The following is a 72,089-nucleotide window of genomic DNA, read 5'->3' as shown; positions in this document are numbered from 1 at the left end:
CAGAGGTTTAGAAATAATGAAAAAAATAAAGTGTTGTTAAGAAAATGTCATCTTGAAATTATATTGAACCTACCAGGACCTTGATTTGGTCTTATCACGTTTCTCAGGCATGGTAAATATGTTTATTTATGAATTACTAAATCTAATTTTTTCATAGCAGTATGAATAGATTGAGGCAGTTTTAGAAATAACAAATAACAGATAATAAATAACTCCTATACAAAACTAATGCTTTTATGGTGGCACCTATTTCTGTAATGTACTTTTTATATGTTATGTTTGACAAACATATTTGGCTTGATAAGGAAATGCTAAACCAAAGTCTTTGTAATATTCCCATATTGTCCATCAATCCAACTATTAGTAACATTGCCAAAGTAGAAAAAGTCAGTATGACACAGTGCCGTATTCATTACCTTTGAAACATTTTTAACAAAAGCCAACAAGTAGAAACAACTTCAGTGTCCATCAACAGATTGCTAAACAAAATTAAATTAAATTATTACATGAATAAAAAAAGAAAAAGCCATCTAAAATGAAAAAACGGATCTTCTGTCAATTGTAACAGATGAATGAACCAAAGAGACATTAAATGAAAAAAGTCAGACACAGAAAGTCAGTGTAACATGACCCCATTTATATGAGGAGATCAAAAAACAAAACTCATAAAAGGAAGAATAAAGCGAGTCGGAAATGCTCTGGGAGACTGGAGAGGCGTTGGTCAAAGAACATATAATTTCTGTTAGGAATAAGTTTGAGGGCTGTACTACACTTCGTGTTGACTACCGTTAACAGCAATTATTGTACACTTGAAAATTTCTAAGAACATAAATGTTAAGAGTTCTCTCAACAAAGACAAAACAAATTTTGAATTTCTCATGTAATGCTAGAAATGTGCGATCATGCATTGTTAAACAGCTTAATTAAGTCATGTCTAGTGTATGGAAGTATGAAAAAATATTGTACACCGTAAATGTAGTTTGGTCAGTGAAATAATTTTAAAACTCTGTGTCAAACCTATTTTGGTTAAAATATATTTTAACTGTATCAAACATAAGGCCACTTTAAAAATAAAAGGCCCAAGCACTGCAAAAGGAAAACATACTCTCCCACTGAGCTAATAGCAAAAAGGAACTTTTTGAGGATTTGGTTGTGATGCTGAGAAGTTTAACGACAGTTTGATGGCAATGGGGACCAACAATCTTGACAGAACCTCTGAGACCTGTCAATCAGGGACAAGTGGACAGTGTTAGATCTAAGGACCTGGAAAATAAAGGAAATAAAGTAGATACAGCCTTGTCTCAGGAGAAATATGAAGCTTTCTGAAACACGCATAACTAAAAGTAACAGCAGTGGATCAGAAAAACAATGCCTTGTAATAAAAGCAGGAATAACTCTGTCCATTATTAACTGAGTAGGTTATTAAATGCCCCAGTGTTTAAAAGATATCCATCTCCATGTAGAAAGTATGTTTAAAATTTCTAGAGAGAGAGAAAACTCTTTTTATGTTTGAAAGTTATGGAGCTTTTACATCTGCTTTCAAAACAATTACTCTTCTCTTTTCCCATTTCCCACCATTCTGAATGGCAATTAAATTACCAAGAACTTCCTGTAAACTTCTAAAAGAAACAGTCACTAAGGCCACATTAATCTCCCTACATTAAATGGACAGTGTATTAAAACTCTTAATTTTAATTAAGCCCATAATGTGGTAGTCTCGCTACAACTTCTGCTGTCACGGTTTTGGTAGTTTTCCTCATATCCTTCTTTGACATACTTTCTCCTTGAGAGGAAGCATGAAAATTTCTAATTGCTGAATTTGTTACAATTCACCTTTCAAAATACACGGAAAATGTTCTAATCCACCGGTCCTGATGCTTGAGCTCTAATCCCCAACAGTGGTACAGTGTATCTCTTCAGGGCTCTAGGTGGGGAGCCAGACTACAGCTCATAACTCTCCTGACAAAATCACCAAGCTCTCTCCTATTAAACAGTCAGGGTTATTAATTCTTTTCTTACTGTCTTCTGACAGGATTTTTTTTTTCCAATCAAGTTGAGCCAAAACATCTTAAGGTAGTTGCAAAACATATCCCTAGTAGATCAGGTTTACTTTCTCTTTCAGCCAAAAGTAGTGTCATAAATAAAGACTGCCAAAGCCTCAGAAGTCCACAGAATTACAAAGATTTATGTATCACAGTGAGACATGAGCAGGAATTTAGTGTGCAGCAAAGAAACCGGGCAGGCAGATGTGACCTATCAGCCACAGAGCCCCAAGATATGCACCAGAATGCCTCCCAAGCCCTGCACATGATACCAGCCTGAGAAGGTATCTTCCATTCTTGTTGCACTAAACCAAGCAAGGTCTTGAAAAAGCAGCCTGGATTGTCCATCAGAATGGGAGTATGAAACGCATAGCCTTCTTGTTTTCTCAGTAGCCCAAACAGCATGGGGAGTGTATTTCCTTTCCCACTTCAATTGACTCCTACTTACTCTGAAGAGCACTTCTTTTCAGAGCACTTCTTTCCTTATCTTTAATATCTTTAGTTAATGCCTGTAAAGCCTCTCTACCTTGTCTCCTGTCCAGTTCTTTGTTTAGAAGAAAAGACTGGAATGTCCACTGCCAAGAAGACAACAGCTAAGAACCCTGGCTAACAAAGTCATACCGCAAGCCTAGTGTGGAAGCACATGCAACAATCTGGGAAGCTGAGGCAGTGGGGTTACTCGGGCAGCATATCAATTTAGTGAGACCCAGAGTCAAAATAAAAAATAAAGTGAGCTGGAAATGTAGCTCAATGCAGAGGCCCTGCATCAATTCCTAGCACAACTTCTTCCCAAACAAAGGTGCCTGCAATAGAGCCACTAGAAAAATTTAAGGGAGAAAAAGAATAATGGCTATTGATCTACAAAACAGACAAATAGAAGCCAAATAAAACATCAGCCCCAAAATATATTTTATTATATTTATTTAATAAAAAATAAATCATAAAGAATTGTCCTCAAGAACAAAAATAATTGCAATTTTTGTTTTTGATACCAGGGATCAAACTCATGATCTTGAACTTGCCAGGCAAGCACTTAGGCCACTGAGCTAAATCTCCAGTCCTGCAATTTTGTTGCTCATATTGAGAATAAATCAAGTCATACTTAATCCATCATAAAATAATAAGATTTTTTCTATATTTTGTTTCTTTTGCAATTAAGCATGTAGCAAAATCTCAATATGCATACCCATTTTAAGATATGCATATATATATTTCAAAGACACAGCTTTCGGAATTTTACTTTTGGTGGACTTTATCTATGAAAAATTTACCTAATGTTGCTTTTAGATCTTGATAATGTCAAAATAACTCTGATCATATACATGGACACCTCTGTCATCAACAGTTCTGTACAGTTTATAAAATTAGAATAACGTGTATTTTTTCTCACTCTTATTCATGAAAAATATTTTTATATTTTTAAATTTACTTTTCTCTATTCAAAATGAGTATGGAATATTTTTCATGTCTAGGTACGTTCACATTACATATTCTAAAGCTCTGAGAACAAATGTTCAGGGTACTGCTGTAGTGCTGCCAAAATATGTTCACAGTACCCATTTGGATTCCTTTGAAACAGTCACTGTGACAGGAGAGATGGATTTCAGGGTCCAGTGCCCACTATCCTGAGATATGTAGAGTGACCAGGGCAGTGATGATGCACAGCAACAGAACAACGTAAGTGAACAAGTTTCAATGCTATCATGTTGATACCATATCCTATAATTTAAAATCCTCCAATTATTTATTGTATCCTGAGAAAAGTTCTCTCAATAATTTCACAATGAATTTGAAATTATTTGATTCTGTGATACATCTAATAATATTTTGGTAATTTTCATTTGCTTGGTGCTAATAAATCTACAAAAATGATACTTTTTTTCATTTATATATATATATAGGTTATGTAATAACTGACTTTGCAGTTCTAGTTAAGACTAAAGAACAGTATTTGGCTTGACAGTCTCATCAAGCTATTTAAATATATTTTCTCTTTTTAAATGAGATCTCAACTTATAAGATCATGAAATAAAGTTTCAGAATACATAGCACGTGACCTAGTATCCATTACATTTACAATACATGACAGGATTCTATTTGTTACAGTAATATGTAGAAGGTTTATGAATTAGAATACCATGAAAATAAGAGTCATTGCACAATAAAATATATTGAACAAATTTTAGAAAGTTATAAGAATGTTTAGAGAAAAGGTATAGAGTAGATTAAGGAGGATATAAACATGAGAAGGGGAAGGAAAAACTGGTGTCATTTCCAAGTTTAAACAGGATATATCTCAAAGGAAGATAGTATGGGAAATAATGGGAGACAAGTGAAGGAATTTGCCCTGTTTATATAAAACAACAGTCACAAAAAGTCCTACAAATGGTACAATCAACGCAAAAGTACAATGAAAAAGTCATGTATGTTTCTAAAAATATTTGTAGATGTTTTCATATAAAATTTAGCATATTAAAACATCTGGTTACTAAGGGTTAAAGGATGTCATATGAATTCTTTCAAATAAAAATAATCAAATGATTTTCCTAAATGACAGTCTTTAATTATCCCACATACACTGGTAAATGAAATTGCTTACAAAAGATTTTTGTTTTTAATTACTTAATATTATAAAGAGAGCTTTCTAAATTTTTGACTATATTTTAGAAAATAAGTAAAGGTATTGGAATTTATTAATTGATACATATAGATTAACATTAATACTATATGAATTAAAATGCAATCTATTAAATTATAAAATTCCTAATAAAATATGAAGTGATATCATTCAAACTAATTTTTTTCTTTAAAAAAGGAATTCTCATTTTCTACCCCCATTGTTAGTCCCCTCTTGCTCATATTTCTCAAATATTAAGTCCTTAATAGATAAATGCTAAAGTTCATACAACTATAAACTGATTACATTATTAACAATATTTGTAATTATTGGATAAACCATAAATACTCCTTAATTATAAATTATTATGGTAATAATACATATTAAATAAAATGTGTTGATTATATTATTTAAACTAAAAGATCCAAGGGCTTCTCAAACATTAAGGTACTAGTGATTAATGAAAAATATTGTCACAAAAAATTGGCTGACTTAGGAGATCTGCCAAAGAAGATCGTTCTATCCCCTGGATAATGCCAATTTAGCATGTGGTTACCTTATGAAATGAGACTTATTTTATATACAAATATTAAATAACTGAGTATGCATATAATATATTAATAATTTTCAAAATGTACTAGTATAATTCACAATGCATGACATTATTTGCAGATCTGAATGCATAAAACCGAGATTTTATTAACAAATATCTAGCATGAGTGTTGCAGTGTTGATTTTATTAAGATGCTTGAAATAAACATTAAAATTACTACACAGTCTAACATTGTAATAGGATATAACATATCACATTATTTTGTTGATTAAAAAGAACCTATGATGTATTGTGTAAGAGTAAATATATGAGAGATGAAAAGGTAATTTTAACTTCATTTTTATATATGTAAAGCTTTTTAAACATTAATGAATAGTTCTTAATAATTCTGTTTAATCAATTGTTTCATTATTTGTCCATTTAATTAAGGTAATCTATAAAGTAATCTCTGGTGTCATTGAAATTCTCAGGTAGGCCACAAAAAGCATTTCAGATAGAAAAATACTTTATAAATCATCTGTGCATATTCATAGCAGATACTGTCATGAAAATGAAAATGAGTCAGCTATATCATAAATTTTTATCCTAGATAAAATGAAGTTGTAGATGTTCATGTAGTACCGCATAGTGTGTTGAACCGTAGGTTTTGTATTAACATTTACATAAAAATTGTATCATTGCATCGGCTGTCAACTGTGTTGAATAGTTGCTGTATTTTCCTTTCTTAGTTTGATAAATGAATTGGCAAAATTATCAGCGTATGTCTGTTTTTAATTAAATGTGGCTTATTTATGGGATTAGTGTTCTCCAAAAATGCATAGAATCTCATTTACAGGGTCTATCCAAAAATAACCATTGTTATTTTAGTTCATGTCCACTTTACGCTATGATTGTTATAACTGTTTTATATTTTTTAACATCTTATCACATTAGAATACAAACTAGCTAATATATTAAGTTTTTAAGTGGATATTCATTTTAGTATTCCGTGAGGAATTAATTTGTAAGACAGGACAAAATACACTGTGTGATATCAAGGTATGATGTTAATTTCTCCCCTTTATTGACACAGTTTAACACATATATCTGTCCCCCTTTAGTATATGGTCCACTTCTTCAATATTCCAACTTTCTTAATACCCTGGTACCTAAATCTACAGCAAAATGGCATAAATCTATTTTTATATAGAAAGCCTGCCAAATATATGTTTCCTTATGAAAATCAATACTAAAATGCTGCCAATGATGAATCCATCAAATTCTAAAGAACGGAATCATTACCTATCTTATCTTGTTCCCTGATCCTTGCTTCGTGATGTTGCAAAAGTAGGTTAATCAATGAGATGAAATATTATATTAAAGCACTGAAATATGTGGCATAAAATACATTATAAAAGAGTTTTGTACAATTTCAAAAGAAGTCCTTTTTCTGTTCAGAAGCTCATTACACTAAAATTATAATGTTAATAGCTGAGAATATATCCATCACTTAGTTTTTCACCTTCACTTTACAAATATATTAGCTGACACAGCCTGTTGAAGTGATTTGATGGCTATCATATTAACAGTTAAAAATAAATGTAAAATAATGTTAATATGTTTTATCTTTATTTAATTTTTGACTACATTTAGAAGATGGAAACATATGTTATATTTAGAGTTTGATTCAAAATAAAATACATGCATATTCTTTATACTCGATTATGTTAGTTATCTGTTCACCAAATTAAATTGATTTCAAAAATGTATGTATTACTTCTTAAACAGCAGTACCTTTGATTTTCCAAAGTTTGTGAATTTATCCTGATGTTATTCTTCATTAATGAAGAACATAATTCAGAAACTTTCAACGTAATGGCTTGATAGTAGATGTATTTTCTCATAAGAACAATTCATTTTTTGGCAACTACAGAGTGTTAAATTCAAAATTCCTGTATTTTGTATTTGTCCTTCACAATAATGGTCCTCTATTCTTATTTAATCACCACTATAAAAGAGATTAAGATCTAAACATAGTCAGGAAATGAGTTAATTTTATGTCTGACCTACCAGAAAAATGACTATCCTAACCTTGCCTACAACATCAGATTCAATGTATTAACATGAACATTCTTCACAAAATATAAGTAATTACTGAACATTGTCTTAGATTGAAAATAAAGTGAATATTTTTTAACTGGTGTGTGTATTTGAACAGCATAAAAAATTGTAAAAAGGAATAAGTTTCACTGCAAAACTTCTTATGATTTTATACATAATCAAAAATTTAATGAAAAACAAATCAAACAAAGAAGTTTTTCCTTCAATTAAAACTAAATCTAAATTACACATTGTACTCTGAAATGAAAATACTGTTTTAGTCAAGGACATTTAACCTCATAGAAATAAACAGGATGCTGTTAAATCCTTATTAAAGTATTACTAACTGTAGTCGTTGTCAACTTGACTGGTAGGACGGCCACAGAGTCAATTAATAAAGGAGGCTTCTGATGTGTCTGGTTGGTCGTGGAGGTCTGATTTTGGGTAGCATATGTGGTCTCTGGCTGTGTTCCTCTGCTCTCCAGGGCCATGAATTAAGCGTCTTCATCCCAGCCAAGCCCTTCAACCATGATGTTTTTGTTTGGAGAAGATGACCATGGAGTAAATGCCCCCAGACCATGATCCAAATTTAGTCTTTCCAGTGTTAAATTGTGGAGATTGGGCATTTTTTCCAGCAATGGAAAGAATGACTAAAACATGAACAATAAATGATATTTCCAGAGTTTAGAAACAGGCATAAACCGCCCATATATTTGCAATCTAAATTGCTTGTCAGGTGGTGTGATGGGACATGCCTGTAATTCTGGGACTTAGAAGACTGAGGCAGGAGGATCACCATGACTCTGAGGCCACCCTCAGCTACATCGCCTGAAGTACATAGCAAGACCATGTGTCATATAAATAAGTAAATCCTTATCTAAAAGAATTATCCTGATATTTGGGATATTGTAAATGTTTTTAATTTCTTTGTCTCTACAACTTCCATCTTTATTTCATCAAAGAATTTAATGAGCTTCTGTGTCTTTTGCTTTCTCATATCCACCTTTTTTTTATAATTTGTGCAGTGTCATTTGCTTAAGTTTATTTATGTTTTATTTTATTCTGTATTATTTCCCTTTAAAAATGCTGTAAGAAACTATTTTGAAGGTTTGATCACATGTAAAACTATATTAAAAATTTTTTAAACAATTAAAAACATTATATTTGAACACATTTACTCATGTACAAACTTTGAATAATTACTTGTTATAAGTTTAATCAAAAGAAAAATGAAACTGTTTCATTAAATATTTGAAATTGCACCAGAATTCTAAATCAGTCTAAATTATTTTTATTAGCTTGATAGCATAGGGATGATTCACGTGTATACATAAAATTTATGCTTTTTAACTACTAAACTCATTTAGATGCTTGCAAACAAAAAAAGGTGAAAACTCTTACAAAAACTCAGATTCATGAAAGTGCATGAATATATGAATCCATTAGTAAATTTTCTATAATTCCTGTAGAAAAATGAGTTTTATTTCTTATGATGTATTCTTTTGAAAAATATATTCTCTCATCTATGTTTTGTCATGTTTTGATATGGATAACACTGATTAGAAAGTACAGTGTTATGTAATTCATTATGTTTATTCCTGGTATAAATTATTTTCTAAATTGTGAATTTGTTGACATGTTAAATAAAATATTTGCTTTTTATGTAACTCCAGACTTTTAAAAATGTCAAATACAACTCATTTTACTAATAAAAATATCTATGAAGTGTGAGTTATTATGACATATTTGAAAAATATTTTCCACAATGAGTCTTTTACAAAGATCTGAAAAAGTGATTATGTTTCATAGCTGTAATATTTTTCAATTAAATAGACTTACTTTGTAAAGTTATATACTAATAATTTTTTTATTTTCCATCATTAATTTAAAGAAAACTAATGAATCAAATTAAACATCAGAATAAAATTTTGCAATGTACACCTGAGCTTTGGACAACTAAAACTTATTATGTTTAGATTTTTGTCTGATTTTTCTCCCAGTACCTGGGATATAGAATTATCCAATACAATACGTGTTTGATAAATGCTTATCAAATCAAATGAATTACAAGTAATTTTGTAAATAAAATACATATATTTAATGAAATTTGCCTCAATGAAGAATTCAATAATTATATAAAATGCAAATATTTAAGTGTGTTTCTCACTCACCACTGATTCTTTAATCTTTATATTCCAGACTTTCAGATTGTATTATTGCTTTCTAGTTGAACTCTCCTGCCATTACGTAAAATATAACTGTCAATATTTACTAGTAGACACATTTTTGTTCAAAATAGTTCCTCTTTTAATAATGCATTGGCTGATTAATTGAACTATATGCCATTTCTTTTCTGTAGTTAACTTTCAATAAACTATACTAAAGACCCTATTTGCTAACAATATGCGAAACAATAAATTTAAATTGCCAAATGCAATCTATTTGAATTATCAACAATTAACTTACTTCTTAAATAATTAAAAATTATCCAATGAACTGAACTTCTTTTAACATAAACAGAAGAGTTTTTCATCTATTATATAAAATAAAAGAATAAATTAGGAGCCATTATTCACACCTCATAATATTTCATGGGGTAAGAAATTTAACTGTAGTGACATAATTCAGTAGTTTAAAAAAACAAACTTTCACACTATCTTAGTAATTATAATACTAATTACTAATAGATAAAATGATACAGGGATAACATGTCTAGCATTTTTAGTTACTTTTTGCCTGTAACAAAAATCATTTGGAGATTGTTCTTCATCAATCTTATAATCCAACAATAAAATAATTTCATCTGAAAGCAGGGAATAGTACATCTGAATATTATACTTACTAGTACTAAGAATTGAGCCTGCTTACATTAACAGGGTCTATTTTATTCCTTTCATGATTGTTTAGATATGACTCTAAATTTATCTCTATCTTTGTTTTAAGAATTCCTTGAACAAGAGCTAGTGGAGCACTGGGTTGCCAGGGAGAGAAAACTTCAGCATCTCCTGAGATCCAGCCATGTTGGAACTTGCATGGCTGGGCAAGAAAGCAACACACTCTGCTTCCGAGTATGCAGGGGTGGGGTGAGCAAGCAGCAGGGGTGCCAGGAAGAAAACAATGTCTCCAGTGAGCCTACTGGCATGAATCAGTTGTCTCTCATCCCCACACCCATCCCTTTAGCAACTGGAAGGTGTTGAGGAGTGTCACAGTTAATAGCAAGTAAGGCACATAAAGCAACTAAATGTTTGTATTGTTGGGTTGATTATTCTGACATGGGCCAGAGGTCTGAGCATCTGGAGGGAGGATAAACATAGGCAACATAGCAAATATGGGGAATTTCCTTCTATCTTATCTTTGAAGGCAAATATTGTTTTCACTGTTTGCTTTGTTCTGATTAATTGTCTTACTCTATTCAATATTCTGTTTTAATAGGTTTTATAATGTTCTGTTTTTGGTTTGATTTTGCTATAGCTGCTTGAATGTACAATTATTGTGAAGATAACAAGATATACTATGGTGGTGAGGAGAAAAAAAATGGTGGCTTGCTAGGAAGCTGGATAGAGAACTGCTCTAGGGAAAACAGCCCAGATGCTAGAATCTGACAACATGGAGTGGGCCAGACAATTGGAGAATGATTCTCACTAACCCAGGAGGAAACCAAAAGAAAAATAAAATTAGGAAGAGGAAGGTAAAGCAGGGGTGGAGGGCTGAAGCCTGACATGTTAACTGAGACCCAACCAGCACTGTGCTGGGCACACTGTAGAGTTGGCAATTCAAGGTCATACTAAGCCTTGGCTGACAATAATGGGAGTAGATGAGTCCCAGGTCCTTGGCAGGAGGACGTGGCCCAGTGTGGAGTGGAGCCAAGGTGGAGAGCTATTTTGGCTCTCGGTGAGTGCTGTAAATTATGTCTCATAGTGTGGGAATAGGACAGAGCTCGGCACCTCAGTGGCAATCAGTCAACCACCCCTGGCCCAGAGAGGACTGGTGGGAGCAGCTTGGGCTGAATCACTGGTTGGGAACCAATAGCCAGGGACAAAATTGTTCCAACCCTGGACATCCACCACAGCACAGGGTAAAGTGCTGAAGGCACTTGCATGTTGACTGCCTCGGAGAAGAGGGGCCAACCTGCAGCATCCCTGTGTGCTACCTCAGATAGCAAACTGGAGAGAGCAGCAAGCCCCCAGCCAGCACGCTTTAGAAAAACTGTAAGGAATACAGAGATGACGTGAGACCTCCTGCACACACTTATCTGAAAGAAAATAAGCCCAGGGGAGGTAAACACAGAAGATAACCAGTTAAGCAATCATGCAAAGTTAGCCACAACATCAGCAAACATACAGAAATACATTTGTGACTTCATAGATGAACTTAAAGCTGAAATACTAACCCAAGTGAGACATAACAAAAGCAAACATAAAGAAATACATTTGTGACTTCATAGATGAATTTAAAACTGAAATACTAACCCAAGAAATAAAAAGGTTAATTAAAGAAATGTTAAGCACCTCTCAAGAAAACACAGTGGGGAGAAGGAAGGAGCCCAGAAAAGGAAGAGAGAAACCTTTGGTGAAGAATACTAAATTTAGGATACATGAAACAGATCCAAAGAGACTACCAGGAAATAAAAAACTCCATTGAAATCTGTCAAAATCCTTGACAGAAACAAAAGTTAGACTTTTGAAACTTGAACAGAGATTCACAATATGTGATCATGGAAGAAAAGACCTATTAAAAATAACAAGGAACCAAGAAATAACAAATCAAAGGCTAGAAGACGACAAGAAGATCTATAACTTAAGAATAAAAAAACATAAGTGAAGAAGCAGGAGTAACCACAAATGAATTACAAAGACAATTCACAGAAATAATTAAGGAAAACTTCCCAAGCATAGGAAAAAGAAATAATGCCCAGATAAATGAGGCATACAGAACTCCAGCCAACTACAACCAAAACAGATCTACACCAGGCGTATAATAATCAATATTCCAGAATTCCACCACAAGAACAGAGTATTAAAAGCGGCCAGAGAAAAGAAGCAGATCACCTACAAAGGACAAATCATCAAAATAACAACAGACTTATCAACACAAACTATTAAATTGAGAAGAGGCTGGGGGAAATAGTACATGCTCTGAAAGAAAATAACCTCCAGCCAAGAGTAATGTACTCTGAAAATCTCACTCTAAAAATTAATGGAGAAACACGATGTTTCCAAGACAAAGAGGAACTGTGGGAGTTCATGGCCACCAATTCAGCCCTACAGAAAATACTGAAGGACATTGTAGAGAGAGAGAGAGAGGAAAAAAAAATACCAGGATTCTAGCAACAGTGGCAGAGAGGCCTCAATGGACCAGAAGAACAGTGGAATGAAGGAGAAAAATGTACAAATAATAGCAGAAAAATAAAATAGCAGAGTTGAGACAGAGAAGGTGGGCTATAATTTTTAACATAGATAGTCTAGATACACTAATAAAAAGAATCACAGGCAGAGTACATTAGGAGGCAGGATCCACCAAGATGCTCTAAATAGGAAATTTACTCAACCTGAAAGAAGGTTAATAAACTAGAAGTCAAAGATGAGAAAATGAAGCTCTAAGTGACATGGAAACAGAGAGAAATAGGGACAACTCGTCTGGCAGCTGCAGATAGGTTGGAAAGTTATGACACTTTTGTGCAGTATAGTACTACAAAGCTAGAAGGAAGGAAAACCTTGTGGCTTTAGTAAGTAAAAGAGCACAGCTCAAGATCAAGCTCAGGGTAAAAAGGTTCAGCACCACTCAGATAGATAATGGGTTGCCCCCTTAATCTAAAAACTAAAGGAGATAGTGGGAACAAAAATATACAAAGCATCCTGAGAAAGGGAAAGGTGAGGAATTGCCCAAAAAAGGAAGGCAGAGAACATTGCTAATAGTGTATCAGGATTTAAAAGCCACAGTAATCTTATCACTCTGCTTAGTTTGATTTTATTTCATTCAGGTCAGTCTATTCATACTAGATTTGAGGGCATAGATAGTTATCTCCAAAATAGCAAGCTATACCATGGTAACTATCCTTAATTTCTTACTACCTTAAACTGAAGCCCTGTATTACTTACATTGTCTTACTATGACTGATCTTATTTGAAGTTGGTTTGTTAAACTGCTGTTTTGCCTTGACTGATTTTATTCAAATTTGGTATGCTTGATAATATCGAGTCTAAGAGTAGAGGCAATCACTCTGAAAATGACAATATGTAATAACATACCCATTCTGGTTTGATTATAAACTGATTTTGAAGTCCTACAATGTCTCCAACATTGTGTGTTGTATTAAAGTAGCTATGTAATGCTATGTTCATTTATTATATGCCTGAGGATGTGGACAACTCTATTGAAAATAACAAGAGAAAGCATAGTAACTACTGTAGATCACCTATTATTGTGGTTTTATATGTCTTTTTCATTCCATGATTTTCTAAGAATTTGTTTTTTCTTTTTTATCTTGTTATGATCTGTTTTTCCCTATAATACAGAAAGGACAGATATACATGTAGAGATTCAAACCTGGGGAGATTTCTAAACAGTTTACAGGAACAGAGTATATAATGCATGATGTAATGAACAGATACTCTGACGAAGAAGAGACACTAAGAAACCCAGTGCTAATTTTATATCATAACATTATGATATAAAATCTAGCAAAACTATTATTCACTGTTCAGAGTGAGATTAGTCTAGTCTCTTATGTACAATTTCAGCGTATGTGAAGATAAGGACAGATACTACAAAGAAAATGAGGGACATTATGGCAGACACTATTGACTTCCCCAATGTCAGGTTTTGAAGACCGAAAAAGCCTTCATCGCCCTGTTATGATCAGATTAGTTCTATGATGTTCAATATGTATTCACTGTGTATGAAGAAGGGGAAAACTATTTGGAAGAAAACTAGAGACAATAAGACAGACAGTGAAGATCTCCAGTGGACTTGCTTTGAAATCAGTGTTTCTTAAAATTGTTTCCATATGATATGTTTTGTCCTGTTTTGGTGTGTTTAATCTTACCCTCTTTAAGATATGGGCAGTTCTTTTTAAGACAGCAAGAGGCATTATAGTAGCCATTGCTAATCACCTTGTATTTTGTTTTTACATCATATACTATGTCTATTCTTGTTTTAACTTGTTTTAACTTACTCCATTTTGCTTTGTCACATTTGTTTTCTTTCTCTTCAAATAAAATAATAAGAACTGTAGGAGTAATAAGATCTAAAATAAGAGAAAAAAAAAGAGAGAGGAAAAGAAAGTACTCTAAAGTATATAACTGCATATATGTTTGTATAAAACAGGTTATATTGTTATATTACTAAGTTTTTGTTGGATCATTGAACAGAACTGCTTGCAGGCTCACTGTTTAAATGTCTACTTTGTATGCTTTAATTTTGGAACTTGAATAGTGACTTTTAAGATAATATGTAATCTACCAACTAGTGATTTCTTACTATCTGTTTTTTTGAAATTCTGTATTACTTCTACCCTTTTATCTGTTTCACTTTTTTTCCTCTTTAAATAAAATCCTTTATTTAAAAAAAAGATATACTATGGCACCTATTACTGTTATCCAGGTATCCTGCTCTGAAGTTCTGTACCAATTTCACTGCATTGTCTTGATTGGTTTTGTTCTGTCGTGATTTGTTGTATTTTACTACCTTCAAAGTAAAAAAAAAAAAAATAATGAATTCCTTACATAGTAGTCTACTAAGCAGGCAAATAATTTACTTATCACATAATCATTTATTTACTAAGACTTCTTTCAAGAAAATCACCATATTTGGCCACCAACCCTAAACTACTATGGAAACTATGGCTACCTTAATATGGAAGACAAACATAGAAACATTTACATTTCAATCTAAATATCCACTAAAAGTCTTTTGGTTTTTCACTTCTCATTTCTTCTTTGAGACACTGCTAAAATGTGTACAAGTATGTTCTACGTAGTTGCAACTTGCTTTCTAAACATCAGATTATCTCTCCAGTGTAAAAAGCTGAAAAAGTAATTAAGATCCAAAATGTACAATAGTTATTGTGAAAGTGAAAGTGAAAGAAACTGTTCAAAAGAAAATAAGATGGGATAAAGGACAAAAGAAAGAAGGGAAAAGATTTTAGATAGATAGATAATAGATAATTATACTACTAACCTCTGTTAGCTCACCAAAAAGAATAGTTTGAACTTTCATTTGTTTGATCATTTTTTCATCCTTGTATCTTGTAGCCTGAGTAACTATTTTGAAGATAACCATACACGATATATATTAACCATTGTTAATCTCATATTAATATGTTTTGAAAATTTGTATCATTTTTAGTCTTTTCTCATTTAAAAAATTTTTAAAACAAAAAAAAATGTCAAGATAATATTTTCTTTTACTCCCATGAGTTTTGGCGAACCTAATCTCAGATATCAGTAAATTTGTCATTATACTACTTTTCTACTTAGAGTCAACAAAGATGTCTCTGGATTAGTGACATCAAAATACTATTGAAGTTCACATAGGGTCTCAGCCAAGGGGTAGCACGTGAAATTGGGTGATGTCTGTATTTTATTTTTGATGTTGGAAAACACAGCTTGCCCCAGGAAATGAAGGTGAAACGCCTGGCAAAGTTGCCTCTTCCCTTCATTTGGCTCTCTTATTTTATTTTGTCATATTGAGTCTAGCAGCCAAAATTCATTTGAGAAGTGAAATTATGATTCTTTTTTTCTATGCTTAGGGCAATAATTTCCTCTTCACTGAAGTAGCATTTTGAAATTTCTGTTACACTACACTGTCTGAGATAGGAAATTAGGGTGTGGCAAAATCTGGCTGGGAAAGTCTGCATGACATGTTAATACAAGACCCTGGACATATACCAGGGATTTAGTTCAGCGACATAAACACCTGCCTGGTAAGAGTGAGGTCATGAGTTCAATCCCAGATACCAAATACATACATACATACATACATACATACATACATACATACATACATAGGATCCTGGACACATGTGCACAGCAGTTCCCCCAAATCCTGCATGTAGACTTCTCTGGATAATTTAAACAGGTTTTCAGTAGTGCAACCTACATCTGACATTAGCCTGAGCCTGGGATCTAAGCACCATCCCTCAGGAGCCAGATGTAGACATTCTCGCTGGTTTCCTTTAGAGTTGGACATCATAAAAGCAGAGGTGAGTACCAAGAGCTTGCTATTGTAACTTTCACGACAGCCCAGGCTGGGTTGCACAGGTGGAGCATGCATCTTTATCTTTGCTCTTACCCTCTGTGTTGGTTTCTTTGTTCTCATTGTTGAGACAAAATACCTGGCACCCAAAATTAAGGAATGAAAGGTTTTTTAACACACAGTCTGTGTAGGTTTTGGTCCATAATCAACTGGTGCTAAGGCAGAGTGGTACATAGCAGAGGATCAACAGTTCATAGTGGTGGAAGAGAGCAAAATCAACAAATAGGAAGACTATGCAAGAGAATACTCTTTTGTTCCCTTGTATTGTATGGAGGCGACCAATCCTAGAGTGAGTGTAGCACTCACACCCATAACCCAAACACCAGACAATGAATCAATAATGAACTGCAGATTTAGTTGCCTCCAAAAGGAACACCTCCATGACTTCAAGAAGGTCTGAGGAAACATCCAGACACAAACCATGACACCCTCTTTGCTCCACTGAAGCTTGCTCTGTGGAGCCAATTTCACCCTGACGCTTCTCTTGCAATTTCCTGAATAAACATGGCCACTGCTTTTGCTCATTTTGTTCAGTTCTTTGTTCAAAATGAGAAGAACCTGCAGTGTAACTCCAGGGGGAGAGGTGAGCAAACCAGAATCAGTGATGTTCACTGGGTGAGCCACTTTTAGAAGCAGTATACACAATAACAGGTCCACATTACCTGTATGACCAAATAGAGGATATTGGATTGGTTCTTGAGAGAAACATAGAGAACCACTTTAGGTGCAATAATTTATTGACGCTAAAAATAGCCTTGATCATGTCATCCTGCTAACTTCAAGATGATATCACTGAGTTTGAGATTTCAGCTTTAACAAAAAAATCAATATCAACATAAAAGTACCTTCCCATTTCTCTTATCTCTTCCTTCTTCGCCTCTTGTAATACATAATATACATATTCACATCATAATTTTTATCTGAATCAATGCAAAGAAAGTTTCACATATTTTACTCACATAAAAAGTCTTATGAGTTCAAACTATCTATTCTTAACATAGAGTTCTAGAGAATTATGTACATATTTTTCCTTGAACAATGTCTTGAGATACACACCACTTGTGAAAGAACAAAATATACTACCAGATTAATTAGTTACCATTTAAAATAATATAATTCAAAATCTTTAACAAATTCACCCTTAAGAAATAATAATTGATAAATTCAATCCTTTACTTGGAAGTATACAAATAGGGATTATGCTCTTAACATAATTTATACTTACAAAGTACTGTTAAAACTATATGCCTTGTTTATATTTTAAAATGGATATTAAATTCATTTTCACTGTGTAATTTGTTTTAGTCAGCTTTCCATCTCTCATTAGTGGCACAGGCATGCTCACTTGATCACTTATGTGCTTCATCATTTAAAAAAAAGACTTAAATGAGCAAAATTGTGAAAGAAAAGGCAATATCCAATAAAAGTAAAGAAATTTTTGAAATTCTAATGATATTTTATACAACTAAAGCTAATTTTGTGTACTGAATTGGTCTTCAGTCCTCATTCATACAATGGCAGAAATCAATAAGCTATCTTTAAAATTCAAAATCACACTGAACAAGAAAAAAGCACATTTCAAATAAGTAAGAGTGCAAATGTATCCTGTTACTTGTTCTCAAACTTTTGCTCCCAGCCAATCTCCTTCAGGCTCAGCTTTCAGGATAAAAAATCATAGGAATGCATTCAAAAAGACTGCTTTAAAATGGGGAAATCTGGAATAGGATAAAGTGAGGTCTGGGGTGTTTTCCCCAGGAGTGTTTTCATTTGTGGCAGTTACCACAAGTTGTTTGCCAGAACACTCTAATATTGCAGAAAAATTGATTTCATGTAGATATCTCCCTTTAAAAATGATTTCTCTTTTCATTTGGAAAAAAAAATCCATAGAAAGTATAAAAAATAGAGCACAAAGACTTTTCTCATAACACCTAGGAAATTTTCAAAAGGTCATGTAACAAATGAGGAGAGAACAGTGTGAATATTATGTTAAATATATGAGGCTACCCAAATGTAAGGGTCAAGGTTAACCTTTGTCTCTGTATAAATCAGAGAAAAGTGCTAGCTCTGAGGTAGTTTAGTTACAGAGGGCCATCCTCAGAGTGTTGCAACCCTTTGAAAGCAAATCATAGCACAGGAGGCATTTTTGTTGCAGGAAAATTACGCTTTTTCCTAGCAGAGGAAGACATGTGGCTTGACCAGGAAACCTCTAGACTGACCTCGGCCCCTCAGCAGGGTATCAGCGTACTCTGCACAAATTGAACAAACACAGAGAATCACTTTGAAACCTAGTTGCAAACTTCAAGCCAAAATCTCAATTATGGAAATCTATAGACACATTCACATTTTCTAAAGTGTGAATCCTACTTGAGACATTTAAGTGTAAATTCATTTTTGTGCATGCATTTTAATAAGGACACAAATAACTTAGTTTTTTCATAAAGAACTCGAAAGCCAGATCTTCTAATCAATTATTCTGCTAATTAAAATATGTAGCATTTCTTTCCTCTTCAAACAGATCAGAATTATTTCTTTCACAATGTGATATAAGGCTGAAGAAAATTTAACTTTGCGACCTAATTTTTCTAATAAGAAATAAATGTGGATGTCATAAAAGCTATATAAGTATACTTTTGGTTTTTGATTGAGGATGTGAGGAGCATATAGTTCACAGACAAGTATATTTAAAAGAATCTTGTTTCAGTTTAGGAAAAGAATACAGATCAGATATATCAATGAGGCTCTATGATCAGCCCTGGAAGAAGCATCTAAATTGTATCCTGTCTCCACAGTAAGGCACATGGCACAGCTTTAGCTTCATGCCTTAAACTTACCCCAGAGTATTTTCTTGGGTATTACTCAATCTCCTCACACTTTGCAGCCTTGTCTCTTTGATTCTTCAACAACTATTTATGAGTAGTGAATAAAAAAAAGTGAATTTGAATTCTGCATACTCAAGTGATCCCTATCTCCTTTTTTATAGGGTTCTAGAAAAAATAAACATAATTTGAACAAATACAAACATGAATTTCAATCATTTAATTTTACAACAAATAGCAAGCTGTAGATGAGGTTAATGATACCTCGATGTGGCTATATTTATCACTTTTAATTATTTTGTGGAGAATACTTCTTGGTACATCATGAGATAGGACCAATGACAATGTGACTATTTCTGCTTGGAAGAATTCATTCTGCATAATAACAATTTATTTAACTTAATCTTAGTATATTTATTTTAACAATGTTATTGTTCTATTGCTTTTTATAACCTGTTATAGTGCCTACATCAATATAGATAAAATAAAAATAATTACAGGATGTTAACTATACTTGTTAAATATTTGCCACACGTTCAGCACTGTGAAATTCATGTTTCTGCTCTATGACACTCCTAAAAATGCCAAAATTGACCGCAGCCTCTACAAGCAGCACATCAATAAGTATATTTGGAATGCTATATTTCCTTTCTGACTTTAGCTAATTTTACAGTTTTATTATCATTTCATACTCACTAATTGATCAAGAAAACTTACATTGTTTCATTTTTGAAACATTCATATTCGTGTTATTTTAAATCATTAGAATAAAACTGTTATTCTCTTTTATTTTCAAGTAGCACATTTGTACAAAATTTCCTAATCTCAGAAGCTTGATATAAAATTGAGGCAATGAACAACATTTGTAGCAGAAAATAACTATTACTATATACTATTACTACAAACCTTAATTAGTGAGAGTTCATAATTAGTCAGCATTCATTGAAGACAATTTGAACCCACGCAAATGAAATCTACAAAAGTAGCCCTGTGTGTTTTGTTCAGGAGAATGATTTTGCAAGATTATTTACTATGAAGATAAAAGTATACATGGATATAAGCAATTGTAATGACATTTATATGTAATTGAACACATGGCAAATATACATCCAGAGTGTAGGGAGTTAGACAATTTGGTTATAATTGAGTGACATCTGTATTATACGAAACAATATTCTCATTGTATGACTAAAGTTTTCTTTTTATGTTGTCGTTTCCAGTTTTCCTTTTATTTTTCATTCTTGGAAAAAATATAGGACAGTAATAACAGAATGGAAATGAAAAACTTAAAATGCTTTTTCAGAAAAAGAGAACATACTATTCTACGATTACAACTGTTTATGATTTGTCAAGTGAGATTGATATGCAAAAACTCTTTAAAGGAAGAGATATTTAAATGGCCTAGAAGTATTGTAAATATGCCAAGCATTTATTATTTCATTGGAACATGTCAAGTGCATTCTATCACATTGTTAAAAAATTAATGCCAGATTATTCAATATGTCGATAAATTTGTCTTCCTTCTAATTTGAGTAAGAATAACTGAAAAGTCCATTAATTTTGTAACTAGATATTATTTGTATGTGTTGGGACTCACAATGAAGGAAGAACTGAAGGAGAAGGAAAAGCAGGAAGCAAAGAAGGTGGAAAAGGAGAAAGAGATTTATGATAAACATTTTTTTTTGTGACTATGGAGACTGAAAAATCTCAAGATTTTCACTTGGCAAAACTGGTAGATCCAGCAGTACAGACACAATAATTGTATTAAGAGTTTAGGCTCTGAGAATTGGATGAGACAGGGGTATAAATTTCAATCTGATTTCTGGTCTGAAGGTAGAAGACATGTCCTTATCAAAAGTAGACAAGCATACTTCCAGGTGTGGTGGCACACACTTGTAACACAGTATTTCAGAGATTGAGGCTGGAGAATTGCAACAAGTTCAAGGCCAGTCTGGGCTACATAGTCAGGTCAGCCTCAGCCTGAACTACATAGCAAGATCTTGTCTCAAAAAAGAAAAAAAAAAATAGACTTGCATAGAAGAAAAAGAAAAGTTCCCTGAATCATAACTTTTATTTTGCTCAGGACTGTAATGGAGTGGAGGAAACCCACTCACATTTGGCGAGGAGTCATCTTAAACTGCATGAAAATTCTATTGTTAAATTCATGGCAAAACACACTCACTGACACACCTGGAGCATGTAATCAAATATCAGGGCACTACATTACTCACTCTTCTATAAAGTTAATCTTCACAGCTATCTACTACAAACCAAATCTATGATGTGTTTCTCATACTGAATAGACAGGGATCATTGCTAAACTTATATTGCCTGTCTGACTCTGTCTTTTCCAATACGTAGTGTTGCTTGGAGATTATGCAACAAAGTTAGGAAGTTTCTTTAGTTTTTTGATAGAATTTTATTATTTTTACTTTTATTTTTTTTTCTTTTCCCTTTGAAGAAGAATGTATGGTATTTCTTTAAACAGTTGAAAAAAATGTTAAACTAGAAGGTAAGATTATGTTCAAATTTTGACTATATTTTAAGTAGACAAATGTGATAGTAGACAAATTACTAGCAAACGAGGAACTGAACTATGTATATAAAGCCTACCATATATCGCTGTTGTACCAATAAAGTTATATATATGGACCTTTCTAGAAGATGAATTAGCATACCACAATTATTCATAAAAATTTGGTGAATTAGGTATTTCTTAACTGTGAAAGCTGCTATTCTCAATTTCTGACTATAGACCCTTGTCTCCATTCTGTGAACATTTGACTTTTTTCTTTTATGAAAAAAATAATGAAGGCTAACTCATTTTATCTGTAAGAAGAAATATATTCAGATTATCACAGTTAATAGGAACACATTTTAGGGCATGTAGGCAAATTGTTCCTACAGCATATTGACTCACTCACTTGTACTCTACAGAGTCAGCTGGGTTACGTGTAGCTGCATCCCATGGATTCTCTTACCGCTTGATAAAGTTTTTTTTTTATTGTTACTTCTTGCCTGTTCTATCTCTTTCATAAGTAGTCTCTGTCCTTATTCTGTTTGTCAATTACAATCTCCCTACAAAATGTAGGTTAAGCTAGGTAGTCACTACTGTACACAAGTAAACAATTGAAGCAATGTTTTTCACCATAAGTCACAATAAGTCCAGATATTAATGACATTGAAGGGACATCAACTGTAATCTAATCAATATAGTCTAAGTTGGTAGAATCTTATGTAATGAAGCAGGGAGACTTATCTGAGCAGGACCACATCTAAATTTTTGTTCACCAAATAACCTTTATCAGAGGAAGACTGAGAATTCTAGTAGACTCGTTCAAACAAGAATTATTTTCCAATATTATGAAGGAAAAATTATATTGGAATATTTTATATGTGATAATGATATAAATCTACTCAAATAAATACCTTTATTAAAATTTTGAATATTAATGATGCCAGAAGAAATGAAGCAGGAAAAGTTACAAATTCATAGAAGTAAAAGTAATGCTTCAAAATATTAATATATGTATTTAAATATTAAAATAGTACTATCATTCTGAGCAAGTATATTTTAAAAGTGATTACTTTAGGATAAACATGCTGGTACATCAAGAATCCCACAGAGGGATTTATGAATGAAGATTTAAACTATATAGAAAAAAGTAAAAAAAAAAAGAAAAAACATTTCTTTGTAATTTTGAAAATAACTCAGCATAGTGTGTTCATTTCTTAATCTTCAAAATCCATGAATATGTGGAGTGAAATAGAAAAGAAAAGCAAAAGTTGCAGATGAAATTATGATTGTTAATGTGCTAGCTTTAGAACGGGAGGGTTGGATTTTCCCAGTCGGCCCTGTATACACCGAAAGTCCTAAAAAGTAGAAGAGGGCGGCAGAAAAAGAGAATCAGAGAAAGAAGGGTAAAGGGGAAGTTAAGACTGAAGGAATATGGAATGGAATTTATCTAACACTGACGAGCTGGTAAGGAGCTTATATACTAAACAATGTAGACTTTCTCTGAAAGCTGAAATAGACATGTTTCATCTGAAACAGATGAAGCTGCAGCTGTAACTAAGGTCACTAATTATTGACCTTTAATCTTATTAAGTAGGATTGCTCAATCTATCACAGGGACATTATTAAATCTAGGTCAGAGAGTTAAAGTGAGATATAAAGAAAAACACAGGGCAAACAAAAGAAAAGATGCTAAATTGTTTTGGTTTTGAGTAAGGGGCCACTATCAAGAAATACACACATTTTCGGGGAACTTGATTGAGCAAAGAAATGAATTTCCTCCTAAAGCATCTAGGTGTAGAGTAACACCTAGGTTTAAGCTTACTAAAGCTAGTACTCCATTCTTGCCAGAAAAACAGTAAGGTCATAAATTTAAGGTTGTGATATCTTTTCAAGCTGTGTTACAAAGCTAATACAAAATACTGCCTAACTTTTGCTGTCCTGTGAGACAAGGCCTCACCATGTAGCTCTGGGGGACCTTGAAATCTCAGTGACCGCCTGCCTGAGCCTGGCTAGTACTGGGACCACACAAGCCTGCCACCACTCCTGGAAACTTTCTAAAATTTTTAAAAACTAAATCCTCGGTTATGATGAAACACATTTGCCTTAATGCCTTTAATCAAAAACATCAAGCTATAGTGATGAATATTGAAATGTGTGTATAGTAACTTGAAGAAAGTTTCAATAGAATGTGTTTGAAAATCTTCAATATATGTTATTTCCACTTAAATGTTGTTATCAGTGTAGGGATCATTTTGTTTTCTAGCCTCTGTGGCATGGAATCCTGTATATTGATTCTGAAGGAAACCTAACTTAACAAAACAAAAACAGTGAGATAAAAGCAAAACAATCACCCATTAAAATAAAAAAAAAAAGCTATGGAAACTATTAAGGAGATACAACACAGTGATACATTCTGAGAGCATTCTCAGAACATGTAAAACCCCCAAACACACTTTTTCCTCAAAAACAAATGGGACAGACATGAACACTGACCATGAAACGGTGACTAATCACTGCAATAGTTAATACAAGAGGACTCCTGTGGGCTCAGTGTCACTAAGGCATGATGCCAAAACCATCACTATTTCTAGGATAACGGGCATGTCATTATAATTAAGTTGAAATGACTACAGTATATAATGGAATTAAAATATTTCAATGATTTATTGTTCAGATGTTAGAACAATACACCCCATAGAATTCATTAATAAATGGAAAATTGGAATATAAATATATTTTATTTGTGATAATGGTGTCATTTATGTAAAAGTCATGTTCTGATCACAATGAAGAGAAAAAAATTTCTAAAGAATTTTAGCATCACGCACAATGTTCAGATCTAGTTTAGCAAGAAGCCAGTATTTTACAAGATAACTAGTAAAAAGAAGATATTCTTAGCAATGAATGTAAATATACCTCATTTTCAATTCCATTTAAACAAATCAAACATGCCCAGAGAGACAGTACAAATAAAGCAGGACCAACAGAATATCTGGGTTAAAAGTGCAAGCTTTTGCCACTCTCTATCTATCATCCATTGTCCCCTGAATGGTATTTGCCACTATTACTTACTCACATTATAGAGTTTATTGTTTGTTTTTTTCCTATTCTAGTTCAGTGACTTTCACTATTTTGCTAATAGATGGATCACAAAATGCCTTTCAAAATTCTGACAATCATTTCTCCATAAATATTTCTGTGACGTAAAGTGATGTAAAAGATATTTTAAACTAAAAGTTAACTCATCAGGAGAAAAGCATGTCCTATGTATTTCTCCATCAAAACATCTTTCTCACACACTCTCATTTTAAAATCATGAAATACTAAGAAATTACTAAGCAACTTAGATACTTATTAAAATGAAGAATTCAGCTCTCAGAATTCTCAAACCTATGCAAACATAAAAGCTTAACTAACATTTGAAATTTATAACATTTACCTACACTAAATAATTAAGATTACTAATGTGTACATATATACAGATATCCATGGGAGTTCTTCTAACATTCCACAATTTCTATATATTGTGTTCTCCTCTCCAAAGTCAAATTAGGGTGCTACTACTTTTTTTAGACCATGTCGTGAAATTGTGTATTTCACTTTGGACTGAAAATCCCACCGTCGAAAATATTTTTCTTCAACAATCTGATCATCTGGGTCTCCCTTTTCCATACTATGCATCTGTAAATTCATGGCATATGGGACTTCCCTGTAATTTATTCCTCATGCTACTTCAGTGTCTAGTGTTCACTCAGCATTTCTCTAATACTCAATTTAAACATAAATTATATGTTAAACATGTTTTCTCTAGCAATTAAATCAGAATGAATTCTAGCTCCCTTAATAGATTAACATTCCTTGAGGGCACAAATATATTTGCTCTGCCGGCGTTTAGTTTGTAGACTTCACTGCACATACTGTCTATTTAATATTCATTTTTCTGAAGGTTGGAAACTGGAACTGGCAATGGGATTTGCAGACCTTTAATAAGGACTGACTGTTAATATTATTAATATATTTTTATGATTGCTGAAATGGAGCTAGTAATTTATTCCTATGTGAAATAGGTTGAAATTAAAATTCTTTGTATTGTTTCCCAATTCCTCCCTTAGATCAAGCTCTTCCAAAAACTTGGATTGTCTTTGTTACTTTTCTCATTGCTGAGACAAAATGTCCAACACCCAAAGTTGGAGGAAAGACCTGTTTAGCTTACAGTTTCTAGAAGTTTAAGTCCATAGTTGGTTAGTTCCAAGGCAGGGTGGCACTTGGCAGAGGGACATCACAGAGAAGGAGCAGTTCATGGCAGACAGAAGACAGCAAAATCAAGCAAAGGACAGCCACAGTTCTTTCTACCCTTTATGTCTTACTCAGCCTACTTTGGCAGGTAGCATTCACACCCTTATTTCTAGTATCCTTGATTCTAGCAATGAATTATAAATCAATCCCAATGTCGTACAAAGTCTAGTTGCCTCCTAAAAAACTCCACTAACAACTGTGTGAGGCTTTGCCTGGGGGACATCTAAACACATTCTATAACACTGACATTTAGAAATTTATGAGTTATAGTAAACACTATCTCAAGTTAACACCAATGAGGGCCCCGCAACTTACTTAGTAAGTAATCATACATAAGAAAACTGCCTGCTGAAAATGATTGCAAAATTCTGTTTATTATTCTTTATAATGTATGCATTTTTACTTTGCACATTCTGGCATTTTCTTGAGTGAAAGATGGAATTGAATACTATCACAAATATTTATTTTAGTTCTAAAGTTTTATGTGTGAATAATTGCAATAAACATTCTATATCATTTAATATTTAAATTAACTTCACCATATAATGTGATTCTTAGTGTAAAATTACTTTTAGCCAGTTTGTCTATTAGAGTAATGATGAGGATATCTGATTAGCTAACAGATGGTACAAAATTATGTATTATGACATTTGTTTTATTAGAAACTATATCTACCATCAATCTATCTAAAAAGTTGTGTTTACTGATGTCACATTTCTAGATTTATTGAAACCCATCATTTACCTTACAATACTTTGATGAACTTTTCTTTAGTGCCTCATATCCTTGAAGTTTATGCTACTATGCTTCCTCTTCTCTGAAATTCACTATCTCCGCTCATGATGCCACTTGACTCATCTCTGTGATGGTTCAAGATACTTGAAAAAGTGTTTCTGAATTCCTTGAAATTCTCTGATTACTCTAAAGAAAAATAGGATTCTTTTGCTAGGGATTACCATTTATATGTGTAGATGACTATTTCATTATTTTGCCACAGGTATTTTAGGAACCACATTCATCATTTCCTTTTGGCATCTCTAGTGTGCATGTTACTCTTTCTCTGGAATTTAACACCTCTTTCTGGTGCTGTTGTGAGATTGTGTTCCTGCTGCATACTGAATCCATCTGTTGGTAAAGGCCATTTTATGTGGGTGGTCCTTAGATTGTGCTCTACCACATCAGATTGGGCCCAGGGCCTACAATATTTCCTTATCAAGATATATGGGGCCTTTACAGACTGTGTCTCTTTTATTACTTTGTGAGGAAATCCTTAGAGTCAATTTCTGTTCCACCTTTGTCCTGCATAAGATGTGTGTCAATTGCTCCTAGAAATTAGTTTTTTATATGCGAAAAAATACGTGACACCAGCAACTTAAATAAAAAGAAATGTATTACCCTCCAGTTTCAGAGGCTTTGGTCCATAGTCTGTTGACTCCAAGGCAGAGACATGGTAAAAGGTTACAGAAGAGGAAAACCACTCTATTCACTTATGGTAAGCAAACAGAAGGAATGAGAGAGAGCTGGAAAGGAAGAAGCCAGGACCCTGATACATTCCCCAAGATCACACCCATGGAGCGAGTACTCTACCTGTGCTCTAGCTCATTCAGCTGTGATCATATGAATAGGTTAGCCCATCTAGAAAGCTCGTGCCCTCACTGCCTTGTCACCTCTGCCGGACTCTCTTAACCCAGTCAGATTGACAGGCAAGACTAGGTAGCACAAGTACACTACCAGTTGGTAGTATTTCAGAGGCCAGGTGTGCACACATGATAGTGGGAAATGGAGCCAGCTGTTTTGTGTTGACCTTAGTAGCAGAGCCCTTCTTGCCATAGATCACAACAGAGCCATAGTATATAGTGTTGCAGCTGGTCTTGTGCTTTTACTTCTATATACGAGGAAAAGTGACTTGTGGTTTCCTTAGCAGTTCCAATTCCAAAAAGCAGTTAACAGAAGGGTTTGGAATTCTCTTTCTGGTGCTTAGCATAATGATGATTTTTTCCATGTTTCCTATAGTTGGACTTGTCCTCTAGCAGTGGTAACCCTTTTGCAATTTTCCACTATATACAAAAAAAATTTGCAGTGGTGCATATGATAAGCATATTTGCATACTTTTTGAAAATAACAAAAACATTTTCAGTAGTAAAGTCAAAGTCCTCTTACTAACATATCACACTCTTAAGTTATTTTTCTTATTGTGTGAGTATAATCCAACCCACAAGCATGATCTAAATTCACAGATTAGGCTGTGATCTAGCAACAGGAATTGGATCAAACTGCAGGTTCTTGACAGCACAGCAGCACTTCTTCCTTAGGAAAGGAGAAAAGTGATTATCTGCTCACCAGAAGACTGAAATCCCATGTACCCAGGCAGTTCTGTCACTCTGATTGATTAACTTAAATTAATCCTTAACCGAGTTAATTCTTGAAGCTTAAATGCTTCTTCTGTCATCAAAAGTGGTTCCTATACACATAGCAAATGTCCCATATTTCCTGAGAAGACTTACAATCTTTGTGCATCGCAAGTTTTCAAAATCATGTTAATAGTTTTTTTCAGTAATATAATTATTTGAAATCAATGAGATTTGTATCTTATTTGATTAAATTTATGGACTTGTCATATTGTGTTTTTACAAAACATGAAGGTTCATTAAAATAAATTGCACTTACAAAAATAAAAATGTCTTACAAATGTCAAAAACTGCAGTATCTAACAAGTTCACAGTAGTAAGTTGTTACTGAGGTTTTCATTATGGTATGTCAAGCTATATTTAACTATTGCTTTCCAAAAGCCTTTTGTGGAACACATTGTCTGTTATAGAATAGCTCATTAAATTCCCTCATAAACAGGCTGACGAATTCTATCTTCCAGTGTTTACCTCAAAAATAGTTCTGGGGGCTGGGGATTTAGCTCAGCGGCATAAGAGCCTGCCTTGCAAGAAGGCGGTCATGAGTTCGATCCCCAGTACCGATAAAAATGAAAAAAGACAAAAAAAAAAAAAAAAGGTAGTTCTGCATTTTTAGAACTAAATTTTAGTTTCTTCACTAGAAGAATGTAATAAACATGAATACGCAATGGTGGAAAATATTTGAAAATTATAATGTAAATCTGTATAATTGCATGTGGCATATATCATCCTCATAAAATGCTGGCTATAAAAGTAAATTTTCCAGTATTAAATGATATTTTAAGATTTTTCCATTAATTTTTTATAGAAGGCATACTTTATCATCATTATTTTCTCTGAGATAATCTGATTTTTTTCTAAAATGTCAATATGGCTGAATGATATTATATTTTGAAAAACACTGCTTTATAGAAAGTCATTAAAAATCTATGTTTTTATATATTTATAAATTTTCTGTATTTTTAAAAGATTTTCTAAGATCCTCCAGACCTATCCTTTATTCATTCATTTAATTTATCAGATGCATTTCATTTGAAAGAATAGAACTTTCTTTTAATTTGTGTTATCTTTGTTTAGAAATTTCCTAAAGTAAAAACAAATCCTTTTTTTTTTTTCCTACAGGGATTATATAAGATGTAGTTTATGGTGCCAAGAAATTGGGTAGGTATGAGTCATATATCAAAAGAAGTAAAGCAAGGAAAATTTCTGAGAGGACTCATGAAGTTCGAGTAAATATTTTGGGATACCTAAAACAAATTGTCATTTGGAAATAATAGTATTTAAAAAAACGATTAAAGGGATGCATTAAAATTTAGTGAGTTTTATGCCAGATAAACTGAAGGTAAATTTTTAGAAGAGTTTAAAATCTTGACTTAATCACATGGACAGGGGTTATTAGCAAAGAAAACTGAAGCAATCAAACTTCTTAATATTTAGGAATATGTCAAATTTGTTAAATTTTTATAAAATAATAAACATTTAGTTGACACCTTTAAAGGTCATAAGAGTTATTACCTTCAGTTTTAAAATGATTTTAGATAACTTCATTTATTAGTTCTAATTTGCAGAAATAATAGATTATTTTTGAAAACAAACTATCTAAAAGGCAGCAAAGTTGGGGATAATAGTATCATGATGTTTATAATTTGTAATCCGACTCATTAGTTGTTAAATAACCATCACACACATTGGAAAGTGAAGTCTGTCACATACAAGCTGAAAAGCAACTCAGGAGTTCATCAATATCTTAGATGTTACGCAATACCTTTAACTGCAATACTTTCTTTAAAATTTAAACACTCACTTGATCTTAATCCTGATACCAAAAAAAAATGTAAATGCTTATTGTATATTTTAATCACACTTCCTTGTTGCCAGTTGTAAAATAATAAGGGAAAGGGAAAACATAATGTAGGGGTGTTGTGTTTTTCAGTGTTTTTCTAAGTACTTTGGCTCCTATCAGCAAAACAGGAAATTGAATTTATTTTATTGTATGTTTTTGGTGATAGACCTTTAACGATGAGAGAATGACGAAATTCAAAATAGACCAGTCTGTATTTTGCTTTTATCTAAAATGGCAACTTTGTAGGTTTAAAATAGAAGATTTTGTCTTTCTTTCTGGAAAAACTTTAACAACTAGATATAATGCAGGAATTTCTAAGCTACTAATGTCTGTCACATATAGTATGGCTCAGATTCACTTTAAATTTATGTATATTTTATGAAATATGTCAGATATTAAACTGTAACTATGTACTGCTCATCATGATATACTTAAAACCCAAATATCTTCTCCCAAATATAAAGATTACATAATATTTTCCTCAATTGTATCATTCATGAGGGTCCTCATTTGCACTGTTTCCTTTAATTATGCCTACTTTTTCTTGACACAAATGACTGAAGTTGATTGTTCATTCTTGCTGACTACAATAAATGTACAAAGGTATATAATACCTTTGATAACTTTTTGGTAATGGTAATCTTTAATATGTTTGCCTTTTGGCAGTAAGACAATTGTAGATATGTGTTCTGTCTCTATTCCTTTTTTAAAAATTCTCATATAATATTTATGATCTAGGATTTTATACTTAAAGATGAGGCTTTTAAACTCAAAAGTTTTATTTATCTTGTCAAAGTTAACCCTTGTAAAATATCTTTCCAGATGCCTGTGTAACCTCAAATAATTATAAGGAAAGTTAAATATTAATTTAGATATATAAAGGAGACATCATTTTACCTATTTTAGTATACAGTTTATTTATGAAATGAAGTGTGGGAGTTTAAGTTTCCTGACCTATTTCACTGTAGCTTTCAAGTAAGTCTTTATGACTGCAGGTGTGTGGGAATGAGGTGAATTCTGTCTGTTTATGGGAATAGAAGACTGGAGAAGAAAAATAAACCCAAAGCACAAACTAAACTTGTAGAGAGATTTTTAATGAAATGTGCCATTATAATAAAGAATGCTAACTAAGCACTTTTCTCCTTTCTCCCTGATCAATTTAGCTAAACAAAGCAGTACTGCTTTTCATATATTTTACATATTTTATATATTTTACATATGTATTTGCATATTTATACATTTTACATTTACAGAATCAAATGGACAACAGTGAAATATCCTTATATTTTTATCATGTAATATCTGTGCAAAGAGAAGAGCATTATTAAAATAGCAATCAGGTTCTACACTTGCAAAATCAATTCAGGCAGTATTTGTATCCTTTGTACAAAGAATAATACGATTTTTAGTGCTACATATGACTAGATTATCTTTGATTTCAAATTATACATACTGTATGAGAGAAACAATATTTATTCATTTTACAAAGAATTCAGCTTTCAATTTTAATCTATTTATATTTTTCTTCATAAATTATTTGACTTTTTATTGTCTTCTTAGAAAAGTATTCTAAGAAAAATGTTATACTAATCCATGTTTTGAAATTGCCAAAGTATAATAACTTTCAGTATCTCTGAGAAGTACAGTTTGTTTTGATTTTTGACATACAAATCTTAGATGTTATTATTTAAAATACCAAAATTCCATGAATTCCTCACAGATTATCATTATTTTAAATCATATGCCTAGTAAAATATTCATAGCTTAAAGACAGATCCATTTTTATAAAATAAGTGCTTTCTAATTTTCCACTTTGATTTAATTATTCCTTTGAATTTAAGCGATTTGAAGGATGATTGACCTAGTAAAGAAGATCCAAAGGTAATGGAACCACAAAAGTAGCTGAGATAAAACTATGTAAATATTACAGGTATCACTGAATATTTTCAAAAGTACAAAACACTGAAAGTATCTCACAAAACACTTTAGTCGAATACCAGTGTGTGTGTGTGTGTGTGTGTGTGTGTGTGTGTGCGCCCGCACGGACGGAACTGGATGCTCCATTTGCTCTTTCTCTGTGTCATTCTCCTCAGCTCATCATATATATATATATATATATATATATATATATATATATATATATCCCTTTCATTCACCATCTTGAAATCCAGCATTATCATAATCACCACCACTTTCTTTCCCTATAAACAAAGTATTTGTCTTATATGCTCCATGTACAGTTTTTTATTCCACATATTTACCATTCTTATTTTTTCTCTCATCCCATTTCCCTTCACTAACAGTGTCATCATATTTTTATTTACATATGTGCATGAGATTCACAAGATATCTATCAAATAATAGCAATGTAACCCTTATGTATATCATATTGAAACAATTTAACATAAAATAATAGCCTAGATAGCTGAGAGTAAGATGTTTGTCAGACAAAATGCTATGTTCTAGTCATTTGAAGAATGAACTTGTTAGATGGAATATTTAAATTATAAAGTTAGTGAGGAATAAAGTCTGCTGCCAGGATGAAAAAAAATCTGAAGAGAGAATATAAATCCATAAAATTAGTAGAACTATTTCTCCAGTACAAAGGAAATTGGTGTTTCAAGTTCAGGGAAAAAAATCAAAACAAATTTAACTTGTGTGGGAGAGTGGAGGGAGAGCTTAACAAAGGTTAAACTTCGGACTATATGTGCTTCCCATTGATCAATATTAACTAGAGGTAAATGTGAAAATATTCAGGTTGTCTTATATTTGTTTATATTTCAGGAATTTCTTCTAAATATGCTTCATAGATTATACAGCGTTTTTACACCCTACCACACATTTTTATACAGGACCAGTTTCTCAGGTCCTGTATTGTAGTTATTAAGATGCTATTATCTGCATGTATCTTGTATACTCACACCAAAATTAGTGGACTCTGTATATGATTTCTAAATATTTTATCCGGGAAACTTACATTGGATGTTACTCCTAAATAACATTTAGCTATTTGAATATAGATACAAAATATAAATAACTACAAAATAGAAAAAATAATTAGGAGACAGAAAGAAGAGAGGAAAGGAAAGAGAATCTGGGTCTTAGAATCAGAAGATAAATGAGGATAATTGATATCAGGATAAGAAAAAGAATTGCAATTGACATTTGGAAGGGTACCAACATAAAAGCAGAGACGGCATAAAAAGGGATGAAGTTGGAATAAGAGGGAGGTTTTCATGCCAGAAGGAAGGCAGATAGCGAAGTCGGAGCCAGATCGGGCTGTGAGGGTGGTGGCGTCCGTGTCAGGATTGAGTTATGGCAGCAGAGAGAACATGATGTGCCGGCCAGGCGCGCTGCCTTTGGAACAGAGCTGAGCACGCGAGCGAGGGGACTGTGTCCTGAGCTGCTGGAGGCTCTGATTGTTTAATCATAACTTTGTTCCTTCTGGTGCCAGGAAACTGATGGAATACTCTGCCACGGAGGTCAAACTAATGGTTTTCCCAACTCACTTAGTCAATTACCCACCCTGTGAATAGAAGGTCAGAATGCTGACTAGCCACAATTTAAGAGAATCCAGATGCATTAAGTGTGCAATTGTGCACAAGGTGCTTATGACCTAAGCAATTTAGGGATTCAAATACTGCTCTGCTAAAAGCAGATGAAGTTAATGGGCAGTGTATTAAAATCTGTGTGTCATATTCTTATAGTATGTCTGCTAAGAAATATATTAATTATTGAATTAATATAAACGCTACTGAAAAAGAATAGGTCATTATTAACATATTATAATGGAAATTTCTACTAGCTTTTGAACCAGCAAATGTGAAATGAAATGTTAGGTCTGTTATTTACTGATACTTGAACAGTTAATGTTTTAGCACTAACCCAAATCTCATACAGTGCTTGTAAGAACAAATGATTATGACATACCAATGCATTTGGCACATATAATAAATGTTACATTTAGGAGATATTTCATACACAAAACTCTCAATCTCCTTTACTTTCATCAAGTACGTTTTCTTAAAGGATCCAAAGACTTATGCTACAGACTTAACATTTTTTCTTTTCCTTCGCATAAAATTTCCTTACTCAGAAGATGTTAGTAAGATAAAATACTGCTAGTGTTTATTGATAAGTAAAATTCTGCTTTCTTCAAAAAGAATGTTCAACTGATGATTCTGGACCATTTTTTACTGGACCATTTTTGGCATGTGCTCTTGGCTTTTATTTTATTTAAAGACTGTACACTATCTCTAATTAAACAAATTTTATTTCCTACTTACCATTTTTGATATATAAAATTGTATTTATATCATTTAAGTATAATGCTTAATGGACATACATCATATTGCTATGTTTTTGTTTTTTTTACCCCATATAGCATACACAACTAATAAGCTATATAGTCTTGTGTAAACATCATATTGTTTCCCTAGTGTAAGAAATAGAAAAAGTAATAATATCCAAAATCTCTAATAAATTATCTAAAAATGAAAGAAAATGCTCAAATGGAAAAAACTGGTTGGATGAGTGAAAGGAGAAAAAAAAATATTGATTTCTTTTACTTCGTTGAAAAAAAATAGTTTGTGCTTACATTGATCAATTTTGCATATCTATATCTTATAATCTGAGCAATTGCTTTGAAGATAATAATACAAAATATATAAACTATTGTTAATTTCCTATTATCTTGTTCTGAATTCTGTTTCATTGTTTTACTGGATTCTTTTCTTTTTAAAGCAAAAAAAAAAAAAAAAAAGTCTTAGACCTCTATGTATACTGCTTTACAAATGAAAGTAACCGTATCACTTAGAAGATACAATAAAAATAGAATGATTTCTTAATTTAATAGATGTGTGAAAGGATCAAAACAACATGTATATTTCTTTTATACTCTGGGGTTGTCTGGTAAGATGTTACTATCTTACCCATTTTTATTGGTCACAGTGGTATTTGTGATGTCAGTTCCATTTCCTCATACAAACCTGGATTTTGTAGTTCATACTGAATCTAGAATTGTCAGCAATGTGCTTATGGAAATTGAGAGGAAAAATAACCTACAAAAACATTGCACTATTGGTTCCATAACTACTTACTGATACTTTGAGCCAAATCCTCACTTTTTATTTGTCATCTGCTTTCCCATGACTTTCAGAACATATTTTCATAAATTTTAGGAAAACTGAAACAGAAAAACCAAAAATAAAATAGCAGGTGAACAAAATCAAATGTAGGACAGGCAGCAGTTTGGTATTTCCTCACAGTTAGCAATGAGCTGGCCCAGGCAGCTGATTCTCCCTACGTCCTAAGCCTCTCTGCACAGCTGGTCATTTGCATGACAGAGAGATGCAGAAAACGATGAACTCTGCTAGAACGTTATCTACCAGTAAGTCTAAAAGGAAACACGATGTGTCAATCTTCAACATAGTCCCCTTTGAAGAAAGAGATTGTTGGAGGGCCAAGTAGAAAGCAACCATCTTTGACCACAATATGAACTACAGGAACAGAATCTGAACTATAGGAATTATACTCTGCACTATATTCTGCACTATAGGAAAAGGCAAAAGTATTAATCCATTATTCAACACTTCACTTGGTCATTCTACTTAAAGTTGAGTTAATGCTTAAATCAACTCTCTTTGGTATCTGTATAGAATTTATCAGTGTCACAGAATTTTCTCTGTCAGAATTCATGGTCTGTGAAATTAAGAAACCGTCATGCAAAATCTGTGAGTGGCAGAAGTTTTATTTACCTTTTTCTACTAGTAAACATTGTCAAATTTTTCTGAAGTTAGAATATTTCTTTCTAGTGCAAAGAGAAATTTACAGATAACTTTTTTTTTAACCAATCATTTTATTCTAGATGAAAACCAAAACAAATTTTCTTCCTACTAAAGGCATATTGTCAATGTTAAATGTCCTATTTTCCATGTTAAAATGTCTGCCACTTTTTGTAATCATTCAGTGGCTGAATGGTGCTGACTAATCAAAGCATGAATTCTAAACACATAGAAAAAGCACCCTCTGCAGCTTAAAATGGAGGATGTTACTCTGTAACGATCTTCCTCCTTTGATGTTTTCCAACTTTTTATGTTCTTAATTCCTGTCCTAATTCATATTCCTACTCTTACAAGCTAAAAATGCACTCTTCTAAACTACAAATTAACACTTCAATCAGTTGGCATTACACACACATACTTATCATTAATACCCATGCACACTCCACATTGTGAGCCGGTAAACAGAAATACATTCCAATATATATGCATTGCATATATATATATATATATATATATATGCATTGCATATATATATATATATATATATATATAATTATATTCATGGAACTATTTTTATTATCACTCTTGTTATATGGAATAATTTTGTAATTACTTCTAAACACCTTTCAATGTAATTCCCTCAAGACTTATTTCATATGAAACTATTCTTTGTCCCAGTTACAGTTACTTCACGTGGGACTGGGAATGGAGCTCAGTGGCATAGCACCTGCCCAGCACAAGGCCTAACTTTGATTCCCAGTGCCATAAAAAATAACATGATTACTTCATTTATTCTTCATGAGTGCATATTAATCTTGGCTTCTGCAGTTAAATGTTTAATAAAACCTTAAAAGTGTTGGTTTCTTTCTTTTTGTTTCTTCCAAGCAATCAATAAACTTCTTGATAAAAAAGCACAGTGCATCCCTGAATATCCCAATTGTTAAATAATAAGCTTATTGCATGAACAAGTCAGATGTTCCCTTAGGAATCAGTAAAGTTTGATAAGTTCAGAAAAATATAATTGAGAGAAATGATTAGACATTTTGTTGCTTCTTTCAGCTCACCCTGGATGAGAAATTGACAATCCAATCACAGATACTGGAGTAGTGGCTTCAAGGGACGTTCCAGAAACTATCTCAGGAACAATGTATTCCATTTACTTTACTCATTTATTTACTAGTGTTTTAGTGTTTTCCTGTAATATTTTCCATCTGATTCATTTTAAAACAGTTTGATCTGTTTAAATATGTACAGTTTTGTAGTTTATTTATGTAGATGAAATTCCTTAAAGAATTGTGAATAAAATTCATATAACTATACATACACTTACTGTTAATATGCTTAGTATTATTGAAACTTAATTTACATATCTAGTCTATGGAAACAGATTGATGAATTGTTTCCTTAAGACTTAATAAAATAATAAAAGCATTCAATCCTTGCTCAATTTATAAGAAGGGTTTAGCACCATTACTTGAGGAATTGAAACTGTCTACTATGAAGTTTGTGACTAAGAGGTAACTATTACTACCACTACTTTACCTTAGAGAAATCTGAATATAGAAAATATGATTCTATGACTCAAAGCCATATTCAGTCAATCCATTTGGTGTGTTTTATACTTACACATCTGTCTCTGGATTTCGTTTTGTACATTAAGAATTATATTTTTTTCACTGCAGTCATTGATTTTCAGTTTAGGAAAAGAAAAGAGCACCCAAATTGTTAACATGAGAGTATATTTAATCTATTTTAACCCAAAGTAAAAGAAAATATGAAAAATATACAAATTTATTCAATTTAAAGAGAGGTAAATATAATTTTAAAAAATCATCTTACCAATTATGTGGTTTACCTATCAATCAACCTGATCAGTTAAAAATCAGCTGATACTGATAGTAACATATAATGAGGAATACGTACTTCCAATTTTAAGCCTAGAATAGACACATTCAGTTAAATGAGTATGATGTTTGCAATTTTCATGTGTCATAGTAGAAAATGTAAATATTTGCCCATACCTTATTTTGTAAATCTATGTATAAACCACATAGATTTAGAAAAATAAGATATATATATATATAACATATATATATATATATATACATATATATCTTTACAAATAACTGCACATTTTATTTCTACCTATATTAGATTTTTAGATTTTATGTCTTTATGCAACAAAATGTAAGCCAGAAAAGGAAATTTAAAGGAAAAAGAATTAGCTTGACTTGTTAGATGTGGAATATTGATAGAGAACTAAGGTTTTGAATATCTTCTTTAATATTCTTATAGTAAGCCTTTGTCAAAGACTCTGGAACAAAGTCTAAGTGCCTTGGAACTATAATAAATACTTCTTCATATCATTTATTTCAGTAAATAAGAAAATGTTAGAAATTCAAAAGCATCTCCAGAAATTTTCTTAGGTCTTAATTTTTACCCTGGTGTCTACTTTAACTATTAAGAGTTAAAAAACTAAAACAACATAGACTGAATGTAAAATAAGGAGACTAACATCCAAAATCTTTGGTTCAAATTGTATGTATCAAAGGAAATGATATCTTCTAAAAACCAGCATAATCCAATTTATGTTTTTATTCTGAACTATCAGTACATTAAAGATATACATTCAATTATTTGAAATGAAAGCCTAATATTCATGTAAGCTTTCAGTATTTACTCAGTGAAATTGTGAGGGAGTATCATATATTAAAGTTTGTGGGTGCAAGGAACTCATAAATTTATGGATATGAATGTATATATGTATTAGACATATTGTTATGATTATGAATTAATCATAACAATATGTCTAATACATATATATGAATTATATATGTATTTATATATGATATTTATATATGAATTTATATATGTATTATAGAAACATATAGTTTTGGCTGTCAGTTATCTATAAAAGTCAGTTATCAATGACATACACAATATTCTGAATTGTGATATATAATAAAATAGCAGCAATTTTATATCTTAACTGATCTAACCCAAAATTTTTACCACACTAGCTATTAAACACATTGTATTTTTTTCTTGTGTGTGCAGATGTTATTTTCATAATCTGTCATCCCTGGAATCCTGTTTTAATTTTTCCCTTTTCTTTTAAGATCTACATCTGAATCTTGAGCTTGAACATATTTGGTTTTAGTCAGCTAATTCTTAGGAGTCACGTGTTCCAAGTTAAACTTTACAAAAAGAAAAAAATAAATACTAAAGAATTAAGCAGCCCTTACAAGAGAAATGATGTTCATAAAAATCCATACTAGTCTAATATATTTTTCCCTTCTTTAGTATTATGGTAGAATTGTCTAAAAAGTAGATTTCCACAAAATTAGGTTTTGAAATATTGACCATGAACTTAAAAGGTCATATAAAGTGTCAAGCTATATCAGAAGTTAAAGGAGAACAGAAAAATTGTATAATCAATTCTTGAGGCATAAGGAAACAGTTTACAAGATTCATACAAATGAGGGTAAATTCATAAAAAATTAAGATAGGACATTTTGCAAACAATATGAGATAAACAAAAACAATGGAATAGTATTTACTAAGTATAAAAAGGAATTTATTATATTTGATAAACAATGCCACAATAAAATAAGCTAAGTGAATTATGCATATATTACATATCTTCAGATATAAAATTGTAAGTAACAAATGGTCAAATTTGAAAATAGTTCAGCAAGCAGTAAATATGGCTTATGCACAATTAGAGAAAGAATTCCTTGAATAAACTGAATTATTTAGAACAAGTCCAAAATAGCTAAAAGGGTAATTTCAAGTTAGAACGTATTTTCAGATACAAGAAATATTAAAAATTATGATTGCAGTTTACATTAATGTTATAAAATTCTGACAATATAATAATGGAAATGGTATATAGAAATGAAGTTAATAACCATTGATTCTATGTGCAAATCAATACAAAAATGATTTCAATTTGAATAGTGTATCAAATATAAATTATTAAATTTTAAATGGATCATCATATATATTACTTATAAATATGGTTTTGTTTTTAAATCCAAATTATCTGCTTAAAAGACAGTCTATCATTAAAAGTATTCGAGTACGATAACATTTTTGTGAAGTAGAAAATATTTTGGAATTTTCAAAGCTAACAAAATTAATAAGAATCTGAAAAACATTGACTATCTTATGTCAAGAATTTAGATATTTCAGTAAAATTTGCTATGACTATCTTCAAAACTATGTATCTGTCTACTAGTCTATCTACCTCTCTCTCCTACTTAGTTCTAGAAAATTTAGTTAAATACTTTTTTAAAAAAGAATTAAAGATAACAAATGAGATTTATTAACATGTGAAGATGTATACTTGGTTACTATGTTCCGTTATAAATAAATATTTTCTTTGTTTTTTTCAAGCATTCTAAATCAAAAACCTCAGTGTCAAATTTTATGTGTAAATGTTTGTTTTAGATCTAGTTATTTTTATGGATGGTCTCCACTTGAAAGAAACAAATACTGATGTACTAGCATAGGTTTCATTGGTTTTAGTGATATTTAGATGTTGAACTTAGGGCCAGTTAGCAACTCACTTATTTTATTTATTTAATTTTTCTTTTGAGTCAGCAAGTTGCCCAGGTTGGGCTTAGAATTGTGTTCCTCTGTTTCAGTCCCCAGAGTGCTGGAATGCATGACTGAACCACTGTGCCTGGGTACCCTGAAGGTTATTTAAAACATATTGTATTTTAGACATGCTATTTTTGTAAAGAAAGAAAAAGACACAATTCAAAACAACTTCAAAACAAATATCATGTAAAATAAGAATAATTAAATTTTATTACAAGGCAGAAATAAGTTAAGAATGAATTTGATACTAATGTATGTTTAGATATTTTATCTCTTAATTTTTAGATTTGACTTGTAAGATTTCTAGGATTTGAATGTGTATATTATTTGCATGTACATTATTATTTTTAATATACATATTTAAATATATAATGTGTGTTTTGGTGTGATAACACATGTATATGTGTGACGTAATAAGCTCAGGATGAATCCAACCAAAGGTACATGAGCTAAAACCAGGTATTAGTGTTTATTATTTACTTCATCCCTGGAACTTCATCACTTCATCATTTTTCTGAAATAACATGTCATTTTTGTTTGGCAATCAAAATTCTATTTCCAAAATGATGTTTTTAGTCATTTCATCTCTACTTACACAGATACACACACACACACATTTACAGAAACATATGCATATATTCAATACAGTCATTTAGAAAGTGCCTAAATGAAAATAATTGACATTAAAGTGTGACTTTCTTTTAGTGTAATTCACAAAGTGTTTTTTTAATACATATGTTACACATGATTTTGTGTTTCTTCATCCTCTTTCACTTAGTGTAAAGCCTCACTTACTCAGGTCCTCTAACCCTTCTTGTCATGGGTTGCAGGGATCATGTGACCCACCTGTACTGGCACAATAAAAAGCAACTGACCCTTTTGCTAGATTAGGACCTGTTCTCATGATTGGCCTCAAAGTTTGTTCTGTGTTTCATTTCTTGCTGCTTTCATCTTACTGTGTTTACTTGACCTAGGAAACTTTGAACTAGTTTCTTTTGATGGCCTTATTATTTTCAAGGCTTCCTTCAAGAAATCATGTAGACTTAAAAGTAAGAAACCTTTAGGATGCTATATTTATTTCTTCCTGTCTAAAATTATCTAAAATGGCAATACTGATAGTTATCCATCATCAGTTACCACCTGCTACTCTGAGTCATGCAGTCTGGTTATCAATGTAGACTTCAGAAAATAAATCTGTAGCTTAAAATAGGGTAAACAGCAAAATGTGCAGCTTTGTAATCTGTATTTGTCTCACTTTCTCCAGGTTTGAAAAATAATACAAACATACTGGAAAATTTTAAGCATTATGTGATGTCTAAATATGTTTAATGTTGGAATTATTAACTATAAGTTCATTATGTGAACTTTATACTATACTATAGTATTTGTGTATGAATAAATTTAACATTCATTAACAGAGAATGAATTTAACATTGACTCTTTCTATGTCTCATGGAGTACTGCTACATAATAGCTTTGATTGCACAATGTAACGCTTAAGTAATTTTGTGCAAAATTACAAAGATTTCAGATGAGAAATTTACATCTGTTAAATTTAATATGTAATATGTTCTCTAGTATATTAAAATTCAAAAATATCTTGACTGAATCAAATATAAATACAATTATTACAGGCATGCATACTGAGAACACTAAATTTCAGTGAAACACATTATCAGAAATTATAAACAAGTAACAAAGAATTGACATTTAATAATATATTCTTATATTTTAAGGGAGCACTAAAACTTTATAAAAATAATAAAGCTGTTTTTAATTGTTCTATTCTTGTTTAAACTTTCTTAGGATTCATTAAATAGAATATAATCCACAACTGACTGTATTTCATAGAAGGAACTGATATACACTTCATTGCCTTCAACAAAATTACGACATAACATCTCTGATCCATTCGAGTCACAGTCTACTGAAATTCATCTGAAATGGTTTTCTTGTATTGATTTTGTTTTGGTTTGGCATGATGCCCTGTGTATAATATTGTTAATGTCTAACTAAGATCAACATTATTTTAATGAGTGCTGTAGTGTTTATGTTTTTCTTATTGCTATAGAAAATTATGAACAATTTAATTTATTCATTTTGTTTCCTAAAATCATTCTGTGTTTGGCTGAGAATTTAGCTCAGTGGTGTAAGCACCTTCCTGGCAAGCACAAGGTCATGAGTTCAATCCCTAGCACCAAAAAAAAACAAACAAACAAAACAAATCAAAACAAAACAACCCTAAGCAAAACATAAAACACTATGGTTTTAAATGTTTATTATATAAATAATGTAATAAATTTTTTAACCATTAGATTTTATCAGTGTTAATGAAAAATGATTCACTTTCTGTCAGCTTAATTGAAAGCACATGGAGTATTTTTTGCTGGATTTTTATAATCTGCTTCTCTTCATATCTAAAATAGTAATGCATCATAATTTAATAAAAATCACAGGAATTTAATCCAATTTAATGCCATAACTAAAGTGTTGTGACTGTTCCACTGACTCTTCTAATGTATTTGTTTATAGTAGTTTCTTTTCACTTCACATCAATATTGAATATATTAAACTAATATTGCATTAAGAATGTCACAAATGCACACTCATAAGTGCTAAAAATTGTCTACTGTTGACCCTGTCTCTTTATTTATCTTATATCATCAAATGTCAATATTTTCAGAATATAGCAAAAAATTCCATAAAGTTCAAGAATTGTTACCAGCCTGAGTCCAATAAACAGAAACAACTATGGCTTATGTATGGAAACCATGCTCACACATGATGTTTCAGACATTCAAAGAGAAAATTCATTTCTTAAACTGCCCTCCCATCAGATATAGAAATGATAAAAGGGGTTCCTATATACTAAAGGGATCATATTAAAGTTTTTTAAGTCACAACTTGTGTTTTATAATTAATTTTAAGTCATCTTACATTACATTATTTTTTGAAAGAGGGTCTCGTTGAGTAGTTCAGACTGGCCTTGATTTCACCATGTCACATGGACTGGGCTCATACTTGAAGCAATCCTTCTGCCTCTGCCTCCCAAGGATTGGGATTGCAGGTGTGCACCACCACGCCCAACTATATGTGTTTATATCATGTATATATATTTTTACCTATTTTATAATATGTCTTAAAGACCTATGTTTCTCAAGATACACTGACAAAACTGACAATACAGAGAAACTAATTACAAAAACTTGAAATATTATTCTTTTAAAAGTTGTTAATCAATTTAGCAATCAATAACTCAAAATTTATTGGGTGATTATAAAAAATTAATATTGTTACATTAATATTATGGTATGCAAACTGTTTAGAAATTGCAGTAATCATTACTGATGAATTTTAACTTATTGTGATTACTGAACAAATCATGTTAAAGTAATCTTAGTTTTGCTTTCATTAAATCTTTATATATGTAACAGATAATAATATACATACTTAAGTATACAATGTATCCATAGGAATTTTAAGATTATCAGTTTACATGCAAATGTTTTAAAATAAAAATACCAATTATTTCTGTTTGTTGTGCAGCCCTTTACTCAATTATTCTTTAAGGTTACACCCAGGTTTTTATATTCCGAAAGAAAAATGATAGCTTACAGTTACGTAATTTAGCCTGAGCATTCATGTATAGGCCATGTCATCTTCCTATGAAATAATTAACTGAAAGAAAAAAGTTGCTAAAAATTTTGAAACAAACATATGAATTTAAATCTTGTGGGTATTACTGCTTGATAGGAAATATGTGTTAGAACAAGAATTGCAATCATACATATCTACATAAGATGCTATTTAGGGCTGGGCCTTTCGTCTATGGTGTTTGATATTAATTTCAGACAAACCCACAGTTAGCACTAAAAATTGTGCAGATAGTTTAGTTTTTTCTAGTGTGATATGTCCTAAATTTGAACCTCAACTTATTCTGAGAAAATAAAGAGAAATAACAAAAACCTGCCTAATCTTTTTTTACCCCATGAATTTCCTAATAATTAAACTACATTTTGTCAGTAAGATAAATGCTATCTTTCACAAAAAGTTTAGTAGCATTAAATAGCCAATGTAGGAGACTGTATTTTTATCATGAGATTCTGTAATCTCTATCTAAATGGTACATAGAGCTGGAAATATAGTTCAGTGATTATATCTGCTATTGTTTACTTTTAGAATGGTCTTTGTTTCTACATTAGTTACATTTTTGAGTTTTGTACTTAGTAAAACTCATCAAGATTCTATTGATTGTATCAGGCCTCAAAAATTCTTAAATGTTGTGTGTTATTTCTCAGAATTATTAAATTGTTTCGATCAGTGATTTATGTTATTGTATAAGTTAAACACTGACTTAAGCAAAAAATTTCATGCATCACAGAAATCTTTTAAAAGTTGTTAATTTAGCAATCAATAACTCAAAATTTATTTTGTGATTATAAAAAATTAATATTGTTACATGCAGCTGAGTTAGACAAAAATATTTTAGGCAGTCAGACAGTGCTGGACTCTCAAAGAAGCCAGTGTAGAAGTTCTAATACTTTGTGGCCTTGGAAGAGACTATCATCTCCTTCTGTTGGCCAGATCTCAAGTCAAAAAGCAAAGTAAATACAACCATATCCTAAGGATCCACTGTCCAAATAGTTCTCTGTCACCCTTATGAAGTCAGGAATCAGCATCCTACTCCCCTACAGGAAGAGTCACTGCTGATGAGCATCCCCACTTATTACATGACCCGTTCCCCCATTTGCTCCTAATTTAATCAATTTTACCTAATTTAATCAATTCTACCTTATTGGTTGACCATAGATCTGTCCTACTTTATGCCCACCTTGTGAGTTCCCATTTTCTGCATCTTGGATCCATCTAACCTCATGATTTCACTCTATAAAAAGTCGCTAGAAAGGCAAAACCCCTGGCAACCTGCTTGGGATCTCTTCTGTCTGTCAGACAGAAGCTTTCTTTCTCTCAATATAAATATATTCCACTCATAATCTCTGTTGTTCCTAAAATTTGTTCTTCAACTTTAGAGAACACAAACTCTTGCTGGACATATAGTAGGTTGGGAGTTTAATTCTACTGTATCTGTATCACATGTAAGTGACTATATCACAACCTAAAGTGAAGAAAGTTCGTATGTTGAAATCCTGATCTTAGAACTTCAGCATTAACTGTATTTGAATGCATTGATCTCAACTTCCAACATCCCTAACCATGAGAATATAAATACCAGTTACTTAAGATACCCACTCTGTAGTATTACTATATCCATGACAAATTAATACAGATATGAAGACACAATATCTCTACTCAGTTTGCCTTGTGTGAAAAGGAATGTTAATATAACTATAACTGAAATGTAACAATTTATGTTTTCTAGTATCATTTCATGTCATTTTCAAATGTCATGATAGACATTTTCTAATTCTATACTAAAACTACTACAAGGCCTTCCTAATTGTTGTAGTAAGTCTTTGTGCTTAAGCTTATGATTTGGTAAACAGAAATGGCTACATTTTCTTTTGTAAAATTGCTATACAAATAAACTATTTTAATTTGAATGTTAAAGTATAGTGCCTATTTTATTTGTCTTCTTCCAGATAGAATAAAACTGTGATAATTGTGTGTATTATATAACTATAGATCATGAATACATAGTATCTAGAGATAAGAAAATTTATCCAGCTGTTGACCTATTGGTAGAAGTTTTTAGTTTTATTAAAAAAGCTACATTATTGTTAATACAGATATTTGTAACACATATATTTTTACTTCTTTAGGTAAACACCTGAGAGTAGAACTGGTTGGCCTACATTAAGCGTATTTGTAGTTTTATAAAGGATAATCAAAGTATTTTAAGAATTGATCATACAATCAATTGGGTTCCCATTGCCAATGGATGAGAGTTGGAATTAAATTTTATGCCTTGTGAGCATTTGATTTTTTCAGTCTTTTTAAATTTCAGCTATGGTAGCAGGATGGAGAAATAACTTATTGTGTCTTTAGTTTGTATTTCTCTGATGACTAATGGTGGGCAGTCTTCTGGTGCTTACTATCAATTAACATATGTTCTTTAATGAACAAACTGTACAAATTCCTTGCATATTTGTAAGTGAATGGCTTATCTATTTTTTAGAGTTATAAAAGTTCTTTAGATATTCCATGAGTCATTTTTATGATACAAGCATTGCAGATATTGTCTATCACTAAGTACATTCATTTTCTTTCAGTGATTCTTAACAAAACAAAAATTTTGTTTGTGCAAAACCCAATTTACCCTTTCAGGTTGTCATGGATTTTACTTATTGCAGGATCAGAAAGTTTTTATTCATTATTTTAATACCAAAGTTTTAAAGTTTAACTTCCATATTTTAGGTCCACAAAACATTTCATTTTCTTTTTGTTTGTGATTTGAGGAAAATTTTGGCTTATTATCATTTTCCCTTTTATGTAGATACAAATTTGATCTACCAATGCTATTGAAATAGCGAACTATTGAATACAATGGTAACTTAAAGGTTGTTACTGCATTGTGTCCACTTATGAGCTGTTTATCCTATTCTCTCTATGTATTCACAAGTCATGTCACAATATCTTAAATTGCTATGCCTTCATTAAGAATTTTAAGTCCCATTGGGCAATTTACTTTTACTTAAAGTAATTTTCTATCTACCCATGCATTTGTCTGTCTGTCTCTCTGTATGCCTGTCTGTCTATCTATCTGGAAAGCCAGCTAACTATCATCTATATATCATCTATTTAAAGATTAGTTTAATACTTCTACAGGAAAACCTTAAAGGACTTTAACTTAGATTATATTGACATCACTCAATAATTTGATTAAAAAATTGGCAATTTAGTAATATTTAGCATGGCTGGGAATAAAGTATGCATTTCCATATACTATTAATTTAGGATTTTGACAATGAGTGATAGTTTTTAGTCTTATTTTGTAGTTATCAATGCAGAAGTTTGTTACTTTGTTTATTTTTTGTTGTTCAAGGTTGAGCTCAAGGCAAACTGTTAGGCAAACTGTATCCCTGAGCTAAACCTTCAGCACATGGTAGAAGACTGGCACATATTTCTTAAAGACTCATCTCTAAGTGAAATATTTATGCTTGAGACTTTGAGGGACACTCTTTGGTTTGATTCAACTTCCCATTTGTTTGCAGTTGTTATTTTCCATTACAGGGAAATAAATGTTGTTTACATATGGCTACTCTGATTTCAATTATTCTGTTTATTTTAAGCCATTGTTTTTCATACATAAGTTGTATGCTGAAAAAGAGATGTTTATTTCTAAATTTTGTGTACAATTTATTTTGTTGCTTTATTACTCTGCAAAGCATATTCAGTGAATTATTAGAGAGAAGAGACAAGAGATTGCCTCATTTCCATGTCTGAAAATCCCCCTTTCGGTTTTTCCTTCTGGCTTGAGATATTCATTATTAGATTGAAACTTTCTCACTTTTTTTTTTTTTGGTTATGACAGAATTTCCTTTTGGATAGATGTTAAAATTAGTCAAATGCCTTTCTTCTTCTTAAGTCCTTCATAACTTGATTTTCTCATTTGTTCATAGCAGATCTTATTTAATAGTTTTGAGTGCTAAAACACTCATTATTAGAATATATCCCATACGATCACAATGTACTCAAATACTTTTTATTTAAATTGTTTTAAATACTGTGCTGAGTTCATTTAATTTTGAGTCTCTATGTTCTCTAAAATTTGTTAAATGACATTATATTTTTGTAAATTTCTATTTTTTTCATTTTATCTATAAAATATTTATTATTTTTTTAATTTTTGGTTTTTTTAAATTTTATTTTGAAAGTGTACAACAGAACAAGACAGAATAAAGCCAACTAAGATCGTACAGTGAAATTCGTACAGAACTTCACAGCAGGTTACCAGGATAACAGTAATATGTATCACAGTATATTTTGTTATCTTTATAATAGTTGTTCTTTCAATCACATATATCAAAATGAGATGAAATATAGAACACTATAGAACTTATTAAAACAGAATATTGAATACAGCAGTACCATTAATCAGAAAAGAGCAAAACAGTAATAAATATTTAATTATTTTTGTGGGAAAATAAAACTATAGAATTACATTATATCGATGTCACTGAAATATTTAAGTGTTTCGTATAGACTTTAAAAGCTTATACTGTCTTGCAGTCATTATATTATTTTATGGTAATTTATCTTACTTGTTAGTAATATTTTGTCTTTTGTTTGCAGAAAGTTGCTGAGATAGTCACGGTGGATTTTTGTTGTTTTTATTGCTATTGTTTAAACCAGGAATCAAACTCAGGACCTTATACTTGCTAGGCAGGTGATTGTGTTACTGAGATATATTCCTGGCTGAGAGATACATGTTGAAATTCATTTCTTTCTCTTAAGGTTTTCCTTCATATACTCTAAGGATGCGTTTTTAGATGTGTATATATATTCTACCTTTCTATGTCTCTTTATATAACTGATCATGGGTTGGAAATAGAACTCAGTGGCGCAGAGCCTGGCTAGCAAGCACAAAGTCCTGAGTTCAGTTTCGAGTACCAAAAGAAAGAAAAAGAAAAAGAAAAAGAAAAAGAAAAAGAAAAAGAAAAAGAAAAAGAAAAAGAAAAAGAAAAAGAAAAAGAAAAAGAAAAAGAAAAGAATTATTCATACTATAGTTACAAAATATCATTTTTCTATCTGGTTGTCTTAGTTACTTTTCTGTCATTTTTGAGACAAAATACCTGACACCCCAAAAGAAAGGAGGGAAAATTTATTTAGCTCACAGTTTGTGGAGGTATTAACTCATAATCAGCTGGCTCCAGGGCCGTGTGGCACATGGCAGAGGAGCAACAGTTCAAGGTAACAAAAGATAGCAAAAGCAACAAGTGAGGAAAGAGAAAAGAAAAGAGAGAACAACAACAACAACAAGAAAAAAAAAACAGAAGGGAGGAGAGAGGAGAGAAAGGAAAAATGAGAGAGAAGAAAGAGAGAGTAGAGAGAATAGGGAGAAGAGAGAAACTCCCTTATGTTGTATGCAAGCTTCTTACTCGAGCAGAGGTATAGCATTCACATACATAATTCCAACTTTGGACAATAAATCGATGACAAATTCTAGATTCAGCCAAATCCCAGAACTTTCTCCCCTGTGATTGCATGAGACTTTGTGAGGACATCTAGATACAAACTCTAACAGTGATGATTGTTTTTCCTGAAGTTTATTGTATTTGGTATTAATACAACCAGTTCAGAACTATATTGATTATTTGTATGATAAATCATTCTTCCATTCTTTTTGTTTAACCTTCTGGATATCTTTAAGTATCTAATCTACAGGGTAACTATTTTTAAAAAATCATTATTTGGTAAGTTTAGACAACTTGATTATAACACAATTATTAGTTGTAGTTTGGCTTAAACATGCCCCATTGTTGATTGCTTTCTTTTTGCTTGGTATATACTTTGTTTGTGATGAATTCTTTTTCTTTTGTTCTTAGTAATATGTTTATTGGCTAAGCCTATTTGAAGGAATCTGTGAATGTGTGTGTGTGTGTGTGTGTGTGTGTGTGTGTGCTGTTGTACATGTGTATACATTATTATGGTTTGCAAATAAGTTTTGAATTGAATACAGTTTTTTTCAAACAATATTATATGCTTCAGATTTAAGATAACAGCTTGATCACTATTTGTTATCTTCTAATATTTTTTACTCTCTAAGGCCATTTTAGATAGATTTTTTTTCTATTTTAAAGAAAAAAAAACAGTAAAAATAATGGTATAAAACTTCAAAACAAGGTTGTAAGAGATTAACAATGTTGAATACATTGTGTATTTTAGATGATTTAACAATTTTGATTTTATTTTTGCACGCCTTAAAAAAGATAGTCTATATATCATTTTCTGTTTTTGTTTTTGCAGTTTTGTAAGGATTTGGAATATTTTTGTCTTTTTTATTACATTATTTGCATGTTACCAGTCTGTGTTAGGATTGAATAAATATTGTAAATCAGGCATAATTAAGACCAATTTGACAAGTAATCAACCATTGTTGATCAATCAACCATTGTTTTATATACATATAAATATATATATATACATATATATACATATAAATATATATATATATATGTATATAAAACATATATTATGTATATGTTTAGGTATATGTATACATATATGTATATTTTGTGTATATGTATATTTTGGGTGTATCATGCATATATTATGTATACATATTTTAGATTTCTCTTGAATTTTTGAAACTTCTATGGCCTTATTTTCCCTTAAAATGTTACAGAGCATGGAACATTTATTAAGCTGAAATGCATTACAACTCATTCTTTGAGTACTTATCATTAAAACTAAATGATAAATTATTAAATATATTTGAAAAGTTTCACTTGAAGCCATGTACTATTTGTATCAACATAATCTTGGATTGTTTTATCATCAAAGATAGACAAAAATAATTTTCTTAAAGAATTCTAATTCTTTCTGCCTGACAGCATTAGCATGGTCCACATTCCAGTGTCCTTCCAATTTATATATCATACATATCATAATTAGCTATTAATATGTTATAGTTATATTTTGCAGAAAATGTGTTATGAGTTAAATTCTGTATGAGGAGTAGTATAAGATTGTGATAAAATTATTTCAGTAATTGTAATAAACCAAAACAGGAATGACACAATAAGTCAAAGAAGTGATACAGAAAATTTGATTTTTAAATGTGCAAAGAAAATTGATTTATGAACAACTAATTATAACTTTATTTCTAATAATGAAAAATGATTCCAAAAAATGAATATATTCTATATTAATTAAGATTTTAAAAATTTGAGTGTAAAAACAATAACTTTATAATAAACTGAAAGTATATCAAACATATAGAAGAGTAGCTTATATCATTATGAAAACTTTAATACAGTTATATAAAATCAAATAGTGTAAGAATGCTGTAATGGGCATTCATGATCACAGTTTTGAATATAGATATGTATGATATTCAGTTATAAAATATTAATCAGTTAATACTTTGGTAAACATTTTTCCTGAATAAAAAATATGTCTCATATAATTCTTCAACACTAACCCCAAAGATAAAGCATTATTTTTACAATAACTTCTTTGATGAACTAGTAAAATATGATTGTAGAAAATTTCATTTAAAATTCAAATCTGAGGCTGGTTAATTTAAAGATTGTTACTTTTTAATAATCAAATTCATCATCTTATTCTATGTATTTCATAACAGTTCTTGGATGAACATACCACTAAACATTAAGAAGAATTTAGAAGATGCTTGGAAAATCATTAAGTTCATTTTGTTTAATTGCATCTCACCTCTAACAGTATAACTTTTTTCTAGTTAATTTTGGCATTCACCAAATAAGTTATTTATTGCCAGAATAAGAAGTAAGAAACAGCTCTATTTCACAAGTGAATGGATTTGAGCAATATTCACCATGTACCTCTGTGTCATCCATAAGTGACAATGCGTCTTTTTCTCATTAGTCTTTTCCTCAAGCATGGTTTTATAGAAGTGAGTATTTCTAGCTGTTGAAAAGAAATGACAATTTAGATTCATTTTGATACTGAATATTAAAATAACCTATTCTATACAGAAATGCAATATTTCCCAAATCTTATTTTTTCCCTAAGTGAACACATGGCTTTATTGGAATACATGTGTTCATTTAAAACAAACATGACATGTTGATGTCTTAAGCATAATAGGTATTCAGTACATATTTACTAATGTTATTTGTAAAAATCTGTTCTCTGCTATTATGATGAATTAAAGTGAAAATGTACTACAGAATTAAATCAAGAGAAATATAAAAATAATAAAATGTGCAAAATTTTGTACATATGTATAGTTGATCCATTCAAGATTCTACAACAAAATGCCACAATTTAAAGTATTTTATAATAGAAGCTTATTCCTGGCAATTCCAAAAGTCAAAAGTTTCACAGTCTAGGCATCAAAAAATGTGTCTGTAAAGACTACTGTCTTACATTCCACCATGGTGCTTTGTAGCTGCATTTGCAAGAAGGAAATAACAGTGTTCCTATGCATGGCAGAAGTAGAAGAAGAATAAGATTATTTGTAAAAAGAAGTTCTCACTAAAAGCTCTTTTATAAGACTTAGTTATTCCTAAAAAAAACCATTCTTCTTATCACCTTTACAATGGGAAATTTCAGGTTTGGAGTTTTGGAGTTGTGTGAGTTTTGGCGGGGATAAAAAGGAATATAAATATATCTAGATTTATTCATTGAGTGTGATGTGAAAAGGATTATCAATATTAAGAATTATTAAAATCATCAGATAGAGTATTATTTCTAATATATTTTAAAAAGTCTTGAGAATTATAAGGGATCTTTAAGTAATGTGACTAATTATGGAGAGAATCTTCATTTGATCTCAGGTGTGGAAAACATATATTAAAACTCAAAACATTAGAACTGAAACACTTAATTGGCTGGGAGACAAAATGGGTAAAACTTTGAAGACATAGGTGTAGGTAAAGGTGTTTGGGACAAAACCTGCTTGTACAAGAAATAATACCAAGAATCAACAAATAGGATCAGTGAAAATGGAAAAGCTACCACGCAGCAAAAGCATAATAAAGAGCTAGCCCAAAGAATGGGAAAATAATTTTGTCAGTCACTAGAATATCTAGAACACACACAGATCTCAGAAAAACTAGACCTCTCAAGTTTAAAGATCAAACTGATAAATGGCCATGTGAAATGCGTGGGCAATTCTAAAATTAAGACCTAGAAATGGCCAATAAATGCATAAAAATATTCAACATCTCTGGCCATTTGAGAAATCCCAATTAAAGCAAACTGAGATTTCATGTCACGCCAGAAACAATAGCTACCATAAGAAATCAACCACTAAAAAGTGCTGATGAGGCAGTGGTGAGAAAGGAAGATTCCTTCTTTGTCTAAGGAACTGTAAACTGATTGCAATCATTATGGAAATAAATATGGAGATTCCTCAAAAAACTAACAATAAAAATTCCATTTGATCGAGATGTCATGTTCTAGGTGTCTTCCAAAAAGAGGTAAAGACAGGATACCACCATGATATGCATACTCATGCTTATTACTTTATAATCCATCATAGTCAAATCTGGGAACAAGTCTGTATGTTCATCAACAGATGAATATATTTAAAAATCTGTTACCTATACACATAGGAATATTACTCTGCCATAAAGAAGAATAAAATTGAGTCATTTGTAGGAAAATGGACGCACTTTAAAACCATAACATTAAGTGAAGTAATTCAGATAAACAAATGTAAATATCACATGGTTTTTCTTATATAAAAAAGCAGTACAGCCAATATATAAAATATAAATTAAAAGACAGTTAATAGGAAAAAAAGAGAAAGAGAGAAACGTGTTGTAATCCAGCAAGAACAATGTATTTAAAAGGGTACCCTGACTTAGTACAGTTGCTTTACATGTTTTATATTTTCTTTGGCTTATTAGTCTAGTTTTTAATGTGTATATATGATAACAATACATAATACTTAGCTTTAGAAGATCTAAAAATAAAAATGAATCTGATACTGGAAAAACAAAAGAGAAAAGGCAGATGAAAGAACTAAACAGTTTTACGTACATGTACCAATTACCTATGGTGATTGGAATCACTGTGTACTTCAGATATATAAAATAACACTAAAAAAGCCTACATACATTGAAATTAAAATTTTAGTTCTAATAGCTGCTAATTTTATGATTACGATGTGCAATTTAATCTCACTTTCATTACTTACAAAATACTTGTTGTCTGTCAAATAAGATTGTAAAAAAATAAGTTTAAGAATGTTTATGTGATATTGTTTGGAACTTACTAAGAACTAAAAATAAACATAGTTTTATTTCAGAAACTATGAAAATAACATATAGTGTAATATATCCTCAAATGATGCATTGGTGAAAATAATCTTATTGTACTGATATTAAAGTCATAAACAGAAAACAATAAATTAGGATTTTTACATGATGTTTATCTATTAGAATTGATAAAACTCTTAAAAGTGTAAAGTCTTTCTAGTCAATGACTGCATGTATATATTATTCTATGTAAAATGTACAACCATTGTACATATATATTTAAAATCTTGACTGAGATTTGGTGTTTGGAATTGTAGATATGCAGGCTAATGTATAAGCATTTAACAGAAAATAGAAGAAAGAAAAAGAAGGAGGGGAGGAAAGAAGATAGCAGAGGAGAAAAGGAATGTGAGAAATTAATAAGAAAGGAAAATAACTAAAATGTAAGTCAAGGCACAAAATGAAAGCACTACTTAATTTAACCCTCCAATCAAACTTTTGCTATTAATAATATTCTTTCCATTGTAATGCATTTGTTCATGTATAAGAAAAAATGCTTTACATTTTAAATTTTATTTCCTTTCATATTATCATGGCCACTCCAGCTTTCCTGTAGTTGTTTATGTGTAGCTTTACAGTATCTAAAGCATTTCTCCTTCAGACTGCAGGTAGTAGCATAGTGTTTGTTTTTATTAAAACTAAAATCCACCTGTGATAGTTGTATTGTTCACTTCATTCAGTTTGTTATTATTGATGTCATTGTATCTTATTTACACAGTAAGATTATAATAATTATTTTGGGAAGAAGGTGGGAAGATGGAAGATCAACAAGTAGCAAAGTAAAGAGCCTCTCTGAGAGAAACAGGTCAGACACCGGAATTTGACATCATGCAGAGTCCAAGATGAAAGGAGATGGATCCTCATGGTGCAGGGAAAAACTAATTTGGGAAAAAGAAAGAAAGAAAAACAAAAAGGAAAAAAGGGGAGGAAAAGAGAGACATAAATGGAAGACTGTAACCAGACGTGCTTTCACAGGAGCTGATCCTAGTGCATGTGAGGCACCACTGGAATATGAATGATGCACAGTTGTGGAAGAAACTAGGAATTGGCAAGTCAGAGGGCCTTGGTGGGAGAATGTGGTCATGAAAGGGGGTGGCAGAGCAGAAAACAGAGCCAATGTGTGGATCTGCACAAGCCTATGGTCAGTGTATGGAACTTAGTACTCCTGCAGGAGTTGGTGATTGGCTGGGCAACATTTTGGAGCTGGGCAGGACAAGCCCAGATCCAGATCTGTAGCAGCTTCAGTTAACCACTCCTAAGGCAGATCAGATTGGTAAGAATTGCTTGGACTGAGTTCCGTAATTGCCAAGGACAAAGTTTCCTCTGAAGATATTCCAAACCAGTTCCTTCCACACAGCACATATTAACATGGTGAAGAACCATAGTGGTTGACCAGCTCATAAGAGAGCAGCCAGCCTGCACCACCCTTGTTTGTACCTCAGTAGTCAACAGCATACTGGGAAGGGTAGCAATCCCTAGCCAACCCACTTCAGAGTAATCGTAACCAATACAGAAAGTGCCTGGGACCTCTGCTATACACTTATCTGAAAGAATCCAGAACTATGACAAGAGAAAGAAACAAAAGGAAGTCTCCAGCCTCCAACCCAAACAATACAAGCCCAGAAGAGGTAAACACAGAAAAGAGCAGTGGTAGCTCCCCTGCAGTATCAGAAGCAACATCATTTGACATGAAGTACTTTTATGACATTATAGAGGAACTCAAAACAGAAATACTAATACAAGTGAAGGAAGATATAAAATTAATAAAAGAAACATAATGCACCTCTTATTAAGTCACAGATGGAAGAAGGAGGAGCATAGAAAAAGGAGGGAAACCTTTGATGAAGAATATGTAAAAAAAATCTAGAATACATGAAACAGATTGAAAGAGATTACCTGGAAAATAAAAATTCTATTTAAAGCTGGATAAATTGCTTAAAAGAAACTAAAGATAGACTATCAAACCTTAAAGACAGGTTTGAAACTTGTGATCAGGAAAGATCTCTTAAAAATAACAAGGAACCAGAAAGTAACAATACAAAGGCTAGAAGATGACAAGAGGATCTATAACTTAAGAATAAAAAAATGTGAGTGAAGAAGCAGAGGTAAACACAAATGAAATGCAAAGTTTATTTACAGAAAAAGTTAAGGAAAACTTCCCAAGCTTAGGAAAAAGAAATGATATTCAGATATGTGAGGCACAAAAAATCCAGCCAACTACAACCAAAATAGATCTCTACTCAGACATGTAATAATCAAGATCCCAGAAATTCCACACAAGAACAGAATATTAAAAACTGTCAGAGAAAAGAAACAGATCACCTATAAAGGAAAACCCATCAAAATCATGACAGAATTCTTGACACAAACCATCAAATCAAGAAGATCTTTGAGCAATGTATTCCAAGCCCTGTAAGAAAATAATATCCAACCCAGATTGATGTATCCTGAAAACCTGTCTCTAAAATTAATGGAGAAACAAGATATTTCCATGAGAAAGAGGAACTGGGGGAGTTCATGATCACCAATCCAACTCTACAAAAATATTGAAGGACATTCTAAGAGAGAGAGAGAGAAAAAAAAAAAAAAACATGGTTTCAGGAACAGTGAAACAGGGGCAAGAGAGGCCTCACTGAACATGGCAGACAATGGCAATAAAGGGAAAAGTTAATATCCAATGACAGAAAAATAGCATAGCAGAGATGAGGCAAAGAAGATAGGCCATAATCACTAACATAGATGGCCTCGATACACTAATAAAAAGAAACATAGGCAGAGTAGATCAGGAGACAGTCCATCAAGGTGCTGTACATAAGAAATGTAATTAATCTGAAAGAGAGTTTATGGACTGAAAGTCAAATATGAGGAAATAATGTTCTATGTGACAGAGAATCAGAAAAAAATTGGGGGTAGCTCTCCCAGCAGCTGAAGATTGTCTCTAAAGTAGTAAAACTTTTATACATTGGAGAACTACTCAGCTATAAGGAAGGAAAACCTTTAGGCTCTTTTAGGTAAAGGAATACAGCTTGAGATCAAGCTAAGGCATAAAAAGACTCACAACCTAGGAAAACAGTGGGTTGCTTCCCTAATCTAAAACTAAAGGAGTTATTGGGATACAAAATGTATAGTGTACCCTGTGAAAGTGAAAAGGGAGTAACTGTCTAAAAAGGGAAGACAGAGAACATTGTTAATCTTGTATTGTGATTTGAAACCCACACTGTTCTCACTGATCTGTTTAGCTTGATTGCATTCTGTTCCAGTCTGTGTACTTGTATTAGATTTGAGGCCAGCTATTCCAAAAATAGCAGAATATACTACAGCAATCAACTTTTAATTTCCTATTAACTGAATCTTAAGCCCTGTATTGCTTTCACTGTCTTGTTTTAACTGATTTTATGCAAAGCTGTCTTGTTCAATTGCTGTCTTGTCTTGACTGATTTTAGTTGGATCTGTTGTGTTTGGTAGTATCGCATCTTAGAGTATAGGCAGCTACTCTGAAGAAAATAAGATTCACAATGATACCCATTCTGGTTTGACTATTATCTGTTTTGGTGTCCCATAATGTCTCCAATTCTTTGTTTTTATTGATTTTGCTCTGTGCTGCTATGTTAAATTTTACTGTACCTGATGATATGGGCAATTCTATGGAAGATAACAAGACACATTTTAGTAACCACTGTAGATCATCTTGTATTGTGGTTTTGAATTATGTACTATGTCCATCCTTTTGTTTTGAATGACCTCATATTGTTTTCTTCCTCATTTTGTTTCATTCTTTTCAAAATAAAAAAAAACCATTTTGTATAATTATATGACAATTTAAAAAGCTTACACACAGAGAAAAATATGTACTTTTTATAGTTTGTTATATAAAATTTATGTGTTTTCATTTGGATTGTGGAATCAAGTGTCCCACGATGTTATTTCCTTAATCAAATGCAACTTTGCTTTTATAATTTCTTTTGCTTTCTTATTGTCAAAGATACTGTACCTCTATTATAGATTCAACAATGGAATTATATGCAAAGTATTTTAAACAATTGTTTTTTAAATAGTTGAGAGAGAAGAAAAAAAATTATGTAATTGTTCTTTCTTAATTACATAATTAGATTTATTGTGCTCACTCATTGGTGTGATTTTTTAATACCCCTCTGTTCATTGATTTTAGCCTAAAGCATCTCCTTTGTTTCTTTTAAGGACCACCTGGGGTTTGCACATATTGCTGTTTTCACTTTATTTGTTCAGTCAGTAATTTGGCTTCACTGTTCTAATTGATTCTTTTTCCCTTACCATATAAAGTCTGTCATGTGAATCTTCCCTAAACACAGCCCTGTATACGTATAGTGTCCTCTGCTTATTAATGGTTTGGGCTGGGCTACATTTCAGAGGTTCCTTATTGATCACAGTTCAGTTGCCTGCTTCTGTTGGAAATACATGTAGGTAATCATCACTAATTGTTATATAATTGCATCACTGTTTTGAAAGTAAGTACCTTGGGGCATAAAATATTATACTGTTTGGACACTACTTGGGCCACTTTCAGAGATTCTGTTTGAAGCCAGTCATTGGAAGCTTTTTTCTGAAGATAATTTTGAGGAATTATCTTTTCAGCAAACTCTTTACCTTTCTGTTTATAGTAAACTGCAAGGTAATGCCTAGTGCCTCCTCATAAAGTATAAACACTTCCACAAACTGTTTTATTTAAAATCAATTTACTTCTTAAAATTTGTATGCTCTTTGGACTTATGGCATAAATCTTGCACTGAGCTAGTCTTTGAGAGACTACTCTCTGAAGCTAAACTTGGGAAAATTTTCTGCGTCTCTTAATATGCCTGTGATATGAGGTAAGGGCTGGAAAAAGATGACAGCCTTTGGTATTCTCAGCTTTCCTATCTTGAATTTATATGAAGATAATTCGAGATGCATTCTCTGTCACACTGGGTCAAGATCAGATGTTTTCATTCCAGCCCAGTTGAAGAGGAAGCCCCAATTCCATCAGGTGTCCTGGAGAGTGGTGTCTGAAGCAAAAAGCTGGGGAGTGAAGAAAAATTCTGGTGATATCCACATTTTGGTGACCCGTCTTAGTCCTAAACTGAGAGCTAATTGGAGAGAGACCTTATTCCCTGGGCACAGATCTCCGGAGTGGATGTTGCCTCCTGTTGTTGAACAGGAGTAAAGAAGTTTGAGACAATAGGACATGGCTCAAGTCTTCAGAGATTTTTTGCTTTACCAAGACATAAATGATCTATTTGAATATATATTTCATTTACTTTATGCTTTTAGGATAATTTCCAGTGATTTTAAAGATATATTTGTTGTTTGTTTTGTTTGGAAATAGTTCTATGGAATTCCCTATACCATGCAGAATCTGTTAGTTTACTTAAATAGTACTGGTCACTACACAGAAATACAATTTCAGTTAAAAGTGTGGGCAACTCCGTAACATTCATTTCAATAAAGTTGGTTGAGTAAATGAATATTCCACTATCTTGGGATAAAAAAGGTGAATTATCTTCATAAGCAACAGCATCTTTCTGAAAGTGACTTTGTAATAAGAAAGTGACTTTTTAATAAGTGACAATAGTAATAAGATTCTTGATATCTTCTTTAAAATTTTATGCTTTCAATTTTGCTTTATTTACCCTGCATACTGCATTTAAAATTCTTGTTGCCATAGTTACTGATATTGAAGCTTAGGAAAGAATCAAAACTGAATCTAAGATAAGAAAATATACTATTCTCAAAATAAAAGTTCCTACCATAAAGGAAAGTTATGCATATAAGCTTTCCTCAAATATTGTATTCTTTTTCTTCCCTGAAAAGATGATAATTACTGAACTATAACATGCCCCCAAAAAGCTTTAGGATTTAAGTGACTATATTGTTTTTTAATGATCATGTTTGAAAACATAAATGGTTTGGCATTTACAAATATATTCTGTATTTTATTAAGTGAGGAAGATATAAGAAATATATGTAGGGTAATGATAATCTTATTTATTCAAATAGATATTACAACATTCCTTTCTTATGAATATGTAAACATAAATTCTGATTGGTATTTTGCTAAAAGTAACATTTATCTCTTGACACAATGATATACAATTGACACTTATAAAAGAAAAATGAAATACAGTATGTAAGCAGCATTTTAAAACCAAGATTACTGTATTTGCCTCTGCACAGTGGCAAATGGTAGCCCACTCTGTAAGGTCATTTTGATCTAAGTGAAAAGGTAATAGCTGACCTGATATGAGATTTGATGTTACTCTTAACAGTATGATGCCATCTATTATATTGCAATAAGTGCATCAGTTAAAAGGTTTTAAATTGCTTTCTTTCCTTTTTTGTCAAGAGAGAAATTGCATACAGAATAAAAAAATTTAAAACAACTTGATATTTTTACAACCAATTTCATAGCAGTAAGCCATATCACAACACATTAAAGCTTTGCAGCTGAAATCTACCCACTCTATTTCTTTCATTTAAATTCCACACATTAAATATGAAAGCTAAATTTAATAGAGTTTCATCACACTGGGATTTATCAATATCTTGATGTTTAGATAGATATAAGTGACACATTGCTACAATATATATAATGATATAAATATAGATTAGATATAAATATTGGCATAATTTTGTTATGGATATAAATGCAGGTGATTTTTGTATGTATTTATATTTATATATGTATATACACAAATGAAGAAGTAAATATACAGCTATTTAAATAGTATCATGGTACCCATTATTGGACACCAGAGTGGATAACTTATTTTGTCACACAATCTCATTCTATGTCCTCTTATGCTTAGCACTGTTTGCCTTAAATAAATATTAACTTACTGCTATGTCAAAGGGAATTTGGTAACGAGCAATTTAGCATCCTCACTATTTATAACCAAAACCTATGATTCTAAGAAAGAAAAAATAGTTGTTTTAAATTTCAAATTATCTAGAAACTACATTGATTTCTTTATTTCAATGCTGCTCATTTTGAATTTGTCTGTGTGTGAATTTATTTTGGTATGTGCAATCATTTGCTTATGCTCAGCCCCTTGAATTGCTAGAAATACAAAGACTGAATGCTTAATTTAATTCAAGAGCAAGAAGTTTTTCTTCCTCATCCTGTTATATATAAATACATACCTATAAATCTTTGTCCACATCTCAATGAAGAATACATACCACTCTCCTAACTGTATCACAAATCTCAGACTGGCTTCCCTCTGTTTCTTACTCTTCCACACACTTGTAAAACTCAATCACTAATTCTTTGATTTAACTTCAGAACTATTCTCAAATCCTTTGATCATCTGAAATGCCAATGTACTAAGTAAATTGCCAACATTTCCCACTTACCTGCTGCAGTGTGTGGTCAAGGTACCTGTCCTGTCTTACCTGTGTTGTAAACTTCCATTTTATTCACCACCAAATATCAAACTAATCTTTTAAAGTATAATTAAAATAAGAGAAGTTTCCAGTATAATAAGTTTACAATGACATCTCCTTTTGACTAAAATATTTTGATTTTTTAAAATTTTTTTGTCCTGCTTTAGACTTCAGAGTTTCAAATTCCCTACTGTTTTAATTTCCTCTTTTCCTTGGAAATTTGTTCCTCATAATTACTTCTTACAATTGTTTTCCCAGAAAGTCTTTCTAAACTCCATCCTATGCTAATGTTTCCTGTTAGATTTATAATTTAATGACAAAAGATGGAAAATGATTCCTTATTTAAATGTTTAAAGTGTTTTTTTTTTATGAGACTCCCAGCAAAAAGAGACCTTGAACACTATTAATACCTTTTTTGCCCAGCATCTGAACTGACTATATAAAAGGCAGTGTAAAAATACTCAATAGTGCTTATGGAGTAAAAGTCAATGCTTTGTATATGCAAGGAGATAACAAGTGAAATAATAAACATAAATTATACAAGTATGGTAGTGTGTATATAAGGTTTCTTTGGTATGGCCCAATTTTAATTGTTATTGTTTAAAAAGTTTATTTGCACTCAATGCTTTTACTTTTTCAAGATTTAATTACTTTTTATGAGTATGCTGATGGTAAATGTTAGTTAGAGGGAAAAACAAGCCTCTTATTTTATAAGATACACATGAATTGCTTATTAGAACCAACAAGGTAAATAATATTCCTTTCTTCATCAATACCATGCACAATGCTATTTAATTCTAAGAATTTATAGAAGTTCTATAAGAAACAAGTATAAACAATGTTGAAAATTTAATCAGAAATTCAAACCAAGTCAGGTAGGCAAAACCCTGTGATTGTGTGGAGGTACGAAGGTGCTAAAGCACCTATTTGGCTGACTCTCGAGGTGTGTCTATGATGAACTCCTCTGTTTCTATCCAAAGTATTTCCTACAGTGGCTCTTTCGTTCCGAGAATTTGATTCTCTAAACTCCTCTCACTATCTGTGTGTTTAACTGTCATTGTAGGGCCTTTTTAATAGGGGACAATGCAGAGACTACAAAGTGAAGGAAAATTCCTTTTAGATACAGGAATGTCACAGCAGGATTTCATTTATGAATTTACTTTTCTCAATTTAAAAAGTGAATAATTAATACTATTTCCCTGAGGAATGTATTTTGCAATATAATACAACTCTTTTTATTATTTTGTTCCATTCAGTCACATAAAAAGCTCTGTTCAATTATAACAAAATTCTTCTTAAGTTTGCCCACTATCTGTGAGTTTAGAAAGCAATAGCACAGTGTTTTGTAGTGGCTGAATCTACTAAAAGTCCTCTGGAATTGCATCAAACCTGAAGTAGTGTGGACACTGGAGCTGTTTTAACAGCTAATCTTTTAAGATTAGATGTGACCTCATAAGTAACAGAAGAGGAGGTGTCTTAGTTACATTTTACTTGTCGCTGAGACAAAATACTTGAAGCCCAAATTTGGGAAAGGAAAGGTTTATTTCTTACAGTTTTTGGAGGTTTTAGTCCACACTCAGTTGACTCTAAGGCAGGCGGGCATGGCTGGGCCATAGCTCATGGCGGCTGCAAACAGCAAGTGGGAACCAGCAAAGAACAAGACACACATCCTGCCCCCCCCATGTGGGTGGAGCACTGACACCATCAATCCAAGCACTAGACAATGAATAAATAACAAATACACAATTCAAACTCATGAGACCTGGGGGACACAGACATAAACCATGACATTCCACCCCTGGCCCCCAGGACTCATGTACATCCTTTATACAAAAGACTTCTAGTCCTCCTCCAAGAGTTGCCAAAGTCCTAAGTTTCAGCATTGCTGAACAGTCCAAGTCCCAAGTCTCCTCCAAGATCTTTAAACTCTTTAACTGTAACCCCCCATACGAATGAAACAAAGTTAAACATTTCTGAAATGCAAATGCACAAAATAAACCTTACCATTCCAAAAGTTATAAGCAGGGGAATATAAAGCATTGGAAACAAAACAAGTCCAGAATCCAGCAGGAGGAACATTAAGTCCTAGAGTTCCAAGCTCAGCATCTGAAGCAACCTGGTTACAAGCTCCAAAAGGCTTGGGCGATTCCACCTCCATGGCACTTCTGGCGATTTCAACTCCTGCAGCTTTTCTCTTAAATCTTCTCTGCTCACTTTTTGCAGCTTCCCTTGGATCATCCACATTCCTGGCTTTCCCAAACTTCTGGGGTCTCCAGTGCACCTTTGACTTCACCCTTACATCTTCACAAATTGCCCTCTCAGTGGCACACTGCTTGGCCTCCCAGGCCCTTTGCAATTGAGGTGGAAACCATCTTACCCTCAGAATTTGTGCATGTTCCTTGCACCTAAAATCAGCACCTTGTGGATGCCGCCAAGGTCTGCTGCCAGCTGAAGCAGTAGCCAGGCTTTTCTCTCTCTTGGCTGTAGGGGTCAGTTGCCTGAATTCGCAGGGCTCTGTTTGCTTGATTGTGAGAAAAAGCTTCTCTACATTGCAGCCATTCTGGAACCTCATGTGGCTTCTTTCTGGAGCATGGTGCTCTGCAGCCTTCTCTTCTGAACAAATTCTTTCACCTTTGCAATGAGGCTGCAAAGCGTGGGGACCTGCTTCTTGGGATACCCCGGGGCCAACTTTCTTATCTCTCTGTTTCCCATCAACAATCAAAATCTCAACTCTGTCTTTACAATCCACAGCCTTCGTGAAATTTTCCTTCTGGCCAGACTCACAGTGCTGTAAATTATCCTACTGGGCTCTTTGCTCTTGATTTGAATCATATAGCTGGCTGAAAGCCCCCAACAATAGCCATGCCACAGCCTCAATGTTTGATTGCTTTTTAATTTATTTTTCAAGATTAATCAGTCCATTACCCTTTGTCTCAGTCTCAGGCAAGGTCTCTGGGCAGGAGCAAAATGCAGACAAACTTTCTGCCAAGCCATAACACACATCATGGGGAGTCCAACAACCAATGCAGTCCTTTTTCCCAGCAGAAACCTCTCAAGCCCGGTCTTTACAATCAGGCTTTCTGTCAGCCTTCTGGTCTCCTGAGCTCTGACCAGAATTGCCTCTACAGAACAGCCTAAACTGCTCCAGTTCTATGCATCCCAGCAACATGTCCAAATCTTTCCAAACTCTGCTCACAAGCCATTTCCAAAGCCTCTCGAAAAATATGGTCTGGTATAGTCACAGCAAAGGACCCCACTCCTCGGTACCAAATTCTGTCTTAGTTACTTTTTACTCATTGCTGAGACAAAAATACCTGAAGCCCAAAGTTTGGAAAGGAAAGGTTTATTTCTTACAGTTTTTGGAGGTTTCAGTTCACACTCAGTTGACTCCAAGGTAGGCGGGCATAGCTGGACCATAGCTCATGGTGACTGCAAACAGCAAGTGAGAACCAGCAAAGAGCAAGATACACCTTCTTCCTGCCATTACATCAGATCCTGGCTCCACCCTATGTGGGTGGAGCACTGACACCATCATTCCAAGCACTAGACAATGAATGAATAACAAATGCACAATTCAAACTCATAAGGCCTGGGGGACACAGACATAAACCATGACAGGAGGGTATTTTTATTTTTGGAAACAAAATACCTATCCCCCATTTATATTTTACTTTCACTTTAGAAACTTACCCCAAAAGCGTGTTTCAGAAACAGCACTCTCCTGAGTCACTTTCTCTGTTACACTATCTTGTAGTTGTCTTTGAAAAAGCAGATTTCAGTTATGTAGCTGAAGAATAATTTTGTATTTTTAGTTACAGAAAAGTAACTATCTTATCTCTACATTTATTAAATTATCTATACAGTATATATCTAATCCTTTTCATGTTCCCTGTAGCATCTGTAAATATTGTCTTTATAATTTTTGCTTTGTATTTCCCAGAGATAAATGACCCAAGATTATGCTTCTGCTTTTTAAATGTTAACATGCTAACCTCTCCAAATTATGAAGCAGAATGAATCATTCCAGTATAATAAGAGGTACTTTGAATACAAAAATTTATTAAATTTTCACAAGAAGTTTTGAATGAAGTACAAATTCTATTTCTATTTTACAAAGGAATCAAATGAGACTCAGATATTAAGCAGCTTGTCCAGTGTCATTCAGCTAACAATTGATAATGGGTTAAATTCAAGTCTATTTAATTCTAGTGACAAAATTCTGAATTATTACACTATAAGTACATCATCACTGTTCCTTGGAGAATAGTTCTTATAGTCTGAATAGAGAGAATAGACGTCTTGGGAGGTTTACACAATTACATTTGTGAAGTTACAATAAATATATATTCAACTAAAATGCCGTGAAAGTAAATTATTAGCCTTAAATATTATCATATTAAGAAAGAAAAATACTCAAGTTGTAAATGTCAACCAAAAAGTAAGTGCCAGTTAAGAGTCTTGACTGAAACGTTTCTTCTACCTTAATTCGAAGCACTCTTATACTAACTTTATATACCATTATTTCAATATTCAACACATTTTTCCAGGTGATATATTATTTTTGAATGCTAAGTCTGTGAACATCATAGAATTCTATGAACCCTGCATTCTCATAGAAACTCCCTCAAGCAATATTTCTTTTTCCATTATCCTCATTTAAAAAGATTTATTCCCAGTTCAGATCCAGATTGAGAAATGAAATGATGACTAAATAAGCATTGATAAGTACCAGTAATCTGATTGATTTTAATTTCTAGCAAATATGTATTATTTGAAGTAAATGATTATAAATTGAAGCAATTCTATGTAATAGATGGTCTATTTAATTACTACTTAATTATAAAGTTTCAAACACCAGCAATTAGAATATCAGATGGAATTTCGGCCACACCTCGAACCCACCTCCTACTCACTGTCATCATTCACCCCAAATTACTGCCTGCTTCACCATGAGGACAATCTTCCTATGGTCAGTCCCTGGGAGGCTTCTTTTTTCTTTAATTACTTTTCAAGGATGTTGCATAGTAGAGAATGCTGAAATGTAGATAGAGTTTTGCTTTCCATAGATGAGGGCAGAATTGTTAACTGTTCATTCTGATAAAGATTTAAAAAGGTTTTCATCTTGGTAACTGTTTATCTTGAACACACTATCTTGAGGTTTCATAAACTTGGGTCTCTTATTCATGACTCAAACTCACTGTGTGTGCTGCATACATGGTAACACAGTGGCAACATATGTTGCAATTGGGTTGTAGTGACAAATGGAGCTTGAAAGAATTTATTCAATTATGAAGTTCATGCTTCTTGTTGTCCATTAATAATACATCCATTGTAACTCACATGTCCATCTCATATTTTCTGCCAACAAACATAAGCCAATAGAAAGATAGTATAAATATCACTGACTTCACCAATTTTATAACACCCTACCTATAAATTGATACTATGAAAATAACAAAGCAACTCTAGGAGGAGGGCAGGACCTAAAGCACTCATTTGTGTTTCCTTTCTATATACTTAAAACTCTAACATTAACAGTTCAATTTAAAAAAAATACATTTTTAAAAGAGTATATTAAAAATAGTGGATATTTAATCATGATTTTTGCATTTAAATAAAATATTATTAAAGTCAAACTAAAGTGTTGCTATTACACAATTTGTTTCATGTTTTGAGACAAACTATTTTCAACTAAGTCAGTATAATATTTATTCATGATTTAAAAATGATTTTTATAGTTGTTAGTGTACTGTGAAGATATTTATGTGTAAAATAAAAAGAAACATAAATGTAGTACAGAGGACAAATTAATCCACACTGCTTCATACTATTATTTAAGTGAAAAAGAAAATAAAAACAAAGATAAAACTATTCTTTCCACATTCCAAATGCCCTCATAAATTTAGTGGACTCGCATGGAAAGATACCCTGAAAATATCAGAATCTACTTGTGCATAGTCCCAGTTATGTTTGGATAACATTACATGAAATTAATAATCAAGAGAATGTGTTAGAATCTCCTTCCATTTCAGAGTTTGAAATAATTGTGGATTAAAAGATAATTAAGTGAGTAAAATATTGATGTTTTTCTTCTGCTATATATGCAATAGTATTTTCAAATGCTATTGTGATACTGATACACCATGATTTGCTCTCAACATTGGTGGTCCCATAAGATTCAGATCATAACCCAGATGTTTTCCTCCAGAACACATTATCAGCTGGAAAGAGCTTTACTCCATTAGACAGCATGGCCTGTACCTACTGTCCTAGATGGCTGAATTTGCCTCACATCACTGTATGAATGCGTGTTACAACTTCATATTTCTTTTGATTCTAATCCTCTTTTGTCATTTTTTTTTCTGTATATCTTTCAATCCTCTTTTAACCCTCCTGGGCCTTATTAAGGCATTCAGCATGTTCATTCATCTTCCATGGCAGTTTAACTATAAAGAAATTATCTTTGTGTTGAATCAGTATGGTTTTCTGTGGCATGCCCTGCTGAAGGTCAAAAAGTACAATGAAATAAAGAGAAAATTGGAGCTAAAATCTATATGTCTGATTTACAAATCTGTATGTTTAACAGGTCATGCTGTTTACTGACACAATGGTGATATCCAAAAAGCTAAAGTTTGGAAGTACACATTTAATCATTCGTTCATTATTTCATTCATGAATATATTGAAAAATCCTGATGTATGACTGGAGATCAAGAAGTGGATAGCATAGATAAATGGGTCTCTCTTCTTGTGCCAAAACAAAACAAATTTGATGGTTAAAATATTATTTTTGTCAGATTGTTTAGGCTTGTGTTTAAAGATTTAATTTTTACCTGGAAGTATTTAGAGTGCTTTCAACAGTCTTAAGAAAAAAACTATGTGGGCATGTTTATTTTTATAAATGTCATTTTCTCTGCATTGTCAAAAATAGATACTTCTGTAGCTGTAACAGCAAATCAGTTGAAAATTCACAGTATTTGAAACACAGGTATAAAATAAAGATTATTAAAAGGGTTACAAAGGTATAAACAAGTAGAATAAAGTAATATTAATGTGTCTAAACTCAGAGGAGAGATTCATAAGAGTAGTTAAGAATGATTTCTATATCTGAAGCAGTAGTATAAAAAACTAGTAGGATTACATTTTCTTGCATGAAAGCACAGTTTGTGGAAAAATTATGAGTGTGATATTATTTATACTTTTGTGGTTTCTGACAGTTGTTGAGTGCAAATACACACTGTAAATTTTAAAATATGTGTACGAATTTAAGCAACCATCACAGCAGAACCACTTGAATTACATTTGATCAATAAATAAATGTAATAAGAATCCATGTGAGTAAATAATTTAACCATAACACATATATTAGCTATTGATTGTTGTGTAAGAATCTAATTCTAAAATTGATATCTTTGTATATTTATTATTTCACAGTATCTGTAAATTAAGACACTGCGGTGTCCTTCCTCATGTGCTTGGTTTGCATCTTTCATAAACTGCTCATTTATCGTAGGTCTTCCAAGGGTGAGATTCATATACAAATTTATTCATTGGTAAGACTCAATTACTACTAGACTGTTGATTTGAGCTGTCAGTTCTTCATGAGATGTTGGCAATAAATGTTAGTTAGATTCTTGACACAATTTTCATCAAATATAGAATTTCACAGCCCAACATTGTCCTTCATTAAAGCAGTGAAATAAGAAACAATAAAAGATTGCTACTCCTGCTTGTAATCGGGCCCTATTTTTTAAAAACTTCAAGAAAATAAATAAATATTTCCATGTAAGAAAAGTTATTTATGGCAAATCCATTGCCAAATTCATATTAAAGTTGGAAAAAATGAAATTCTTTTTTCTAAAACCAAGAACAAGAAAAGGATTCACTATCATCACTCTTGTTAAACATAGTAATCAAAACTTTAGGCAGGACAGGCAAGATAAAGAAATAATATAGAGAAAGGAAGAAGTCAAATTATTATTCATAGCTGACACGATCCTTTCTTCTCCACAAAGACCTAAAAAAATTGCTTACAAGACTCATAAAACTAATAATCAATTTTGCAATGTAGAAGAACCCACTAACAATAAATTCACAAAATATTAGGAAAAATATCTTTCCCAATAACTTGAAGAAAAGTTAAATGCTTGCAAATTAACCTATGCAAAGAAGTTAAAGACACATGTAATGAAAACTACAGTGTTCTGCAAATGGAGATCAAACAGGAAATCAGAAAACAGGAAGAAATTCTTGGTGCTGGAGAGGGAAAAGCAGTGTCAGAATGTCCGTAACACTAAAGATAATGTATAGCTTTAATATAATCACAACCAAAACATTCACAGTTCACCTTACAGATCTTGAAAAAATGCTAAATTTTACATAAAGTAGAAGAGATCCAGAATGGAAAAGGTAGGATCAGGCAAGAGCAAAACTGTGTGTAAAAATTCTGAATTTCAAGTGAAATTACAAAGCTACAGTGATAAAAAATAACTAGTACAAAGCCAGACATGTACATAAATGGAGCAGAATAGAGGATGCTAAAAAACTTCATTCCTTTAGTCTTTTCTGAAGATTCAAAAAATGTACACTGGAGGAAAAATAGATTCTGAAAAAGATGAGTTACACACATGCAAAAGGTTAAACAGACACATATCACTCATCATGTGTGAAACTAAAATTAAAATGGATCAAAGAACTGGATGTTGTGGCTCATGCCTCTAATCAAAACATTCAGGAGGATTACTCAGGAGGATCATTGTGAGTTCGAGACAAGCCTGGATTACAAAGTGAGCTCGAGGCCAACCTGAACTGATAGTGAGATGCTGTCTCAAAAAGACAAAATAAAATAATATAAAATAAAACAAACTGGATCAAAGACCTGGATGATAAAAAAGAAACACTAAATATGCTGGAAGATGAAATAAGGAAAACTTTTGAAAACATTATGACAAGTAAGTATTTTTTAATGGATTTCCAGTATACACCACTCTAACAATCAACAAATTCGTTATACCAAATTACAATTGTTCTGTACAGCAAAGGTAATAACCAACAGAGTGAAGAGACAGACCACAGAATGGAAAATATGTTTCTGAAGAGTCCTCGGGAATAGGAGCAATATGTACAATATATAAGAAGCACAAAAAAAAAAAGATGCAATAAAAATTGACAATTGAAATAGACATTTCTTGGGAAAAATAAAAATAAAAAATACATTAAACAATGTTCCATATCATTGGCCATATGAGACATGCATATTAAAACAATGCTGACATTCCATCTTACTTCATAGAGAATCACTGTTGGGATTAAAATAAGTAATAAATACTAGAGAGACTACAGGCAAGAAAGGAACCCACCCGCATTGTTGGATGGAATCTATTCTAGTAAAACCACTATAGAAAGCAGTATGGAGATTCTGCAAAAACTAAAAATAAGAATGGCTCAGCTTTTCATTTTCTTTGGAACCTTCCTGAAAGAGTTTAAGACATCATATGACATCACATACATATTGCATGTCTACCTATGTTTTAGCAGCACAATTTACAATAACTGTTTCTTGCAAGTGGTCAGCCTATCAACAGATGAATTGATACCAAGAAAGGAGGTATAATTACAAAAAAGATTACTACTCAATAATAAGGAAGGATAAATTTGAGTCATTTGTAGGAATGTTAAGTGAACTAAACCAAAGATGCAGATATATGTATTGTGTGGTTTCTTTTCTTTTGAAACCCAAAGTATAAATAATTTAAAGATCAATAAGAAGATAAAGGATATGAAGTAGGGAGATAGAGTTTCTATGAGATGAAGAAGGATTGGAGGGGAGACAGAAGTGAGGGATGAGGGTATCAAAAACTATGTATATCAACTCTATGTGCAGCAACTATACATGTACCATTTGTTCACAATGAGGGAATCACTATGTACACTGAATATGTACAAATAAATATGT

The sequence above is a fragment of the Cavia porcellus genome, unplaced genomic scaffold (genome assembly GCF_034190915.1).
Source record: "Cavia porcellus strain 051 isolate PalLab524CR breed Dunkin Hartley unplaced genomic scaffold, mCavPor4.1 scaffold_4, whole genome shotgun sequence".
NCBI lineage: Eukaryota > Metazoa > Chordata > Mammalia > Rodentia > Caviidae > Cavia > Cavia porcellus.
The sequence above is the reverse complement of the archived record's forward strand: the minus strand, read 5'-3'. Positions refer to the sequence as shown.